General features: G+C 44.6%; 1 protein-coding gene and 1 pseudogene across 1 annotated transcript; both read left to right on the top strand.

The window, feature by feature from the left end:
• The first annotated feature begins 17,568 nt into the window (after nucleotides 1-17,568).
• On the top strand, nucleotides 17,569-18,488 carry LOC101628160 (annotated as a pseudogene).
• Nucleotides 18,489-25,642: 7,154 nt separating this feature from the next.
• MICALCL (MICAL C-terminal like) lies at nucleotides 25,643-67,597 on the top strand. Its single transcript, XM_004683601.1, has 8 exons — nucleotides 25,643-25,765; nucleotides 26,963-28,298; nucleotides 38,935-39,041; nucleotides 42,229-42,321; nucleotides 45,083-45,176; nucleotides 61,099-61,198; nucleotides 64,338-64,411; nucleotides 67,413-67,597. Exons 1-8 carry the CDS (start codon nucleotides 25,643-25,645, stop codon nucleotides 67,595-67,597), a joined length of 2,112 nt encoding a protein of 703 aa, XP_004683658.1.
• The last annotated feature ends 4,492 nt before the right edge of the window (nucleotides 67,598-72,089 follow it).

The raw sequence follows: 72,089 nt of genomic DNA, 5'->3' as shown, positions 1-72,089 counted from the left end.
CTGGGAGACCTCCTGCCCTCAGAAGCTCAGCTCACTCATGCCTTGACCCACAAACCACTCTGAGGATGGCACCACGGCAGGCTCTGGTCCAACTCCAGACTGTCTTTGCCAGAAGGATTTAGAGTTCCTCTCAGCTGGACTGCATAGTGCCAAGGAAGTCTGGTCCTCGGTCTCTCCATGGGGGCTCGCAGGAACAGCCTTGGTTAGGTGCTTCCCACGCCACCAGTGGAAACTTAAGTTCTGAACTTACACATCCCCCTGCAGCTCTGAAGAGGCATTCCTGGGGCTCTGGATTCACATGAGGGCCTGAGCTGCCTTCAGAGCTGCCGCAATAGTCTGTTCTTACCTGGACAAGATACTCTTTCCTTTCCATGAAAGGCAGGATGCTAGGGACTAAAGTGAGGAGCTGGGTTGGGCCTGTGACGCCCGCCTTTATTCATTCAGCTAGTCAGCAAGTACTTGTTGAATGTCTACCACAGCCGAGGCATGGTATCCCAGGCCATGGCAGGCCACTGGAGCTGCAGCAGTGACCACCCGGAGTCCTGGCCCTCCCCTGCGTCTTGGGATGTACGCATTTTGTGTCCTGTGTTTGCTCTGTTTATTTGTGCTTATTTATCAACTGACCTTTGAGTGTCTCCAGTGTGCTGGGAATATAGCAGGGAGTGACCTTGTAGTTTGGCTTTGATTTTTTAATGTCATGCAACATTTTCCATAATGTGGCAATAAAAGCACTAACTCCAAGACATGCTTTGTGAATGAAAGATTTCATAGTTACAAAGTTTGAGACGTGTTTTATACTAATCATGCCAGTCCTAATCTTTGGAAATCTTCAAGATTCCTTAGCAAGTTAAGATCGCTTAGGATAGTTGTCCAGTAAAGAAGATTATTTCATTTTGTCCAAGTGGGCTTTCTCATTCCTATTTTGGGAGCAATTTTTGTTTTGCATATTATATTTTCCACAAATGTAGAATATTCTTTCATCCAGAGAGACTGGACTAAAGGTTTAAGATCAGAAAAGTAAAATAAAGCTAAATACTAAATAGAATTAAATATTTATTAGACCATTGCTAATTTGTCTAAACTTTAAAATCTCTAACAGAAAAAGTTTCACAGGAAAAGCCGATACAAATCTGACTACATACATATTTTAACTTAACATAACAGAAATGAAAGTATTCGGTCAAGTATGGAGAAATAATTGTATTAGATGGAGAATCTCATTGCTGTGACATTGTAAAGCTTTGTGCAAGCAGGTGTTCCCAGGCACTCGACTTAATGTAGGTGGTCAGTTTGTATTTGTGGATCAAAGACCCAATAACGAATGGGACAAAGCTGTGTGGTTCACACTCAAGCTCTTTTGAAAAGCAAACTCTAAAATGAAAAGGCAAGCATTACCAATATGTTCTTATTTGGCTTTCAAAGGAATATAAATTAATTATGCAGTTCAGCCTGATTTGATAAAGAGAAAGAGGGAAATAGATTGTAAGGGGGGAAAATGAACTCAATCGTTAGTATTGAGTAAAAAGTACATGGGGACAATCTTTTCTGGAAAGCAATATGTCAACAATTATTAAGATCCACAAAAGAGCCCTGACCTTCTGCCCAGTAACCCTCTGCCGGGGAACCATCCTAAAGAAATAACTCAGTGAAGGAAGCACATCTCCATGCAACCTGAATACTAAGTAGAGTAACTGGGGCAGCAAGAGTGGGGAACCCATTGTCCTTTATTTCTGTACACTCTATGCACTCCTTTACTTTTGCAGCTTTTTCCTTAATTTCTTAAGTCAAAAAAGTGATTGCTTCCTTCACTGCCCCAGGACCAGCTATACCTAACTGAGCAACTTCTGGTGGTCTGTCTCTGGGCCAGGCACTGGAGGTGCCTCTTGCGGGCACTGTGGAGATGGTGCTGTCATGAAGGGAGTCTGATAAGAGGGGAGGTGGTCTGTACAGCATCTTCAGCACTACAGAACAGAGCAACATGCAGCCAGCCCAAGAGTCAGATGCCTCTTGGGAGCATGGGCATGGGAAGGCCCTCACCCGCCTTTGACTCCAGCACTTTGTGCTGACTCAGTGATCTTGGCAAATCCTGTGAACTGGGTTGCATGATGCCTCTGGCACAGGGCTTTGTGGCGGTGAAATAGGGGAGTGTGCCCGCAAGACACTCAGGATAGCAAGAGTGCTGTTGCTGAGTTCTAAGTAGAACTTGGCTGGTTTTGTGTGGCTGGAGTGACTCGAGGGAGTCTTCCTTTGGCATTCTAGATGATTGAGGGCCAGAGTGTCTGCTGACTAACTTTAGGTTGAAGACTCAACAGGGGTCTCAGTATTTATCTCAAGTTTTCTGCTTTCCCAGCTCTCTTGACAGTGACTGGCCACCTTCCTTAAAGCCTCGCGCCCTAGCTCCACAGTCTCCCTTGGCTCCTGCCATCTGCCAGCAGGACTTTGGCTTGACTTTTAACAAAGTGGAAGCCTAGTGAGCATCCAGCTGTCTCCAGCTTCCTTCTAGACATCTCCACTGGAGGTCTGCTGAATAGCTCGGCTCAAGCCTCCAACTCCTGACCATCCCCAGATACTCTGTTCTTGACTTCCCCAGTCAAAGGAAATGGCAGTTCCATTTTCTCACTCAGACCAAAGCTTTGAAGTCATGCTTGACTCTTATTTCTTGGTCCCACCTCCAGGCCCTCACTGAATTTCAAGTTCAAGCAGAATCTTCCACTTATCCCCATTTCATGCTACAGCCCAGGCCTCAGCCACTGTCATCTGCCCCTGGGTGACTGCAGTGTCCTGCTATGGGCTCCCTTTACTGCTTTTTTCCACTCAACCATGGTGCAACATAATAGCTGGAGTGACCCTTCAGAACTCAAGCCTGCTTTCTCTCTCAGAACTCTCTAGCAAATCTCCAGCTAACTCAGAGTAAAAGCCAGAAGCTCTATCTAGTCTGGCCTCTGTCACTGAACCTGCTTTCCTTCCACTCTGTCACGCTGTCCCAGACAATCTCTGCCTTAGCACCTTGGCACTGGCCATGGCCTCTGGCAGGAAAGCCTCGCAGTGTCCACATGGCCGATTCTGCCTGTGTTCAGTCTTTGCTCCCAGTCTCTCCCCCAGGGAGGTAGATCTGGACCTCTGCGACCTGTACTCCCAGCTCTTGTGAGCCCCTGGAACCCAACTGGATGGTTTTTCCCTAGCATTGGTCACCCCCAATCCTATTACATAATTATCATTAACACTTATTATTTGTGTGTTTTGTTTTTGTTTTTATGCTGTACCCTTTCTAGAACACAAGCTCCTTAAGGGCAGGGATCTTTGTTTCTTTGAACCACTACGTAAGACCAACAGGCAGCATAATGGTTAGCACATACTAGGCCCTCAATACCTGTTTATAGAATAAATAAAGGAAAGACAGGACCCTCTGGCCCCGTTCTCTCGTGGGAGAAGCTGGGAAGTGTCTTGGGCTGGGGAATGTCTTGCTGGTATCAGTTTAGGGTTCAGGCGAGAGAACTGGGAAAAGAAGAATGCCATTGTGCCCTGCTACCTTTGCAGAGCCCTTTGAGAAAATGAAAGAAAGGAGTTTTCATTTTGTTTGAACTTTTCATTCTAAGGGGTATAATTTTTACAGCATCTGTTAGCCAAACTGTGGGACTTGGGCGAAGGTAGGGGGTGTACATGGGGGAGGGGCTCTCGGCTGGTTTAGGGGGCTGCAGACAGCCGTTCCAGTGGGATCCCTGCAGTGTCAGACTCAGGTCATGGGTCACACATTCTTCTTATTCCCTGGGTCCTGTTTGACTCTAGAGGTGAGGTGGGGAACAATCAATGCTGGAGGATGGAGCTGAGGCCCCCACACCAAGGAAGGGGGTTTACTCAGTTTGTGTTTAGCTTCCTAAATCTAACCATCCTGCAAATTCCTGTAACTGAGCCCGAGAGTGACCCTGCCCCGCCCCCTGACAAGGAAGCCAGCCACAGCCCAACCTGTGGACACTTAGAAGTGCAAAGGAGATCACAAGCCAAAAGCATTCTCTTCTCCAACCCCTTTGTTCTGTGAGACAAGGCTGTGCCCAAGGGTGGGGGCACAGAGTTGGCCAGACACAGCTGTCTATGGCAAGGGAAGGGGAGAGCGCACTAAGGACCCAAGGATGAAGACCCCGACCTGCTGCCGTTGGCAGAAGAATCTGCTTTCTGCTGTCTGGTCCTGCTGAGCTGTCGGGAAGGTGCTCCATGCTGCCAGCTCTCGGGCCCTCCTGAAGGATACTCCTGTCTGTGCGAGCCTGCGCCTGGCCTTGGCAGGGTGTCTGGCTGTATCCAGCTGAGGCTCTGTGGGAGGTACCAGTTGGCTCTGTTGGGGGCTCTGAAGGAGGAGTGACTGGGCCTCCAGGTAGCCTTTTAGCTTACTTGAGTTGGCCCCTTCACGCTGGGGGCTACGAGGCTCAGCACAGTCCTTGGAGTAACCGAGCACCACTCCTGTTCAGAGCAGGGGAGGGTGGACCCAGCCTGCAGCTCTCCACCAACATACTCATTTCCTGAAGATCCTGGAAACCGGCTGTCTTTAGGCACTTGAACCTATCTGTTAAAGGGACATGAACTGCAAAGGACTTTGCTGCTGGCAGAGACAAATGTTTCTCCTGGAGCAATTGTGACATCCCCTGACAGTGCTTGAAGAGATTGTTATTGTCCCCTTACTTGTGACAGGCCGCCTTGCAGGGGCTGGGGAGACTCTTCTGTACTTAATATTCTAGACCTTTTCTTTGCCTATTTGCTTTTCAAATACATCCCCCCTCCCATGCTCTGGTCTGTGTTAGAGGTATACCACTTGCAGACTACTTTTCTCAGTCTTCCTTGCAACTGCCTTTGTGTTAGACTTGACTGTTTGGACGAGCTAGTGAGCGAGTAAGCACAGTCCAGGGAGAAGTGTGCCTCCCTTCTCTTCCCGTCTTGAGCAGGTGCTGCCTCCTTCAATGTGCTCAGCCTTCCAGGTGACCCAGCCCTCTGGACCAGTCATGCTTTATTCCTCGTCCCACAGCTTTCTGCTCCTGCTGGGGTTGCCTATGATTTTTGCTGGTTTTTCAGCTCATCCAGCACCTTTGTTATTAGCTCCTATTAGTCATCTTCTTCTGGTTTCGCTTTCCTCTGTTGAATTCCCTGACTTGGGTTCTGTTTTCCAAACTGGATCCTGATAAACATAGTTTCACGGATTTCTCTTAACAAGTATTTTCTTCAGAAAGCATGGTGGGAAAGACAACAGAGAGAGTGCTTCTGAACCCAGACCAGGAATGGCACCTAGTTAAGAACTATGTGACTTTGAGCAAGAGAGATAACTTGTTTAGCCTCCATTTCCAACCCTTAACAGGGGGTTAGTAAGAATATTCGGGAGAATATGTTGTTGTTGCCCTGCGTTCTGGGGAAAGTAGAAGGGTCTGCAAAATTAAATAGAAAATAGAAACAAATTCCCTGGCAGAACCAGGACATGGCCTCTCACCTGGCCACTGACAAGGGAAAGGCCGTGGGACTGGTCTGCTGAGGACCATGTAGGAAAACAGGCATTCCCGGCCATGCCTAGCTCTGCCTCTGGGTCTCATCGTTCACCAGGGAGCAGGTGTCTGGCTGGAGGGCTGAGAGACAGGCTTTGCTCTGAGCAGAAATGCTCTCTCCCTGAGGCCAATGGTGGCTGAACCCTGCATTCTCCCTAAGTGCATAGGTGACTTCAGGAAAACCTAGGGAGAATAGCAGCCAGGCCTGAGGAAGGAGAGAGTACCTCTGTCCCCAACCTGGGACTGGTCAGATGTGTCACTAACAGCTGTGTCCCCGCAGTGTCTGAGCTTCCTGACTTACTGGCCGGACTCCAGCTTCTCCAACCCAGCTCTGGGTCATATCCCAAATGCCATCATCCCAGATGTTGAGATCTTAAAAGATCAAAATCTGTGAAGTCTAAGATTACAGAAATCACCCTCAAGAACATAATGGGGGGAGAATCTTTAAAAATTTCTTTAAAGGTACTTGTTTACATGTAAAAAAATCTGTTAATATAATTTATATCAAGAAACATGAAAACACGATATGCCACTTTGTAGGCCACTTTTATGGTAAAATACCATTAGGAAATTTTATTTCCCGAAGGCAGAGGCACAAAAAGGACATCTCTTGATTTAGCAGAGAGGTTTCAGCTTATTTATACACATGCACAGTGCTGCACACAGTGTGGTGAAAATGCACTTCCATGGAGTCAAAATTGAAAAAATGCATAAAGCAATTAGATTTCTCTAATTTATATCTTTAATACTGGAAATGATGCCAAGGTAGAACACTTAAGCATAGCACATTGTGAAATATATTGCTGATGATTTGAAAGACTAGTGGGGGGAAAAATAAATAACAAACTAATAGGAAAATTCAATCTAATAAAAAAAGTATCTGTCAAAGATAGGTTATGGGCAATTGCTCATAGGTAGCCCATAAGGATTGGCCAATAGTAACTATATTATAGAGCCCTATATCTTTTTTATTATTTTTTAAAGATTTATTTATTCATATAGAACTGGGGTATAGACGGGGTGAGAGTCTTCACCAGAGACAGAGTGAGGAGCAGATCAGGCAGACAGATGAAGTACACTGCTGAGGGGAGCAGCGGGCGGGTCAGGAGAGGTCTGCTGCACCATGTGGTCACCTCCAGGGCTGGGGATCGAACTCGCACTGAATAGGCTGTGGCCAGCCTGCAATGCTGCTTCCCAACCCTTTGCATCACCAGGGAGGTCCTGTAGAACCCTACTTCTTAAAGGGAGAGCTCCTAATTTTTTATTTTTTATAATTTTAGGGCATAGCTCCCCTTGGAGAATACACTTAAGTTACTGCTCTTTTGAAATTCTCCTGTGATTTGGCATACACCTCCATGATATGCACTTAAGCTCCTATCTTCTGTTCTTTGCTTCTGCTTTGAGTGTGCAAAGCCATGCTGTGTGCACTGACACTCACACCACAAGTTTGGCAGAACCAGTACAGCAGTGTGTCACATAAGCATCTTACATTCACATCATTTTCTATCAGTTCTGCTGGGGTTTTGGGGTTTTTTTAGAAAATGAGGCTGCAGGCAAATTGGCATTTTTTTCATAATAAACTTCTAGAGTTTCATCAGTCAAGAGGAACGCTAATATAAACAAATGACACATTTTTTTTTATTTATTTGTGCATACAGAACTGGGGTACAGGCCAGAGGCTCAGGGGCAGCGAGAGGCTTCACCAGAGGCAGAGTGGGGAACAGAACAGGCAGATCGACGAAGTACACTGCTGAGGGGAGCAATGGGTGGGTCAGGAGAGGTCTGCTGCTCCATGTGGTCTCCTCCGGGGCAGGCGGGAATCGAACTCATGCGGAAGTGGCTTTAGCTTCTCAGTGCTGTGCTTTAACCCTCTGCGCCACCAGGGGGGGCCCAAATGACACATTTTTAAACTGAAGTTTTCATCATCACTCTATTGCACGACAGACCCGCTCATCATTTTCCACCAAATGCACTGTGCTCAATGGAAAAGCCAAACTTCCTCAGTAATATCTTGAAATTCACTTTTAGAAGCCTTGCTCTCACCTAATTCCAATTCTCTATGACTTGATGACTTGTGGATTCAGTTGAAATCCATTTTCTTCAGTCATGTCCACCAAACTTACAAATAACCATTTATAAAGTGTTATTACCTATTCCTGTCATTAATACAAAGTGCTATTTACCTATTCCTGTCATTAATACATACATGGGCAGATAAGTTTCAGAATTTTTGAATCCAACAGAGACCTGAATTTTATAGAGCTGATAGAAAACAGAGGGGGTAGTTTTGAAAGTTCCAGCCATTATCCCAACTGAGGGCTGTGCACACACACTCTTTAAGATTTAGTGGAATATAAGAAGTCATTCTCCTTCAACGGCCAATCCCTAACCAAGAGTCCACCAGGTAGTGTGTCAGTAACCCTGGCGTAACCTCTGTATCAACAGGTGCCTTTGGTGCAGAAGGTCACTGAGCTTGTTGAACTCTTTTCATTCTCCGGCAGGTGTTTTCTGAAGCGAGCTATGTGTGAAGGGGCGGAAATCACCACTGAATAATTTGGCAGAGAAGATTTCTTGTATTTTTCAACGTGTTTTCACTTCTGCCTTTTGGCTTTCAGGATTTCAACACGTGAGATTTTGATATTCCTGATTGTGTCGTTTTTGAATTTTAGACATTAGGGGTTTTGATCTCTCAGAATCTCACGTGTGAGGTTGCTGCTTTCATGATGACATTGGGCACAGCCTGTCCGCTTAGAGGTGATGGTGTGCGAGCATGTGACCACTCGATACTGAGTCCTTTTGCTATTGCATTTACATTACTTCCATGGCTAGTGCTGGAGCGTATTTATGGCCAGGTGTCTGTAGGGAATATCTAGAAGTGGAAGCTAGAGAGGGAAAATTTTCTCCATAGGTGGCACTGATCCCACAGTGACTCAGCTATGGCCTATGGCATGGGCCTGAGGGCAGAAGGAAGGGTGGAAATGTCCCTTTGGGGCCTTTAGTGTATGTTTATGTAGGGGGGTACAGTAAGCTCTAGCTTCTTTTACATGCAGTCTCTCCCCCAAAACCCCCACACTCCAGTGCTCCCAGTACCCCCCCCCACCAATGTCTGGGTTCTGCTGTAAGAGATGCTGGTCTTGGCCCTGTGGTACTGAGGGTCCCTCAGTCATCCTTGTATCCCATTTCCACAAGCCTGGGAAGCCAGCCTGAGCCCTAATTTTGTGCCACCCTCAACTCTGCTGGCAAGGTGGAACTCTCTGGAAGGAGAAGAAAAGCAGACCACTGGGGTTTTCCTTGAGGGCTAGGCCCGGCAAAGAGAGGCCCTAATTTGCTCTGCATAGAAAGACAAAAAATTGGACAAGTCAAGGGTGTCAAGACAGGGTTTGGCCTGGAGACACAGTTGCCTTTTGCCAGAATGGGGATATGTGTGGATGTAGCGGGCTGGGAGGAGCAGACAGTGGGGCTGCGCTGTCCTGAGTAACTCCCAACCCTCAGCGTCTTGCAGCATCTACTGCTTGGGGGTGTGGGGGTTCACTGGTTGGCTCTGCCTGGGGCTGCAGGCCTACAGGTGGACTGGACCCTCATGGGATTGGCCGAGCTGGGCTCCAGGCTGCAGGTGAGCTTCTGATCTGTCCCAGACCTAGTCGGGGACCTAGGCTGAAGGAGGGCAGCTCTCTAGGACAAGCTTCTCTCATAGAGAACTGGTAGGAATGTGCTGGGCAAGCCAGACTGCAAGGCATGGAAAGCTATCCCTCCATGTCATGCCTGCTAATTCCCACTGGCTAAAGCATACCAGTGAGGCAGGGAAGCACACCCCTCCCACTCTGGTGGGAAGGACTACAGGGTCCCCGGACAAAGTCCACCTCTGTATGGGGAGGGAGTGATGAGCTAGGGATATTCCAGCCCAAATTCCCAGCATGAAGGCCACGCATGCTGGCATCCATTTGTGGTTCTGTTCTGCTTACAGACACATAGACTAGTCTCCTTCCCCTGACAAAACATACGACTGAATACTGGTGCCTTGACCTCTCGGTGGTCCTGTTTTCTCAGCAGCAATATGGGAATAATAATGCTTTTCCTAGAAGGTGGGAGAGGTTAAATAGCATTGTGTTAGACATTTGAACACTGCAGATGTACCCCCAGGCTGGCCCTCCATACCTCAGAGGCTGCAGACTGGCAGCCTGCATGCAGGACATGAAGCCTTGTGTTATAGGACCTGTACAGTATTTCAAAATGTAAGGCATTTGACATAAAAATATCAAATGTTCTTGAGTTATCTCACAGATGGTAAATGTAGTCAGGAAGGAGATACCATCTCCCAGAAAGAATGTGTGGAGTGAAAAGGTAAGAGGGCACGCGTAGATGCAGGGGAGTATCAGCTCCAGGGGTGGGGCACAAGACTGGGTGTCTGAGAGGGAGCAGCCAGGGAGGGAGGGAGAGGAGGCGTCAGGAGCAAGGGAGGGTGGGTGGTAGGGGCTGGGAAGGGAGTTTACTAATGAGAAGGTCACTGGGAACTTGGTCAGGAGCAGCTGAAGACAAGTAGCGGCACAGCAGGATTACGGGGATCGAGGGGCGAGCAGTGGGTGGTGCGGAGGTGGAGAACGTAAGGGCAGCAAGACCTACCCAAGGAGACTGGCTGGGGAGGAGCAAGAAAACAGATTTGGCTGAGCGTAAGGGATGGAGGTTAAAAGTAGATTCTTTGGTCAGTGTGGAGTTGCCCGATGCTACAAGAAGAGGCTTCAGCATATCTAAAAATTGATGGAAAAGATTCAGTAGATAAAAAAGATAAGGACAATGAAATGGAGGTAAGGCTGTTAATGGGGTGAGGGTCCCCCGAGATGAGAAGGTGCCCAGTTTAAGTGAGATGTCTGCCTTACAAAGGAGAAAGGACACTCCTGCTCCACTGCAGCCAGAGAAGGGGTCACCCAGCTAGTTAGTGGCCAAGAGGAAGCTTGGGGGGGCTCAGGCTGCCTGCTTTGCTTGCTCATTCACTATTCATTCATTCCCTCATTGTTGAGCAGATGCTGATTGAGCATCTTCTGTGTGCCAGGCACAAATCTAGCCACAGAACCGACAAATCACTCCATACAGCCTAGCCATGGGGATGAGATAATGTACACAATCAGAAAACATATAGTTCATTTGAAAGTGAACTATGAAAAAAATAAAGGGGGATGGAGAACACTCGGGGTGTGGGTTGTCATTTACACAGGGTGCTCAGGGTAGCCCTGCTGGAGAAGGTGACACTTCCCAGGGATGTGGAGACAGTGAGTGAGCAGACCTGGCTGTCAGGCAATAGCGGGGGTGGGAGGAGGCGGGGGGGGGGCTGGAGGCGCAGCAAGGAGGTCACGTGGTCCGGTCCCAGGGTGATTTGGGGATGTTGAACAGAGGGTTGGCGTGGTGTGACTTATGTAGTGATGACGTCACTTGGTTGTGTTGAGACTAGACTGGGGGAGGAGGGCACGGCAGGAGGGACAGCGCAGTCAGCAAGAGATGGCGGTGGCTGGGCTGGGGGGGGGGAGAGAAGGTGGGGAGCGGTGTCCGGGTTCCTGGTGTATTTGGAAGGTAGAGCCAACATAATTTGTTCTGCATGGAAAGAGAAAAAACTAGACAAGTCAAACATGCCCTGACAGGTCTGACCTGGAGACTCAGTTGCCTTTTGCCAGATGGGGATATGTGTGGATGTAGCGGGTTGGGAGGAGCAAGCAGCAGGGCTTTGCTGTCCAGAAAGTGGAGAGCAGGGCTCTTTCTCGCTAGAGGGGTGTCAGCTGGGTCAACTGCTGATAGGTCAGTAAGATGAAACCTGAGTTTCTGCTGGACTTAGCAACACGTTGGACATCGTGATTTTGACAAGAGTAGTTCAGAAGCTGATGGGACCCTCTGAACATCTCGTGACCCATTTTGGGATTAAATGGGATGAGGGTATGTCCTGCCCTCAGTGCAGGACATCTGGTGGGGTAAGTGTCCGAGAAGACCCGAGCCTGCTGCCCTGCCCTGCCCGCCTCCTGCCAAAGCCTCTGGAGGGGAAGAAGGTCCTCTGCAGGACCTCCCCTTCCCACCATCTCTTCTAGACCCTCTTCTCCTCTCAGCAGATCAGCCAACCTCCCCTAAGAAGCCTAAGAGCATCTCTGAGCTGGAGCCTGGTGATGTGGACGGCGGAGTCACCTCTCCCCTGCCCTCCGAGTGGACCTCAGTGAGGATCGGCCCCGGGGAGGACATGGTTGGGCAGGATGTGCTAGCTGTGTGCGTCCTGGTCACCAGTGACAACAGCAGGTACGTGCAGCTGCAGGATGGGAGTTGGGGGACAGCATTGAGGCGCTGGTCTTCTTGTCCCTACTTGCAAGGTGGCTTTTCTGCATTCTCTTCCTTGTTTGTAAAATAGGGGCAAGCCCAGTACCTGTGGCACAGGATCAAAGAATTCACACACAGGGCAATGTCCAGCACAAAAAGAGCCCTGTAAGTATTAGACCTGCTGTCTTCTCAGAGGATGGAAAGGCTCTGGCTTCACTGTCTTCTCACCGGAAGGCCATTGTCATGGAAGCTGCTGGAAGGGCTCTTGAGAGGTGTCCCCTGTCATAGTAAGATGCGATATGTGGCAGTGGGCAAACCAGACTAGAGGCAAGGCAGTGAAACAGGGAAGCCTGGGTCTCTCAAGGAGGTTGCTCAGAGCGCCATCCCCACCACCAGCATGAGGAGAGCTGGGCATGCCCCCCGAGGAGTGCAGGCTCCAGTCACCTCCAGAAACACCGACGTCCTTGGGTCAATCCACAGCACCTACCGTGTGCCCACTAGGCAGTCTAAGGACACGACAGTGACCAACATAGCACAAAGGCCTTGCTTGTGCAGGGTGTACACCTGAGGGGGGAGATCTGCACTACTAAAAGACCAACATGGATATAAAATAATGACACTTCAAAAAAAAAAAAAAGAAGAAGAAGAAAAACTGGAGTAGAGAGTCCACAAACCAGTAAACGGCTGATAGGAAAAAAATGTGTGTCAGGTAGAGAAATAAATAGGATGTGTGATGGAGAGGAACCAGTTAGCTCCTTGGGAGAGGGCCCTGCACTGACTACCTGTCCCACAGGCATGCACAGCAACAAACCACCGCAAGGGCGGGCACCTCCAGCAGCCCCCCCACCCCCGCCACACAGGTTCTGGGGGTCAGCAGTGTGAGGTGGGTTCGGCAGGGCAGCTCTTCTGATCTCAGGAGCTCTGTGCCTGTGACAGCAGGATCTGCTTCTAGAGCTTGCTAGCTCCCAACCAGTGTGCCAAGGATACTGGGCGGTGGGTCTCATCTACCAACGGGCAGCCTGTGCCTATTCCTAGGGACCCGTGGTTCTGTGTAATGTCGTTTGAGCTCTTTGCTGCAAAGGGCTATTCCCAACACGTTCAAATAGTCACAGCGAGTCAGGAAGACAGGCCAGTACCCGGGAAAATAGCCCACCTTCTGTGGTAGTGCCCCAAAATCCCACTGCAAAGGACTGGGGGCCCTTGGGGGGGTTGACTGAGAACATTCTTTGCAAACAGTATATACGCTGATCTCCCTGAAAATTGATGGAGGAGAAAAGAGAGCCATGAGACAACTGGGAAAAGGGGGACTCCAGCCTGGGGTGCAGGGGAGCCTGATGTCTCAGAGGGAACAGAGGCCACTGTGCTGGCAGGCAGTGATGGGAAGGAGAGGAAGGTATTGTACCACAAAGTAAGGCAGGAGTCAGCTCAGTAAGACAAGGAGAGGAGTTTTCTTGGAGAATTTTTAAGTCAGAGAGTAATATCCTGTTTAGAATGCTCAAAGAGCAGCCTTGGTGTGGATAATGGACGGGACAGGTGGGTGGGAGGAGCGGTGAGGAGCCCGGGGGTGGGGGGGCCTGTGGCCCAGGTAGGAGGAATGAGAGGCTTGAACCAGAGCTGTGAGCAGTGGGGACGTATCTGCCAGTACACTGGAAGGGAGGGGGAGAGAATTCCAGGGCCACTCCCAGATGTGGACTTGAGTGGCTAGATGAAGGCTATGGTCACTCTTAGAATTGCTTGCAATGAAGAAGGCTTCAAGGAAGATAGTGGTGCATGGAGAAAATCAAGAGTTCTTTCTGAATAGCACTGTGGGTAAGAATACCTTATAGAGAACAAACAAGAGCCCCAGGACATTTGAGCATTCTGTGAGTGAGCAGAGCACAGTTAGCAAAGCCTACTGGGAGGTGCGGAGCCATGCACTCCCCTGTGGGTAACGGGTGACCACACCTGGGATTCCACAGCCAGTTTGGGGTGCTTGTGGGCAGAGCCCATAGAAGCTCACAGAGGAATGAGGGTAGCAGTGGAAAGGAGTGTGCTGGGTTTAGAGAACCCATGCACACATCTACACATACACACCTACACACACACACACACCTGCACACACACACACCTGCACACACATATACATACATGCGCACACACAAACACACAGCAATATTAACATATATACATATACGCACATGTATGATACACATATGCATTACATGTATGCACAGACACACACGTGCATACACACATCTACATGGGCTTTCCCACCAAGGGTTTGCTCGTGTGGTTCCTCACTGCCTAAGACAACTGCTGCCCCTCCCGTGGCCTTGAATACCTTCTGGTCACTTAAGGTCCAGGTTAAACATTCTCCCCTTGCTCTCCTGGGTCCTCTTTCCTGTTCCCCATCCAATTCCGGGAGTAAGGGAAGCCTTCCTGAGAAGCTTAGGGGTCCTCCTGCATGCTAAGCCCATTTTACTCCTGAGCACTTGAGTAAAGCTCAGAGATGGGAGGAGGTGTGAGGTCTGGCCTTCCCGGGCACACCACCGGGCATCCTCTGAGCCTCTTCCTCCCGCTCTGCCCTCACCCCTGTGCCCAGTTGTGAGGGCTTTCCTCTTGCTTCACTGTCCAGCATCAGCAGCAGGATTTATTTTCTCACAGCTCTGGAGGCTGAGTCCAACATCAAGGTCTCAGCGGAGCTGGTTCCTCTGAGGGGCAGGAAGGAAGGGTCTGTCCCTCTTCTTGGCTTGCAGGTGCCCATTTCATGTCCATGTGATATTTGTCTGTGTGTCTGTAGCCGGAATTTTTCCTCTTGTAAGGGCCCCAGTCTGAACGGATCAGAAGCTACCTTAATCACTTCATTTCAACTCAATTGCCTTTTCAAAGATGCTATATCTAAATGAAGTTAGGTTCTCAGGTACAGAGTTACAAATGGATATGAATTTGAGGGAGCAGTTGAGCTCAGAACAAAGCTGAGGCTAGGCACTGAATCCCCTCCCCCTGCCCAGAGTGCTGTGGCCTCCTGGGGGTGGCCAGGGACAGGGTATAGTTTGGGGGAGAATTGCAGGGCCCCTCACTCACCCTCTCCTTCCTCCTTCCAGCTCTGACACAGAGTCAGTCTGTGGTGGCAGTGAGGCCTCCAGTGCAGAGCCCTGTGAGGAAAGACCCCCACAGCTGGAGCCCTCATCTCTACCACGGGAGCCCTCACCCCAGTCGAGGCTGCTCTCCCAGCACAGCTCCCTGACGGAGGCCCCCACCAGGGCAGACTCTCCACCGTGCCCCGAGGAGTCCAAAGCAGTCCATGGTGAGCAGAGAGCCTGCCTGGGCAGGAGACAGGTTTGCTTGTTGCTGGGAAATGGGAAGGAGCAGAGGCCCCACAAGGCCAGCTTTCCTTCCTGAGGACCTCAGGTGACAGTATGTCTAGCCTCAGGCCCGAGGTGGTGGGGTTGGAACTTTTAGGGACTGGGGTGCAAAAGGGGTGAGGGGGCTGGACCGGGGCATCTTCTCCATAGAAGCTTTGGAAGGTGCAGACGGGCCTAGCTGGCTGTTGTGTCACAGGTAGGCAGAGATAAGAGCATCCAGCACCATCTTCCTGGATCAGGCTCCTCCTGCCTCTGTCTCTCCTCTGCTCCTCTGGCACCTCTCACCCACAGGGAGGGGAGGTGGCCTCTGTGGCTGTTGCAGCACATGCACTCTGGGTAGCGCAAGTCGGGGTGGGGAGAGGAGCAGCGGGGCAGCGTGCAGCCAGTACGGATGCTGGGGGCTCGTGAGATGGGCTAAAACTTTTACCTACACAGTAAACACACTGGGGACCTACCATGGCCAGGGCAGTTCCCATATCACACCTTCAAGTAGTAGCTAGGTGAGCAAACAGACAGTGCTTTCCTGAGGTCTTTCCCCCCCAGGTAAGCCATGTGGCCAGGGGCTGCAAGTTTCCCCACCAGAATAGTTGGCTGCCGCTCAGCTTGTTTTTTTTTTTTAAAGATTTATTTATTCATTCGTACAGAACTGGGGTACAGGCCAGAGACGCGGAGGGTGAGAGGATTCACCAGAGACAGAGTGGGGAGCAGAACAGGCAGATCGATGAAGTACACTGCTGAGGGGAGCAGCGGGCGGGTCAGGAGAGGTCTGCCACACCATGTGGATCTCCTCCGGGGCAGGCAGGCAGGCGGGGATCGAACTCATGCGGAAGTGGCTTAAGCTTCTCAGTGCTCTGCTTTAACCCGCTGCGCCACCAGGGAGGGTCCCGCTCAGCTTGTTTTTAACGTAGATGGCCTTGAGTTGGGTGTTTTGATTTAGTCAACAGCAGCTGTGACCTCTGGGTGGGGAGAAACAGGCTCACAGAAAAGGCACAGCCATGGGATCCAATAACCTCAGCGGCCCTGTGAGCACCTGGGCTCAGCTTGTCCTGCACCGCCCTCTGGTGGCCAGAGAAGAATTCCCACCAGTGATGGTGTCACAGGAAGACCAGGGCTAGGGCCGGAATGCTGGACTCTGGATTTACCCTCCCATATACACTTCTTTTAAGGACACGTTGTCATCACAGCACTTTTGTTAAGTATCAACCGTGATGCCATCCAGAAAAGTTTAATACATGCAATGAGTAGAGTTCTGTGCTGTGCCACCTGGGCCCAGCCTGCCTCTCTCAGGACAATGCCTAGCCAAAATATGCCCATCCATGTCCCCAGACTCCAGCTTCCTCTTCACAGATACTAATCCTGCCTACCGCTCATCCTTCCCCTCCATTTCTCCTCTCTCCTCAATTTCCGGGGTGGAGGGAGGACTTAGGCAACTTATGAAAGAGACATGAAATAGAATTGTATGTTTGGATGTATGAAAAACAAAGCCTCAAGATCAAGGCTAACAAAACCCAGTTCAGGAGGTGTGGCCACCACAAGGCAGGTCATACCCCTAAACAGTTACTCTAGTTGATCATGAACTTAATTGTGAGTTTTCTCACACCCAAAGTGGACAAAGAAACATAATTCACAAGGAAAAGTGTGGTGGTTCCTTCTGCTCTACTGTCTAGAAAGTTTCCAGCTCTTGTCAAATAGATGGTATTTAGAGACGGACCAGACCTTGTCTTGAACAACATTGCCGCAGAAAATGCAGCCGTGGTTTTCCTGAGCCAGATTCACACAGCATCCTGGTTGGCAGGTGAGGGCATGACAGGGGTCAGGGCCAGCGCTCTCCAGGAGAGTTGGGGCAGGCACATCATGAGAACAGGCTGTGTGGCCACAGCATTCGTTCATGACCATTTAGCTTAGTTCTAGAATTAAATAGAGAATAGACGGAGGCGTGGATTGACTGCCTGACTTCCCAGCTGTCACCTGCCGGTTTCGTCTTCATCCATCATGGTTTTGGACAAGACCAGGCAGACCCCATTGTGAGGTTAAGGCCTCAGAGCGCTGAGAGTTGGCACTTCTGGTTATGGTGAGTTCACCATTTTACCAGATAAGGTAGGATGGACGTCATGTAATGTCGGATGTAGTTTCTTTAATCACACTTTTCATCTGGACAAGTGTCTCAGAGCTAAGCAAAGGGAATGTTGGACAACATCAGGGCATTTTTTAAAAGCACTCCTGGTTGGTACCTGCATGGTCGCACAGTACCAGTCACAAACCCAGAAAGGGAAACCCACTGATACGTTCATCAATAGGTAACAGGCAGGTAGATAACACGTTGTGGTTTATATATACTATGGAATATTATTCATCCTTTAAAAGGAAGGACACTGTGGAAGCTGCCGGCGCCTCCAGACATCCCACGCCACTCAGCCATGGTGAACCTCACCTTGTTCTCCGACATCTCTGTTCAACCAGGAGCCCTTGGGCCGCGTCTCTCGGGAACTCTTTGCAGACAGAGTTCAAAAGACAGAAGAAACCTTTCATATTCTGAGAACTGGGGAGGAAGGATCTGGCCACAAAGTGTCCTGCTTTCACGGAAGTATTCCAGGATTTACGTGCCAGGGTGGTGTCCTCACATGCCATAATGGCGCTGGCAGCCGGTCCATCTCTGAGGAGAAAGTTGGTGATAAGAACTTCATCCTGAAGCACGCAGGAGCTGCAGCTCGTCCATGGTGAATGGTGGACCCAACACAGCTGCTTCGCGGTTTTTCATCTGTCCTGGCAAGACTGGGTGGTTGAGTGGAACCAGGCGGTCTTTGGCTAGGTGAAGGAGGGCGTGAATACTGTGGAAACCATGGAACTCTTTGGGTCCAGAAGTGGCAAAACCAGCAAGAGGATCACCATTGTTGACTGTGGACAGATCTCATAAAGTTAACTTGTTTCATCTTAGCCACCAGAACATTTCTTCCGTAGCTCAGGAGAGCACTCCTGTAGCCCCATCTGCTTGAAATGTCCTATAATCTTTGTGCTCTCCCTCTAGTTCTTTGGGCTCTATATTTTCCTTATCTTCTTCCAAGTCTAGCTGGCTTGCAGAGTTGAGTTTATGATCATGTAATAAACAGTAATTATGTGTCCTTAAAATCAAAGGAAGGAAATTCTGTTGCATGCTAGACCGTGGATAGCCTCAAAGATGTATGAAACAAAATAAGTCAAATACAAAAAGGGCAACTGAATGAGCCTTCTAGAGTGACCATACTCTGTGCCGGGGAGCAGGGTGCCATGCTGAATGGGTGCAGAGGGATGAGGAAGGAGGCCCAGAGGTGGGGAGGGGTAAGGATTGCACAATCATGAATGCACATAACGCCCTTGAACTCTACACATTTAAAATGGTCAACATGGGCTTGTTTATGTTATAGAGACTTTACTACAATTTGAAAAAGGTTCTGGAACTCCCTGAGTTCATCAAGAAACGCAAAGTTCTTGGACGTAGAACATGCCCAAAGGGTGGTGTGAAAGAGAACGTAAGCCCCAGGCTGGCGAGGCCTCAGAAGGTGCTCCCCTAAAACCCCAAAGTCCAGTCATTCTTAGGCTTCTTGTTTGAGTCGGACATTCCCACCTCTGGGGACTCAGATCTGTGGGTCTAGGGCAGGGCCAAGGGTCTGTATGGTGCCTCAGTGTCCAGGGGCTTCCAAGTGGGAGGGAGCCCTGTCCTCTGTGGGTCCCACAGAAGAGCAGCTGTTGAGGGCTTGTGGGGTGCAGTGGTTGTGAAACTCACACCTATGCAACTGAGTGAATCGATCTAGGGTGCTGAATCTCTGGACATAAACCAATCAGAGTAGGGAGGCCAATTTGCCTCCAGATGATTTTGGTTTAGAAAAATTCATTTTTATCCATTTGTTTCTGGCAATAATTTGCTAGTCGGATGACCCTGTGGCCTATAGAGGACAATGATAATTTGTAACAATAAATGGTATCATCAGCACATAGGGCACAGACTTGGCCCTGATCTTCTCTGGTGGGTCAGGCACTAAGAGCTCCAAAAGCATTTTCTTGAAGTAAAGACACAAATAGAAATAAAATATGAACTAAGAGAAAGCAAGCAGTTCTGCTTTGCACTATGTGACATCTCTGGCTCAGTTCATCACTACCTGCCCTACTGATCCTGTTGTGCTAAAGCTTTGTGCAGGGCCATCCTGTCCACAGCAATGGACAATCTCTGGCATTTTAGCCATTTCTAGTAAGTTCCATTGCAGGAAGTTAAAAGCTGGATAGAAGCAATAAGACCTTTAAGCATCCTCTGTGGGCCTGGAAAAGTGTCTCCGTTAGGTGATTAAGAGATTATCTTCGGTCAGCAGGTTGGAGGTGTGCTTGAAGCCTGCCTGTACCTTGCAGTCTGTCATGGGGAGGCAGGAAAACATGCACCTACTCACACAGGAGTCCTGAAACCCAGGGAATTAACAGTAGGAGCAAGCCAGTGGGGCTGGGAACTGCCAGAGGAAAGCTTCACCAAATATAGAAGGCAGGCAGGAAACCAAGGATCTTGTCTAGGGAAAGGTAACCCCCAGATAGTTAGAGATACCGGCTCCACAGCCTGGTGACACCCAGATGCAGCCTCTTTCAGGGAGTGAAATCCAGGACTTCTCCACAGAGAGAGAGAAGGCTGGGCTGGCTGACTCCATTCAACCTTCCCTACCCCTTCCTCCCATTCCCAACTCACCCCTGTGGGCTTTCTTCCCTGCCCCCACCCCAGGCTTCTTCCCACTGGTGTGAAGATTCATCCCATTCTGTCTTGGCCATGATAAAAGCATAGGGCCCCTCAGCCTGGGGCCGAATCTGAGGTCCCTGCATGGGGGTCAGCCATGTGTGTCCTGTTCTCCACGCTCATGCCCTATGAGGCCAAGACCTGTTTCTTGTGCATATACTGCTCATTTTGTTCAGCTATTTCTCAAGGCCCAGCTCGGCCGGGGTCTCCCCTATGTAGTGCACTACATCCTGGAAATGTGTTTTCAATGGAGCCAAGCCAAGAGATAGGGTCATGGCAATGGGCTGTCAAGAGATTCAGTTAAAATTGGTTTCCAAGGGGTTGTCAGGGCTTAGAGGGGAAGGGGATGACAGGGTAGAGCTTTCTGCGGCTTCCACATTCCAGAGCCGCTCTAGCTTTATCTGTTACATGGGCTATTGACATGAGACAAGTTTTGAAGACCTGTTCTGCTGAAAACCAGCATATGCGTGCATTACAAGCCTGGACAAATATGGGCATGCGCATTCTGTACTCGAGGCCTCCACTAACATCATCTTCTTCAACATTGCTTCTTTATAATATTGATGAGGAAACGACCCCAGGCAACCCTAAATGAAATGATGTAATTCGAGGACCTGTTTCCGTGTGTGTGTTTTGATAAACATTGCAGTTTCCAAGAAACTGCAGATGTGGTTAAGTGAGGACATAATCTACAAACATGCACACATACAGACCTGTTAATGACGGCGGTGTTAGAATGAAGGCACTTGATTTTCTGAAAGAGGGCACTGCCTGTCCCTAAGAAGGTTGTCATTCCTATTTGATAGATGAGTGGAAGATGAGAAGTTGGAGGTGAGTGTTGTGGGAATAGAAACTTGCAGTGAAGGAGGGAAAGGACTCAGTGACATAATGATCATTAGTTGATTGACTTTTGGTAAATGGGCCATAGGAGAAAGGTCCTATTTCTTCTGCATGTTTAACAGCCTCTTCCTCCCTCCACACCTCCCCTACCCTTTTGTGTTCTCCACCACAGCTCTACAACGGGCCAATAGCGTCCAGTCGCCAACTTCCAGCATATACCAGAGCTGGAGAAGAAAATTCCAGTCCAGTGAGTCACAAGTTCTCTGGGGTAGGGGTGGAATGGGTAGGAGTTTTCTGGTTAATTCTCAGGAGTAGCTGTTGTCATTTCTTGCATGTCCCCTCTGACCTGGCCTCCTGCAAAGAGGGACAAGAGAGAAATACAAGGCTAACTCTGTTTCTGCTGCTGACCAGGGGAAGCATCTTACAAGGGACTTGGGACCCTCCCTTCCCCCTCAGAGCTCCACTCCAGAGTCATGGAACCTTGGCACTCTGTCATTGTAGCTGGGATTTTAGCAGTCATTGGTTCCAAGCTTTTTTAGACACAGATGAGGAAACTATGACCCATGGACTCTGTTTTGACTCAGTACATTGGGGGGTGGGGGGAAGAAGAGGCTGTCAAAGGATCAGTGTAGTGACCTCAGCAATCATGAACAAAAAGAATACACAAGTGTGCACACATGCACACACACATACCCACACTCCCATACCCACACTCACCCAGAGACCAGGGCCAGTGGTAAGTGCTAAGGCAGAGGACTCCCACTAGAGGGCGCTGTGCCCATTTGCTCAGCATCCGGGGTCTGGCCATTTCAGGCCAGGTTGCTGGTGCCACATAGTCACAGAGTAAGGATTCCCTCCCCGATGCTGAGATGCTTAGAGGAGGGCAGGGGCTCTTCACCTGATTCCAAGTCATCACTGTCTTCAACCTCCAACCACTCCTCCTTTGGTCGAACTTGTTGTAAGAAAGGTGGACCCAGGAAAGCTTTGGGTTAGACAAGTTTGTTTTTTTTTAGAAGTGTTGCTACATTTGGAATGGACTAGCCTAGTTGACTCCTAACTTCTGAGTCAATACTAATCCTAGACAGTGAGTCATTCTCCAGCAGCCCCAGACTCTTGGCCCCTTTCTCTGGTCAGGCCGGGACAATGGGCACCTCTGGAGCTAGACCAGGGCTGCACATCTAGGGACAACCTGAAATGACTCTAGAATCATCTTGCAACCCCAGGCAGTGAGCATAAGAAGGGAGTGAATATTTCCTGAAGGCCTGGGTCTGGCCTATTCCACTGGTCTTCTCACTCACTCCCTGTCCGCAGCTCCTCTCCAAGTCACTAGAGTTCTGCTTCTACAGGTGGGTCCCTTTAGGTAAAGATTCCATCCAGTGCCTCCAGCTGACTTTACTGAAGCCACCTGTGCAGGGGTTTACCTTACCCTCTGCCGGCTCATAGCTTGGGGTCAGACAGCAGGGCTCAGGAATGCTGGAAAAGCTGCAGGAGAAAAGTCTGCTAACCTGCCCAGGCAGGGGTGCACCAGGGAGCCCAGCAGTGTCTTTGGCTGTCCAGGGAGTGCCAGGCTGTTTCAGATCCAGGATGGCATTGGCAGAAGTTGGTTTGAGGGAGGCCTTAAGTTTCAATCACTCTGTAGGCTACTGCCTAGCCAGGCATGTGCTGGGTTCAGAGAAGGCCTGAGTCCTAACTTGTCAAGTGAGTGAGTGAGTAAGTGAGTGAATGAACGAACACACGAGCGAATGACAAGCTAAACACTAAGAAACCAGCTGTCTGGACTAAGTGCAGGAGTAAATGGAGACTGAGCTGAGGCAGACAGGTCACTGCCCCTAGGGGGCGATCTAAGACTGTAGAAGAATGTGCTAGTTCCCTAAGTGCCAAATTCTGGAATCCCAGTTTTTGTAAAAATTCCCAGAGATGACAGTCACCATCTTTTTGCCCATCTTTATTTTCCTCAAGGGCAGATCCCACCGGGCAAGGCTGGTGCTGTGGTAGGACCCCTGGCCCCAGCCCCAGGCGGGTTGTCTGCTGGCCCTCGGGCCTCTGGCATAGCTAGGAGCAAGGACAGAGTCATCACTGCCAGAGCGCCCAGAGGAAAGGCAGCTGACCAGGGAACAGGGGCTGTTGTCCAGGCCCCAGCTGCTCAGCTGCCCCAAAGGGACTCAGAGCACCCACATTGCCCATGACTGAGGGTCCTGCAGAGGGCAGACAGCTCTGGTTGGGCCATAGGAAGACTCTTTTTTATAGCTTTATTTACTTATTCATATAGAACTGGGTTACAGGCCAGAGGTGCATGGGTGGAGAAAGGATCCACCAGAGACAGAGCCGGGAACAGAACTGACGAAGTACACTGCTGAAGGGAGCAGTGGGCGGGTCAGGAGAGGTCTGCTATGCCATGTGGGTCACCTCCAGGACAGGGATCAAGCTCATGCTGCAGTGGCTTTAGCTTCTTTGTGCTGTGCTTTAACCCACTACGCCACCAGAGAGGGCCATAGGAAGATTTTAAGAACAAGAAAGGGTGGCATGGAGGGGTGTGAGCTGGTGCACAAGGAGTCCCTGGACCCACGAGTTAGAGACCTCCTGGCTGGGGTGCCTTGGAACAGTGTGGGGTCCAGCGGTGTCTTTATCAGACACCACTCGTATGTATTGAAGGAAGAGGTTAGAATTAACATTAAGCCCACAGTTAATGATTTATTTTATATCCTGCACCAAGCACCTCAATTTATTCCTCCTATCTCCCTTGAAGCAGTGCTTGACTTCCCATTTTTCAGATGAGAAACTGAGGCATTAAATATCTTGCTCAGTGTCCGGAAGCTGGAGGGTATAAAGGAGGTGGGGTTCGAGGCTCCCCTTTGCCATTCTCTGAGGGAAGACTAGAGGCAGCCTCCAGCAGGAAACGTTTATGTCTTCCCTCTGCTGCTCTGGCCTTACCTTCCCCTCCCAGGCACCGCCTTGAATGCAGATCTTTTGTTCCCCCTCAGCACCCCACTCTTCCCCAGTTCCATCTGCAAGACTATGGACAGGGGGAGAGCCCTTACCAGCTGGGGTGGGGCTAGAGGAGAGAGGGGCATTTCGGACTTAGAACTGCGTGGGCCCAAGGCTTCCCTGTCAGGCTGAATTGCCAAGGGCCCACCGCTCTGTGTCACAAGGCTCCCCAGAGCTGCTTGGGGAACAAAAAGGCAGTCTGTTGAGCTGAGGGGACTTTGAGACACGTTTGGGAGTTTGATTCAGGAGGTGGCAGAAAGAGGAGAGAGAATGAGGGGGCGAGGAAGAGGAGGAGAAGGAATTTGGCAGGAATTTGGCAAGCCGAGGACAGGAAGCAAGGCAACAGACTCCCAAGTTTTGCCTTTTTAGGCTCTCTTTTTAGCCATCTCATTGTGGGCTGAGATGGGGTTCGGATAACAGGCCTGCTGGCCAGCTGCCTTCCCCAAGTCAGCTCCTGGCAGCTAGCGGCCTTTCACCCCCCACCCCCAGCTCCTTCCTGCCCACCCCCACATCTGTTCCCTGAGTTACCTTTTCCCTCTGCAGCACTCGGAAGGGCTTCCCATCAGGGGCTTGCAGCTGTCTGTGGGTGGTGGCCATCTTCCAGAGCCCGGCCCAGATGCAGGCTCTGACTCGCCTGTATGTGCCGGAGGCGGATGGAGTACTTGCTGACAGCCCCCCACTGTCGCCCCTGTGCTTGAGGGGCTGAAGGAGCTCTTCTTTGGGTGGGGCTTGATCAGGGTGGATCCCAGAAGAGAAATGTAGAAAGCTCTGGAGAAACTGGAAGCTTGTGCTGAGTTAGGAAGGGCTCCAGAATCTGAAGGCTGCATCCCCTCCCCCAGGAGGGAAATCTGAATGGGTCAGCTGAGCAGCCAGAAGTGAGATGCTAGAAGGGCAGACAGGAGCTCCTAGTTGGACACAAGGAAGGGCCCTGCTCCGTGTCCAGGGAAAAGAAGCCTCTGCGTACCGGGTGGGCTCATGAAGAGCTGGCTAGGCTCAGGGTTGGACACCAAATGGGCAATTTGAAAGGGAGCATGGCATTTTCCTTATTCCTTTTGAGGACAGATTGTCTGACATGGTCCAATATGAAGACAGAATGCTTGAATTCTAGATTTGAGGTCACAGGGCTGGGGGTGTTTCATGCACACACAGAGAAAGAGGTTGCTCTCCCAGGACAGCAGGTAGTTCTCTGGCAGCTGCCCTGATGGGCTTCAGCACCCATGGGTCAGCTTCAGGCATGTGCTCAGGGCCCAACCACACTCCTTTCTCAGTAACTCTGAGCACACACCTGCATTGCATTTGTTCCTTGACCAAGAGGAGCTTGGCAAGGGTCCCTCTCCATTGCTTCAAATGATCATTGTAACCTCCCTCCCCTCCCTTGTGCTCTCTTCAAGATCTCAAATCAGCCACCTTGTTGAGAGCCCCTTGGCACACACAAGAAGGAAGTGCCATTTCATTAGCAGTGACATAGACCATGCCCACAGCTAGTGGTCCAGCAACTCCTGGATAGAGACTAGATAGTTTCTTGACTAAGTGATTTAAGGCATCCCCAGGCCCCGGCCACAGTAGCTTCAGGGAAAGCTTAGAGGGAGATGTCCACTCCCAGGAAACACCCTGGGGGCACCTGGATCTGTTATCACGTGAGCATGTGACATGCTGGATCTTGGACTTTCCATACCCAGACCTTCTTAGCCTCACGGGAGCCTGCCCCTCCTGTGCCCTGTCCATGAAGTCTTGAGTTGTGGGAACTGGGGCCTGTAACTCAGTCTCCAACCCCTCAGGTTCTATTTACAGAGTTGGAGCTTCACTTAAAACCACCTCTTCATGATTGCGTAAGATAATAACAGCGCTGTCATCAAGAATGTGTTCTTTCCTTGGTAGATTTGACAGCAAATCTAGAGCCAGAATACAACAAAAGAGCCATGTCATCTCCAAAGGAAGCTTCCCCCTCCCTTTCTTCATCCTCACTGTCTTCTCCTTCGTCTTCCCCACCATCTTCTGCCAGCGTCTTGGGGACTGCTTGGGCTGGCTCCTCCATGCCTCCGGTAAGTGGCTCTAGGGGTCCTGCACAGAAATTGGAGGGGGAGGGGGTGCTGTGTGTATTCCTCTCACTCCTAGACTGACCTCTGGATTCTAGGCACTCTTAGGCTCTCCCAAGTGCAAAGTCATTGTTGGAGGTGTGCTCTGTCGAGAGCCCCCCAGGCCAGCCATCATGTACCCCTCTTGTGAAGCTCTTCCTGTTCCTTCTCAGCTCTTGCCCTCACTAAGGAAACAACTACTCATTCACTGAGCAACTTTAGGGGCTGTGGACTGGGCTGCAGAGACACTGGGGCATAAGGCCTGCCCTTGGTAACTTCACAGCAGGTATTGCACATAGTGGGTGCAGAATGGAGGGTTCTGTGCCATTGGTAACATCTGACAACCTTGGAACAACATCCCCCTTGAACAGAAAATGGTGTGACTGAGAAATACTGTTGGACTCTTCTCATCAGTAGTTTATCAAGTCCCCATTACCTGCAAGGCCCTGTGCAGGGCTCTGGGTGGTAAGGCATACATGGCAGAAAAAACACAAGCTTCTGTGAGCTCCCACACAACCTGCCCCTGAGGCACCAGAGCTCTTAACATGGTGTGGCCACTCCTTTTAGCACGCACCTGTGTTCTTCTGTTACCAGTAGCCAAGTTCCTGCAGTCTAAAAATGGCTCCTCTCACTGACACACGGCGGGGAAGGTCTATAAGGCCATCCTTCTGCTACCACCCAGCTCCCACTCTGGGCAACTCTCTCCTTATTTTGACAGTCTCCAAGGAAGTAGTTCTGACTCTTGGTGGTTGGGGCACTTACCACATATGGGTAGAATGTGCTCATTCACAGGACCATGGTTGAATCTCCCTACATGACTGGCCACCCATGAGGGACAAGCCAGGCCTGTCCTCAGCTGACAAGCTTGTCATGTCTGTCCCTTCCTTTCTGGCTTCCCACACACCTAACCGAAATCCCAAAAGACCTTTTATCAGTGCTGAGATGGGGGCTCTGGATAAATCCTGACAGGCCCCTAGGCAGCCGTTGAGAATGAAGAACCATCCTTTGAAATTGTGCTAGGCAGAGTTCTTTTGACTTTGGGTGTCTGAGATCTCAAGAGAGGAATGGGGTGGATGACTGAGCAGTGTTTTCTCCATTTAAGTAAATATAAATAAGTACTGGGAATTTCTAAATCTCTGTCCTTGATTATCTTTTCCCATCCAGGCAACAGCTTATAGCCCACCCTCACAGGTCTCAGGAGACCATTTCAGTGTTTCTACTCGAACCATGAGGCAAGCCAGAGCTCATGGAGCACCCAAGGACATTCCGCTGTATATGCCTCATGGTCAAGTGCTGGAGCAAGCTGAATACTGTCTGGTGAGGCCTGGGGAAGATGACCTCATAATTACTAGGCCACCCAATCCTGCAAAGACGGCTTCTGGATGGTATCAGGAAGCAAAGACCCCTCTTGGGGACACCAGAACCATCCAGAAAGTCCCACACCCCATTATGAACAACAGGCATTTACCAGACCAAGAGCTATCTCCCAGGGGTGCAGAGACTCAGGAAGACTCAGGAGGCTGGAGAGCAAGATCCCGGCGGGGAGCTACACATGGGCCAGAACCAGCAGAGAGGCAGAAGTCAAACTTGAAGAAGTTAGTCCTCAGTCCCGAGCAGAAGACCAATCTGCTGGACTGGAATGACTCAGCCCCTGAGAGCTTGCACTTTGAAACTGGAGCACAGTTTTCTCAGAAAGTGGCTCAGAATGGCAGAGAAGGCCATGTGCTGAAACCAGTCAGCCCCTTACAGTTCCCCCCAGGAGTGAAAGAGCCCCAGTCAGCCCATAGAGAAACCCCCGAGAGGGCAGGGACCCCAGCCGAGCAGGTTCCGTGGGAGCGACCAGTGCCTGTACCCAAGTCCCCCTTGCGGATCCTAGCAGATGCCTTCTGGAGGACCCTAGAGCCCATGTTCATCTCTGAAGGCGGGAGGAAGGCCACCGTCAAGCCCAAATCCAAGACTTTGCCCACCAGCCAGTCACACGCTTGCACTCGCTCACTCAGCCTTCGGAACTCCAGTTCCAGTAAAGACTGGGACCCACACTTCCCAGGAAGAGAGGCGTTGAGCAGAGCCTCAACCTTCTTCTCTCGGGGCACCCCGACTGCCAGGACTGACCAACCTTTAGGCCCCAGCCTCCCCAACCTTGCCTTCCACACCCAGAGCTTACCCAACCGGGGATCCAAGACGTCTGCTTTCAATTCCCCATCCTGCAGCAGAATCGAAGATGTCCCCTCTCTCATGGAGAAAGTGAGTTTGCAAGAAACCTACCCAGAGGCCTCCAGGGTTCCAAAGAGAACTATCTCACTTGCATCATCCTTTAGACTCAAGGAAAAATCTTGGGAGAGTCTCTCCCAGGAACCCAGGTACCAAAACGACCTCTGGAGCAGCCCCGGGGGCAACACGGTGCCCTTGGACAACACCCAGCCCCCAGAGAAGCAGGGGTGGAACCTGGGAGGCGCCCACCGAGGGTGCAAGGACCACCCCTTTCTGGAGAGAGATGCAGGTAGGTGGCTCCTTCCTAACAAAACCAGTTCATGCTGGACCATTAGTTATCCTTAGATTAGCGAACTGGTATCTTTTACTTGGTTTTCTTTCTGGAATTCAATTCTGCTGAAAACAGGAAAACTTCCATTTGAAACTTTTGAAAAAAACGAATTTTGGCCCTCCCAGGTGGCGCAGCAGGTTAAAGCAGAGCACTGAGAAGCTAAAGCCACTTCCGCATGAGTTCGATTCCCGCCGGTCCCGGAGGTGACCACATGGCGTGGCAGACCTCTCCTGACCCGCCTGCTGCTCCCCTCAGCAGTGTATTTCCTCAATCTGCCTGTTCTGCTCCCCACTCTGTCTCTGGTGAAGCCTCTCACCCTCCACATCTCTGGCCTGTACCCCAGTTCTGTACAAATAAATAGATCTTTAAAAAAATGACAAAAAAATGAATTTCAAGGTATGTTCTAGAAAGTCTTGAAAAGATAAAAAAAAAATCAGCCATAATTCCACCATTTCCCCATTCACTGTCCTTAAATTTACTCTATGAATTTAAGTTGTACGTAAATTTGTGTGTAGGCCCCTACCCTTGTCTGCGGGTGTTGCATTCCCAGACTTTCACCCCACAACACACCTCCCTACCCCTAGCCAATGGCTTCCTGAAACCACAAATCCATGGGCTCCGTGTCAACCATATATGTCCCTAGACATGCCTATGATCATTTAATTTATAAATTAAGCATGACAAGAGATTAATAACAATGAGCAATAATAAAATAGAACAACTATTACAACATGCTGTGAGAAAAGTTATGTGAGTATGGCCTCTTTCAAAAAAAACCTCAGTGTACATAATAATTTTGGCAAGTGAAATGGCAGATAAAGGGATACTACTGTATCTTCTGAAAACAGCACATCACAGATAATGCCAATTCACAAGGTCTACCTGAAGGTGATTTAATGGCTGTTGAAATTTTATCTAGTGAATATGTTACTATGTCGTGAACTTTTCTTACTGTTTAACTTAGATGTCTGTGCAAATTCTATATGTGGATATATTTCTATTTTATATTAAGTACCGAATGACCATTTTATACACAGAACTTTTTCTTTCCTTTGAGTTTTTTTTTTTTTTTTTTAGGATAGGCTCCAAGAAATGGAATTACTGGAGGAAAGCTGTGAATATTTTTAAGATTCTTAACTTACACTGACAAATGCCTTGGGAAAGGGAGCGAGCAGCATATGTGAAACATATTAGGGTCCAACTGCCAATTACAAATTTCAGTTTCAACAAGGGAAAGGTACCAGTTTACTTTCCTCCACAAACACACCAGATACCTTTTCTAGCACACTCGACTTGGCATTCTACAAGTCAAACAATACCAGTGCCTCTTTAAAATTGTATTGTTTTGTTGTGTTTTTAAATTTTTGTTTATTTATGCCTACAGAATCAGGGTAAAGGCCAGAGGTGCAGGGCGGTAAGAGGCTTCACCAGAGACAGAGTGGGGAGCAGAACAGGCAGATCGACGAAGTACACTGCTGAGGGGAGCAGTGGGCGGGTCAGGAGAGGTCTGCCACGCCATGTGGTCACCTCCGGGGCTGGCGGGGATCGAACTCATGTGGAAGTGACTTTAGCTTCTCAGTGCTGTACTTTAACCCGCTGCGCCACCAGGGAGGGCCAAAATGTATTTTTTTATCACTAACTTAAACATAGTTGGGTATCAGTGGATCCTATTGTTTTTATATATTTAAGTCTGATTACAATTCTAATTACAAAGTAAGTTAGTATAGTCAAGAATCAAATCACCCAAGAAAGTGAAAATATCTAGAAAATATTAATAACATATGTCCTCTCACCTCCTCTCCTCCCCGCCAGAATTTTGGTGAACATCCTTATGAATAGTTTAGTGAGACATTCACATCATTTCTTTTTTTGTTGTGAATACTTGTTTGCTTGCTTTAAACAATATCATTCTACTGTCTCTACTGTTGGGCCACTTTGTTTCTCTGTATTTTTTTTATAAGTTTCTGTATTTTTTTAAACTTTATTTTGGAACTTTGCAAGTAAAAAATTATTTTTCTTCTTTGCTGCTTTTATCAAAGAGTTATTTACATTAACAAGATCATATTGGGGATAAACAGAACATCATAAGCTCTAGTGTGTAGCTTAACTTCTGTTGGGTGGTACATGGTTCATCATAAGTGGATCAAAAAGATCACAATAGATAGTCCTCTCCCCTTCCCTATCCCATGGCCAGCAGGCCTATTTCTCAGCAAAGATTCCATAATCAGTTTCTTTCTTTTTTTATAAATTTTTTAATTTGTATCTTTTACACCATTGTATAGACCCCATAAGATTCCAGCCATCAGTTCACCCATGAACCTTCACCATAGTTCCTTGTGCTCTTATCTCCCGTTTTGATCCCTTTTCCTCCCCGACCCTTGCAGGGTTAATTGTTGTTTTTTCCCCTTAATCTCATACTTGGTTCCCCTACACTCCTCCTATAAGTGAAGCCACTCAATATTTTTCTTTTTCCTTATGGCTTATTTCATTGAGCATGATCCCTTCTAACTCCATCCATGTTGCTGCAAAGGGCATGTTTTTTTGCTTGGTGAGTAGTATTCCATCATGTATGTACAACACATCTACTTGATCCAGTTGTCTATTTTTTGGCATCCATGATCAGTTTCTTAGGCTTTCTTCTTCCAGAGAGAATTTACATTTATTTCTTTCCTACACATACGATAGCATCACTCTACAGTAGAACAAAAAGCTGTCTCCTTTGATGTATAGTTGCAAGGTACTCCATGTGTAGATGCGTCATGATTCATGCAGACTTTCTTCTGTGGTGGAAAGTGGATTTCAAATCTTTTGATACTGCAAACAGTGGTACAATAATTAATTAAGAACTTAGGCAACTTAGCATATGTGTGAATCTGGATAAATTCCTAAGATGAAAATGCAGTAATGAAGGATGTGTACGTTTGGATTGGGACCTTGGTAGACATTACCAAAAATCTCACCCTTTAAGTAGTGCCAGTATGGGAGTGACACTTCTACACTTAAACTGACCAGTGTATTAGTCAACTTTTTTTTTTTAATTCTCTGCCAATCTGATAGATGATTGAGCATCATTTTATATGTTAAAAGTTATGTATATTTCCTCTTCTGTCAACTACTCTTTCTGTCCTTGTCCAGTTTTTGTGAAGTTGTTGGTATTTTTCTTAGTGAAGGATATGGATTTTTTCTTAAAAGCCAAAGTTAGCCTTTTTTTGTGACACAAATTACAAGTATTTTTCTGGCTTCTTTGTTTATGTTGGTATTGACATATAAAATTTTTATTTTATATGATAGTTATAAGCAATTTTTCATTTTATGGTTTCTGGACTTTATAGCATAGTTCAGAAAGAACTTTCAAGTTTATAAAAGAATTTTCTTGTACTTTTAATCTTGTTTGTTTTAAAGATTTTGACATTGAAATATTTAGATCAGGAAATTATCCTTCTGAAGATGTGAGCTATGGTTCTAGCCTAATTTTTTTTTTCATATATCTGCCTGGTTATCCTAAAATAATTTAGTGAGTAATCTATTTTTCCTTTCTTACGCGAGATGTCACCTTTATCATATATTGAATTTCTGTAACTGGAGTGATTTCTGCATCATATTTTTGTTCTATTGAGTTGTCTGTTTTATATCGGTACCATGATGCTTTAATTATTTGCATAATTACAGACTTTAATTTGTTTCATTATCTAGTCAGAAAATGATTTTAAGTTTTGATCTTTTTCAAAACTTTCCTGGCTCTTTCTGCTTCTTCAATATGACAAGTGAACTTAATTATAGATCTTTCAGATGCAAAAAAAAAAAAAGAACTCCTGGAAATACTTCCGTAAGATTAAGTTAAGTTTACAAACTGACTTGGCAATAATTTACAAACCTGTAATATGAATTGCCTTTTCTTTTTTTCCTTTCTTATCTTTTCTGTGACCCTCAGGAGTATTCTAAACTTTAGGCCATACAGATCTTGCACATTTATTCTCAAGTTTATTACCAGATATGTTAAATTATGTTGTTATTGTAAATGAGACCTTTTCTGTTTTATCTTCCTGCTGTTGTTTGTATATATGAAGGTTACTTCATACTTTCATACCTATCCATGTTATTGACTTCTCTGCTTTAAAAGATTTTCACTATAATATCTGGGTCCTTTCTAAACATACAATTATAATATCCACAAATAGTGATAATTCTACCTCTTACTTTTATGTTGCATGCCTCTAATTTATTACATTTCCTTAGTATCTTTGCTTTTCAGACTCTTCAGATCAATATTAATGAGAGCAGTGGTAATGATTTCCTTATTATATTCTAACCTTGATGAGAATGCATCTCATTAATGAGAATAATGTTTTTCCACTTAAGCATGATGTTTAAGTTGTTGACCAGCTACAGTTTGTTATTTTGAGGTAATTGCTATCTTATTACTTTATCTACTTTATTAAAAGTATTTTAACAACATTTTGAATTTATCAAGCATCACTTTATCATTCAAATGATGGTATGATCTTTTCTCCTTAGATTAATATTATGAACTATGTAGTAGACTTACTGATATGGAACCATCCTTGGATTATGGAAACAAATACCATTGGTCATTGTTATTATTTTATATTTCTATAAAATTTATAGCAATGTTATATTATTAATGAAATATTAATATCATTTAATCAATTAATATATTAATCAAATGTATATTCAAATTTATAATCACTTAAGTAAGGGTCAGCTGAAATTTAATTTTTCTTGTTTCTACAATTACTGTTCTACATTAATAGTATACATAAACTCCTCAGTCTTGAAATTACTTTATCTGTGCCCAAATTATCAATGCTCATTTTATACAAATAGTTTTTATGCTGTTGATTATTCTTATGTATAATTACAGACGGCACCCTGAGAACTTATCTTTTTTATCTTTGCATACATTTTCCCTGTAGTATAACACAAATACAATTAAGTGCACAAATAATAAATTTCTGCTAAGTGCACATTTATGTAGTCACTGCTGAGATCAGGATATAGGACATCTACAAGAACCCAGAAACCTTGCAGATATATCTGCCACACAACAAAATACTTACACTCTGACTTCTACTTTATTAATTTTGCAGTTTTACTGTATAAATTTTGAATCAATCAGAATTAGAACAAGTGGAATTCTAAGAGGGATCCATGCTTCCTGCCCCCTGGTGTATTGCCTCATCTAATCTCATCCCCTTTACTATAATGGGAATGTGAATATGATGGATTTCCGAGGTGATTAAGTAACAGGATTTTGCTGAGATATGTTAGTCCTAACCCAATAGATTTTTTTTTAAAGATTTATTTATTTATTCATGCAGAACTGGGGTACAGGCCAGAGATACAAAGGGTGAGAGGATTCACCAGAGACAGAGCGGGGAGCAGAACAGGCAGATCGACGAAGTACACTGCTGAGGGGAGCAGTGGGCGGGTCAGGAGAGGTCTGCCACGCCATGCGGATCTCCTCCGGGGCAGGCGGGAATCGAACTCATGTGGAAATGGCTTAAGCTTCTTAGTGCAGTGCTTTAACCCCCTGTGCCACCAGAGAGGCCCCACCCAGTAGATTTTGAGTGAATAAAAAAGGAGAGTTATCCTGGATCAACCCAACTTAATTTGGTGAACCCTTAATAATGTCTGGGCCCTTGCTAAACTCAAATTTTAAGCCTCAGAAAGAAATGTTCTTGCTCAACTTGAAGAAGTAAGTTGTCATAATTGTTAAGGAGACTGTGAACAGGAGATTTCCAGGAGCAAATATCAACCTTCAGTGATATTCAGCAAGAAAATAGGTCTTGTGCCCTACACCCATAAGGAATGAAATTCTTGTCAACTTGGATGAACCTTGGTCTACTCTGAAGTCTCAGCTTGGAGAACACCTTATTGATAGTGTCTTTGTGAGGTGCCAGTAGAGCCAGACTTACCTTTTGACTTGTATCTTCTTATCAATCAAGTGAATGTTCTATGCTAAAAAAAAAAAAAAAAGAATGTATATTCTCTACTTATTGGGGTATTGTTTTTTATATATACTTAACAGTTAAGCCAAGTGTATTAGTAGTATTTATTTAAATCCTTTATTCTTACAGGCTGTTGCCTGTACCAACTAACTATAAATAGAGTCTCCCTCTTTCCCTCCTTGGGTTCAGTAATTTGCTAGAATTGTATAGACCTCAGGGAAACAATTAAGCTTGATTTTTATGGAGATGGTGCCATGTAGATATGATGGATTATCACCACATTTTCTAGTCCCTCTCACCTCTCTAGTAGATGAAGGGCCAGGTGGGAAAATTCCAAACTTATAATCATGGCAGTAACTAGCCCTCATCTAGGAATCCACCAAGAGTCACATCATTAGATCAGATGTGCCTATCACCCAGGAAAGTTTTAGAAGGTTTGTATCAGGAAATATGATTAAAGATCAGATATTAATGGGAGGTAGGGACAAGGGCCAATACATATATCCCATGTTATCTCACAGTATTTTACATTAAACAGTAAATGATCTTTTAAGATAGTTAAAAACCATTAGCACTTCATTCTATCTCATTTACTCCTTTTGCTATAGAACTTTTTAAATTTTGTGCAAATGACGAATTATCATAGCTTTTCTGTTTCCTTTTAATACTTCTACTTTTGCTTCATTTTGAATAAATCATTTCACCAGGTATGGAATTATAAATTGACAAATTATTTCTCTTTCAGCATTTTTATAATATTCCATTATCTCTTGACTTATTTAGTTTCTAGCATGTCAGTGAGAATATCTTTGTTTCTATTCATCAGTTAACATTTTCTTTGTCTGCTTTTAAGATTTTATCTATATCTCTTTTTGGCAATTTTATTATCTTGAGCCTTGTTATGATTTTCTCTGTGTTTATCCTACTTGTGGCTTGTTTTATTTCTTGGAACTGTGGGTTTAAAATTTCACTAAGTGTGGAGGATTTTCAGCAATAACGCATCAACTTTTTATGCTTCTGTCTCTCTGTCTCCTTCTGGCATTAATCACGTATATTTTAGAATACTTGATATTTTCCCACAGGTCACTGAGGTTCTATTCTTTTTTTTTTTTTTTTGATGTTTATTCCTCTGTGTTTCATTTTGTCTAGTTTTATTGTGATTTTTTAATTTTCCTGAATATTTTCCTCTGTAGTATTTAATCTGACCAGCTTCTCCAATGAAATTTTCATTTCAAATTTTGTATTTTTCATCAATGTAGATTACATTTTTTAAAAAATATATCTTTTGCTTCTATCCTTATTCTGTTCATGTTTTCTTTGTTTCTTTTTTTTTTTTTTGAAGATTTATTTATGTATACAGAACTGGGGTACAGGCCAGAGGTGCAGGAGGTGAGAAGATTCACTACAGACAGAGTGGGGAACAGAACAGGCAGATATACTGAAAAACACTGCTGAAGGGAGCAGTGGGGGAGTCAGGAGAGGTCTGCTGTGCCATATGGGTCACCTCCCTGGCTGGGGATCCAACTCGTGCTGGAGTGGCTGCAGTAGCTTCATGGTGCTGCACATTAATTCATTGCACTACTAGGGAAGGCCCCATGTTTTTTTTTAAATTGAGCAATTTACAATAGCTATTTTAAAACCCTTGTCTTAATTCTATCACTTTTGTCATTTCTGACCCTGCTTTTATTGATTGATTTTCCTCTTGATTATAGAATTCATTATCCTCTTTTTTACATATATAGTAATTGTTTATTGGCTGCTACATTTTGTAAATATTAAGTCATAGCGTACCTAGATTTAATGTCTTCATAAGAGAATGTTACATAGGCAGTAAACAATATTGACAGGCCATTAATGTGCACATCTTACTGTTTCTTCCAAGACTTGTTTTTAAACTTATTTATCCTCCTACTCTTCTATTATCTATTACCTCCTAGCAACTATTATCCAACCTCATGCCCTTCTCTGTTCATCTATAGTTTTTCTAATTAGCTCCCTCTTCTCCAGTACCTCCCCACACATTCCAGCTACTTCACTCTTCTCAAACTGTGAACTCTTGTCTTTTTCAGTCACCGAATCTGCTGTCCTCTTTCTTACCACACTATGATTTGGAAGGTGATTCTAGGCAGAAAGCATCTGTAACAGAAGGGCTTTACTCATTTGCTTCTGCTCTCGTCTGTGTCACAGTCCTGTACTGCCTGTTGCCCAGTGTCTGCAAATAGCTGCTTCATATATTTTGTCCAGACTTCTTGTGCTTTGTGGTAGATCAGTCCCGGAACCAGTCACTCTCAGCCAGAGTGGAACAATGCAGCCAACTTTTCCAAACTTTGCAAATTAAAATAAACTCCTAGAATGAATGTTTCTATGATGGGAAAGAGTGAAAGGAAAGAGATTCAGGGAAACGATTTAACATTATGTAAATTTGCCAGAAGCTTAAGAAATGCATAACATTTAGAAATATTTTCTCCTTAATTTCAAAATGAAATTCAATGGAAATATTGGATTTTAGAGAATTACTGGAAAATTTTCAACTTTAGGTTCTTCTTCTGCCATAAGTTGAAGTTAAACCAGTTTTACAGACACAGCTATTGACAGTTTGAATTATGCCACTTCTTTTTTTACAAAATCTCTATATTAGTACCTGTTTTCATTGATCAAAAGAATCCTAAGAGGATTTCTATTTTTATAACAAAAGGCAAAAAAGCACAAGTAGCATCTACGGGTGTTTATTGTAGTGAACCGTTACAGAGGTCACAGGAACCCTGAGAAGATGGTCCCATCTGCATTGCTTCCCTGGAAACTACTTTCTACAGTCTCTGTGCTTATCATACCAGTTTTGCTTTTACTACATGTTGGTGTTATTTTAGGCTTTATGGATTATTTTGTATGATTTGGTAGGTTGTTTTGAGGGTTGGGAATGCTCAAAAGTGTTTTTATATAAATTAAGAATAATTGCTTCTTAGCTATATGCCATTTTGGCTTACAAAAGTTGTCATATAAAAGCTACACTTTGGAAATGGGGGACACTTTGTATTGCAGTATTATTCATTAGGATGAATGATAATAATGAGATAGCTGCTGGCAATATTTATTGAAGCATCCACAATAAACGAGGGATCAGAAATTCAGGAAATAAAGTTAGTTTTCCAAGCTTTCATGCTAAGTGACTACTAAGCAACTAATGTGCTTAGTACTCAGAGGTAATTTAGTGACTACAACTGGGACATAATCTCAGCTCTCCGCTAACAATGACTCTTTCCATTATTATCCTGCTCTCTAGTTCTGTCTTCACCTGAGCTTCCCCTGGCTAATTAAAGCGGAAAACAGTTAACTCCCTCCCCAGAGAGGCTGTGTTATTATATAGATGTTTTGCATTATTTTGCTTTGAATAGCAGCATATGTAAATATACTCCTGGAGGTGAAAATTACCCTTATTATTATTATTTTTTTTAAGCTGGTCTCTCCCACTGGGGTGAATAGTTGAAAATTTGGGGGAGGAAAAGGCAGACTGGAGAGACTGTTAGCCAGCTTGGAATTTCTTCTCCTCCTTCCTCTCCACCCAACACATATGTCTATTTGGATATAAGCTGCCACAGCAGAGTAAAGATTAGTAGCTTTCCTACCCCAGAGTCCTCGCTGGTTCTGATAGTCAGTGTCCAGAATGGGTTAATCCAGGTCTTAGTCATTAAGCCTGCAGCAGGTTGATGTGTCTGGGCAGATGTTCTTGCTGAGAAGAATAAAAGCCTCCTGTGGCACCTGGAAGACTTTGTCACACATGGTCCCCAGCCAGATCACAGAGATTCTAGTTAACATGGGCACTTTGCTGCCTCCGACCAGCTACCTCGTGTTCAGAGGCTGGCACAGTCCCTCCTGTTGGGCTCTCCTGTGGGCCTTGCATTGTTGAGCCCTCTCTATCTTAAACTGCCTTTCCTGGCATTTGAATCATCACTTCGATGATGTGATAATATCTGCAAGTTGGGAAAATAAAAGTGGCATTTGTTTAGCCATAATTAATGAAATATTTATGTTGCATGAGACTATGTGATAAAACCTTAGGCTTAGAGTCCTTTTGCTTCTGATTACATTTGGGATTTTTTTTTCTATGACCAGACATTCTGACGCCAGCTCTTTTACACTGAGCAGATGTCATGTAGTAAAAATGGGTGCCAGATGCTGTGAGCCGCAGAAGGGCGATTTGTTTAAGAGCTGGCTCTGACTTTTTTGCATTCAATTACTCTGCAGAACGAACCTTACACAAGCATTTAGGTAACTCAGCTAACTTCAAACATGCATTTTAATAATAGATTTCATCTCTGAATGTGTTCTAAGCTACACACCATATAAATGGTGTTTAAGGAATTAATTGATTTCTGCATAATACCTTTCTTTAAAAAATATGAAAAGAGAGCTGCAAAGCTCTTGGCAGGAACCCAGAAATGTAATTAACATGGAAGGCCAAATTTTCAGTTGCCCTTAGGTACTGCCTCCTCATGCTCATGGCAGGTGCAGCGAGGAGCCAGCAGGGGAGAAGGGAATTGGGTAAGCGGGGAGGAGGGAAAGGCAGCGATAGGGATGAAGCAAGAAAAGAAGCTAAGAATTCATTGAGTTTTCCATTCCCATTTCAGATCCCTGGCACATCCCCGTCAGAATGCAGGTGAGAGGGACTGACTCTTCAACCTCCTCCTCTTCTGCAGATGAAGAATTGGACCCTCAGCCTAGCTTGCGGTCAAAGGTAACAACACTTGGCAAACCAAAAAGGGCCTTGGCTTGTGGGGGCCGTTTACCATCCAGATTTCAGACCCAATGTGGGCTCCAGCTGTGGTGGTTTCATTAGGAGGATCACGTTTCATTGCATCTGACAGCAACTGCTTTTTTTTTTTTACCTGCAACACCCCAATAATTGTTTTATTTTTGTTCTTTTAGAAGCTTGCCTTGCTCATAGACTCAGATTGGGGAGAAAAAAAAACAACCCAAAAAACAACAGGCACATTTACTTGAAACCATTTGGTGACTGCCGTTCCTAAAGTGGATTTAATATGTGGTCCAACAAGCAAACCATTGAAAAAATCACAACAAGCAGACGCATATTTCCCGGGAGGAAGCGCAGCTTCATTTAAGAAGCACTAGAGGCAGAGTGCATGGAAAATGTTATGTTTATTCTAATCAGAAATATGAAATGAACCATGCATTTGCATCTAGATGCGAGCATCCCTACCGTGGAAGGGACTAGCTGTGTGCTGGCTGGGAGATGGCAGTCCTCTTTGCTTTACAAACACTGATATTCCTGGAGAATACTTCCAATCATTCCTGTGCTCATAGAATAAGAAATGCACACATTGTTGTCTTTAAGTGTATCTGTCACATACACAGAGACCTGCATTTTCCCACCAGATCTCATTTTTTGTTTCTTTATCCATCGGGGCTGGGGGCATTTTCACTAGGGCTGGGGAACTGAAGGGCTGGACCTCAAATGCCTCCCCGTGGAGAGAGAAGCAGCTCACTGCTCTGGCAGTGTTTATTTTTTGGACCAGCGAGGATCCAAGGAGAAAGGGAGAGAACCAAGTTTATTTACTTAGACTCAACTTTTCCATATCTGGCATTAGGAGCTTTGGCATCTTCTCAAGTCACTCAGGGGTTCCAGCTCCCCAAGGCCCGGCTTGGAACAAGTCAGGAGGGGGCTGGCACATGGCATGACAGTGGGGGAGGGGGGTGTGGTGGGAGAAGGAGGAGGAAGAGGAAAGAATGAGAATGAGAAGAGAATAATACATATGGATTTCTAATTTCTAACTGTGGGTGTCTGTGGATAGTCGGGTACTCGATATAAAGGAATTGTTTTTGTTGATTTCTGGGTGTTCCTTATTATCCCTCTCATCCCCTTTAGTGAACCTGAGTTGATTTTGTATTCAGATGAGGCAGAGGCCCCAGCATCAGCCTCCCCACTTGTGGGGAAGGAGTGGAGTGCTGCATGGACATAGCCAGACAGTGCTGTAGAGCAAGCCTGGCAGACTGCCCCTTGCCCGCTTCTGGCCCAGAACAGAGGCCGCCATCACTAAAGCTTGCAGCGGAGAAGCTGTCCACCTCTCCTAGCTTTGACATGGTTTGCTGTCATGGAGGGAAGCTGGCCATGGGGTTACTTCTTTAGGACTTTCCAAGGCCTCATGATAGAGGAATGAGGGGAATTTTTTCCCATCTGCTTTCCTTGGTTGTCTTTTAAATCTCTTCTGGCCCTTACAGGCATGTCCTTAGCCATATCACACTAGGCCTGGTCAGCCCAAGCGAGTGCAGGAGACCAGAGACAAGCTGAGCACGCTCCTCCCTGCTTTGCCCTTCCTGTAGCCACCTGTCCCCCAAAGAATGCTGCTTCTGGGGTTGGGTGGGTGGATTGTCTGCATCCTGCAGATCTCGCCCTTTCTCTGTCCTTTCACTCCGTCCTGAGCCTTGAGCCTCTCTCCTTAGCTCTCTGAGTCCTCATCCCCAGGGAGGCTGTAAGAACTATGCCTGTGCTTGGTCAGGCTGCCGGAGCTTTTGTCTATAAAGCAACCTTCTTTCCCAGGTCAACATCTTTTAATAAAAGCAGTAAATGACTTTTCTTTTCTTGATCCTGTTTTGCTGGCTCTTGGTAAACCAGTTGGAGCCTGGCAGCTTTGCTAGCAAGTACTAGCCAGCAAGATGCAGGGGATGGGGCCATCGTTGATCTGGTGTCAAGTGGTCTGAATTTAGGGGGAAACTTAAACTTTTTTTCTAAAGCAGGGATCGCACAAGGAAATATGGTATGGGCTGGAGAAAAAGGGAATTTTCTTGGACCCAAGACACCTGGGCTTAATTCCTGGTTCTGTCAATTACTAATTGTGTCATGGACTAGCTGTTTAACTTCTCTGAGACTTGGTTTTTCTTATCTGTAAAATAAGTGTAATTTGAAAAACAAAGGGGATGATGCCTGTGACTAAATCTCTACAGTGCTTCCCACAGGCACTTCATAAATGCTTGGGTTGTGTGATATATATTAGTACAGTGGAAACTCAAAGGTATTTGTCAAACAAATGGGTAGACTTGCCACACAGATCAAGTCAGATAATGTCTGAATTTTAACTACCAGGGATCACCAACTGTTTCTGGTGTCTAAAACTTGGAAAGGACACTACCAGGATGCAGCCATCCATTGACTCCTCCATTTGAATGCTCTGTGTTTGATAAGCCAGAGCACACACAGACCCTGGTGACTGATGGTGTGTTCCTCATGTACAAATGGAAACTGGGGAGGGAAGCTGGTCTGTGCCTGCCTCAAGCCAACAAACACTTTCACTTGGATTACTTAGATGCCTTCCTCTATCCCCAAGTTTGATTAGGCAATGCTGTCTCTCCTAAAGACAATTTAACCTTGTTAAGTGCTTTACTTGTAAATTGTTATCATGTGCATTTCTCCCAGCTCCATCATCCCATGACCTCATGCTTCTACTTTACATAAAGTGTAATTCTTTCTTCTTTTAAATGCCACCCTTTCCAATCCCTAGATTCTAATCCTTCTATTATTTCTCCTTTTACTAAACCAAACCAATGCTATCTAAAGTCACTCCCACCTACACACCCATATATATACTCCCTTCACACAGGTTCCCAATCTGGTACCTACTGACCACAATTGACTGCGTAAATTCATTAAAATAAAAAATTTAATTCCGTTTCTTATTCATACTAGCCTTATTGAAAGTGGCCATGTGCTTAGTGGTGTCCACATTTGAAACAATACAGATACAGAACCCTTCCACCAGAACAGAGCTTCTATTGGGTATCATGGTTCTAGAAGCTCAGCAGTGACTGGAAATCATTGGGTGGAGAGGGCAGAAGTCCATGACACTATTTTGAAACTCTCAACTGCATTTTCCTCAGACCTATTTTTTCTTTTCCATTGATTTTTGTAGGACAGTAAGACACTTAGAAGGAGGAGGAAACTGGAAAAGGAAACAAAACAACTGGTTAAACAAGAAGAATTGAAAAGACTTCATAAAGCTCAGGTCAGAAAACAAGGGAGGAGTGAGTGGGTTGGGGCCCTGGGAATCTCAAATCTCTTTGGAAGCATGTATGGTGTTGGATTGTCTGCATGGAGGTGGGCTGAAGGAAGGTCAGTCTCTCCTCTCTGGCTAACCAGAATGTGCCTATTGGCTTAACCCTACTTAACCCTGGTGGGGTGCCAGAACCTGGAGCTGGTCCACTCCCAGCCTCCTGGCCCTCCAGAGATGCATCCTGCAACACACCTGGAATAACAGCCACTGCCTGGCCTTGGGTACCAGGCCCCAGGCGGCCACAGAGCAGGGGTCCTAATTTTGTTCTCTATGAAAACACAACCTGCCCCCAAATTCCTTTAGTGTCTTGCTAAACCAACAACTACTAGCAGCAGTCTTTTTCCAAGATGAGTTGAGAATGTAAGTGTCCAGTATTCTGATACAGGTTACCTGGCTCATTGTTGGGAGATTTTGATCCATGTTGATCTGCCCACCTTCACCAGAGACAGGCAAAATGCTGCAGAAAGGCAAGGCATTTTCCCTGTCCTGCTGGCCACAACCCAACCTCCAAGAGTAGTTGGGCTTTAGGACTGAAGACCTTAGAGCGACTGTTCATATTCTGCCAGTGTGCAATTCCTTCCCCTTCTCCACTTGTCCCCTTCATCTGTCCATGTATGTTGGGCATGGGATAGAAATTAATCCATAAGACTGATTTCCTTGAAAGAAGAGAAAAGAGAAGGAAGAGCCATCTCTGTCTGTGTACACACTAAAGTTCGACCAGGTGCAGACACAGCAAGACTTCCTTCCAGCCTATGCCTGCCTCACCCATCACAGTGGCTGACTGAAGAGCCACCCCCATTCACCTAGTGGACAGGGAACACTCCCAAAACTTCCTTTTGTCCGCTTTTAACCTCTGAAACAGGTTTCCTTAGCACGTTTTAACTTTTTCTTCCAAAGCAAGATAAGTCTGCACAATCTGTTAGTTGTTTGGCTAACTTAGCAATTTCCCCTTCTTTATTTTCACTCCATGGTGGGTGCTGATTACAGAGGGATGGCAATGGCTTTTTGAGTCCTCATCTGCTAGCCCCATGGCAGCCATTTCTATGTTTGAACTTTGCACCCTTAGTTTCTAAGGAACAACAGCTGTATTAGTCAGAGCAAGCTGCCAGAGTAACATACCACAGGCTACATGGCCTAGACAGAGAGGTGCTTTTGCACTGTTCTGGAGGCTAGAAGTATAGCATCAAGGGGCCCTTCTAGGTAGGTTTCTAGTGTGGCCTCATCTTCTAGCTTATATAAACAGTTGCTTTCTTGCTGTGTACCCAGAGCATACATGGCTCTGGTGTCTTCCTATAAGGACATCAGTCTCATGGGATTGGGACTTCACTGAACCTTAATTGCTACCTTAAAGGCCCTATCTAAATATGGTCACATTGGGGCATCGGGCTTCAACATAGGAGGGGGGTGGGTGTACACTTCAGCCCATAATGACCACTAGCCTGAAGTGCACAGTGATTGGTAGTATAATCACTGTTTCCATCCTCAGCAATTCTGTACCATGCCAACAAGAAATGGACTTATAAAGATAAAATTATCTTTAAAAGAGAGACAGAAAAAGAGGGCATGAAATTAAAAGTCAGTTTAAACAGAATTCCCATATTTTTCAGATTTTATGTTTGAGGCTTACAAATTGTTAGCTGGGACAAGAGCAGCCAGCCAGGTGACAGCCCAGGCCCAGAGCCTACTCAAGCCTACTCAGAGAACTGGAGGTGCTTTGACCATAACCCCCTATCTAGGAGAGACTTAGAAAGAGACTGAGTTAAGGAGGAAAAGAGTGAGACAGTGCTGGAGTAAAGAAAAGGAAGAAACACACACATTCTGCCTGCCCAAGTGGCGTCTAAAATAGACCTGGTAGGCCAGATGCAAAGTCTCTTCTGCCAGGAGAGATACCTTTCCGTAGCAGGGTATTTGAAAGCAGAGAAAATTGGTGGGGGTGAGAAAACTGTATTTAGGAGAGGCTTTCCCCTGCTTTTTCTTCTAATATACACAAGACAGAAGTTGCTAGTAGGATGATGTGTAAATGCAATCCGCTCCTAACCATGGCCTTAATAGGTGACTCTGGGGAGTCTCGGAAGGTGTGAAGTTGTCCCTAAATGAATTAAGCCATCCATGTCTTGTCTTAATAACCTACTCGCAGCAAATGCCTGTGGGTGTTCAGTTCATGGCCTGATGAAAGAACAAGTACCGTTTGTTGCTGAGGTGCAGAGCAGCACACCCCAAGAAAGGAACACCCAGCCCCAGAACTGGCCCATGCTCTTATGTGAAATCAACTCAACTCATGGGAGGTGTCTGCTGGCTTTTCCTGGGGAAGTGGACGTGAGCCTGCTCAGTGTTGGTCAGGAGTTCCGTCCTCTGAGAAGTGGCTGCAGTTCCAGTCTGTGGGCCACAACCACAGTCAGCGGCTGGGCTCTGGGAAGCCCAGGGGTGCACTGCCCACCTTGCCCACAGCCTGTGCTGAGAGCAAAGGGGCCTGCGCTGAGGTCTACTTGGGGGCAGACTGAGCTCCCCTACAGAGTCCTTGCCTAAGGTTTTCATATTCTAGAAGGGAAATACTGAGGTCTAGTAGTTTGGGAATGCGGAGGTCCTCACCCTGTCAGCCAAGAGGTGTAACATCACGAGGGCTTCTTCCTCCTGGAAAGGAAGTGGCACAGTCAGCCCCACACATGACTTTGTGTTGAGAGTCCCCAGGTGACATGCCATCCTGGTGTTGCAGGCCATCCAGAGACAACTGGAGGAGGTGGAGGAGCGGCAGAGGGCTTCCGAGGTCCAGGGCGTGAGGCTGGAGAAGGCGCTGAGAGGAGAAGCAGGTAAACATCCTGCAGAGATGATGCAGGGGGCTGGGCCTCAGTCTGTGCTCTGAAAATAGGGCTGGTTGGTCAAACTGTCATTGAGAAACAGGGACACCTGGTCGCCTGCTGCGGCTCTGGGAGCACGGATCTGTGGGATACACCCACAGCAGCCTCACACTTTCAGAATTCACTTGAAGTTCTGAGGAGTGCTGGCCAGCTCAGGGCCTTGTAGCTGAATTTCTGGTTTGTCCAGCTCCAGCTTTCTTCTACTGGTGGGTGTGCTTTGAAAGTCAAGAATTAGGATGAATTCATATGAAATATTTGGGCATTCAAGGCAATGATGTAACGATTCAGAGCCGAAATATTGGTTTTTCCTTTACTTGTTATGTGACCTAGGGCCTTGCATGTTCTCTTCTTAAACAAGGGTAATAGTGGTTTCGTATCTTATAGAACTGCTCTTAAGACCAAAGAAGAAATGATATATGAAGCTTAATTTTAACACATTGCCTGGCACAGGACAACAAAATAAATGGTACTATTCTTCCAGTAGCTTTAGCTTCTTAGTTCCAAACAGGATTCATCTGGTGAAAGCCTACCAGGTACTGGATGTGTGTATAGCATTAAGAGAACACAGCCTTTGAGAAGGTTGTGGTCCATTGAGGGACACTGACATGTAAATGAATCAGCTGTAATCCAGGGAGATGAGTGCTGGTATGGGAGAAGCACTGGCTGGAATGGGAAGAGAATCAGGAGCTTCCTAACTGGTCTGGGAGGAGGTGTGGTGAGTCTTATCACGTCACCGGGACAGAGTAAGTGACTAAAATAAGAACCGGAGGTTCTTAAAGGAGTGAAGCGGTATGAGGTTGTTCAGGCAGAAGGAACAGCACTCGCAAAGGTCAAATATAAAAAATGTGAAATACCTTGACAAATGAGGAGTCAAAGAGGGTTCTTGGGTGAAAGATGACTAAAGAAACCAGCATCTGGAGACTTTCCATCAGTGGTGTGGCCAGGGAATTGGAGAGCTCCTTAGAGTTTGGGATTGGGGATAATTGACTCTCTGGCTTTCTAATATGACATATGTAGCCTTCTGTATTTTGGATACAAAGGATGAAAAGCAAAACTCTGAACACACGTATCTGTGTGTGAGGATATAGCCGCCACATTATTTATTAAACAACACATTTAAAGTTCAGGATTTCAAGTCTCGATAAATTTCTGTTATTCAAGAGTGATGCAGCCAGCAGGACAGACCCAGACTTAGGGAGGCTGTCACTCCTACAGTCAAGCATGTAAAATTGTGAGGGCCGTTCCCAAGCCTGCCTCTATCCTCCAAATGAGGGGCTCCTGGTAAGCATGTCCCTGGGACAACACTGGAGTCTGACTTTGTCCCTCTGTGCCTCAATGTCCTGGACTTTGTCCCTCTGTGCCTCAGTGTCCTGGTCTATAAAGTGGGAGTGTCATATCTGCTTCTTGGATGTATGATGAGAAATAATTTAAGTGCAAATCCTAGCACAGTGCCTGGCAAGGAATACCTGATTGATGTGTCCCTTTTCTTACTAAAATGCCGCATATTTCCTTTCAAAGATAACCCAAATGCTCAGAAGTAGCCTACTTATAGAAATGCTAACTTCTCCTTGCTCCCGGAAGTGAGCATGGACACCTGCCTTTGCAGCTGCTGTTGGGATTTGCAGCCCAGTGAACTGCCCTTGTTTGATGTGTGGTCATCTTCCCAGGCAGGAAGGCTTGTGCTTATCTTTAGGAATCTGCTGATTTCACTGAGAGCCTGAGAAATGAAATGGGAGAACCAGCAAAATGAGGGCATGTTTCGGTTGGCTGAGGAGGCAGTGTGGTGTGGTGGGTAGAGTTATGGGCGTCAAAGAACCCTGTGTTCCAGTTCTAGCCCATGGCTTTTCGGCTGTGCTTCTGGAAAAATGACTTCACCTCAGTTCTTTCTATAAAGAAGGTGCAAATAGCACCCACAGTGCCAGAGTTTAGGGGAGCACTGTGCATACTCTGGTAATGTGGGCTGGTCATTTTGAGAATTAAGGGTAATGGCAGGCGGTGTTTTCCAGAGCACTTACCACATTGTGAGCATTCAATAAACGCCACCTGATATTATTTTACAAAATATTATTAACTCTCCACACACACACTTTTAATGAATTAACCCTAATTAAATGATAGAAATCAAATTTTGAAAGCTTCTAAAAATCATCCTCACCCTGAAATGTAAAGAAAGGCTATTTTGAGTTAGCTAAAGAAACCCAGCCAGCTTGTGCTGTTTGCATAGGTGTACTAACCCAGCTGAAGATGAATCCCATTCATCCCCTTTATGTCCGTGGTAATTTAATTCCCCTGTGAGGCTTATGGGCCTTTTCCTCCTTGACTATCCTTGTGTAAGTGACAGATGCATGTCAACAAGGGGCTAGCGCGGAAGAGAGTCAAGTCACGGCGATTGGCCCCAATGGAAACCAAGTGGAAGCTCTGCAAACCAGGCATCAGAATTAATACACTCTAACTTGTAATAACATTTGTGCAATAATAATATTCCTATGTGGCTGAATATCCTATTGAGCCCCTTTAAGAGATTGCCCTGGTGCTTAATGAATGACCAATGCTTATTAGGTTAAGTTGTATTTGAGCTGGCCTGAGCTGCTCTGGTTCAAGTGATTTAATGGGAATTATTTAATAGGTATTATTAAGATAATTAGAAAATGATCACAGTTAGGCAATAATATTGAGCTATAAAGGTTGTGAATAACCAAATTTAGAGACAGGCCTGAAAGCATGAGTAGTCTGCGACAGTTATGCAAGTCTCCTCTAATAATTATGTGAGCCAGTCTGAAAGGGCCTTTTGTTCCTAGGAGTTATTCATTAGGCGGGCATTGAATTAAAGGGACATGCGGGGGTGCAGGACGGAGGGCAGTGATGGCTGATGAGCAAAATGAGGCTTTGATGAGCTCCTAATTGTCGTGACAACAATTCCTGCTTTCTTTTTCCCCAACAGTCAGAAATAAGCTCCCCACCTCCGGGAAGGGTTTTTCCCCATGTTGTCAAAGAAGAGGGAGACAAAGAAAAGCAAAAACCTAACAATCTGCCCCAGATGACAAGTCAGTATATTGTGTGTGTATGTGTGTGTGTGATGGCTGGCTGGCTGGCTGGCTGTCTGGCTGGATGTCCTCGACAAAGGGATTGGATTTCCGGGGTGGTCCTCACTGCCCAGAGTAAAGACCAGGATTTGCAGTGACCTGATTACCCAGGCCCCACCCTCTGTGGTGGGCTTTGACAGCCACTTGGCTTCCTCCTCACTCTTCCTTCTGGCTGGCTGGCTGGTCAGTGTGGTTGGTGGTTGGTGTTATGTGCTGGGGCCATGGAATGCCCTGATTTAGCCAGAGACCGCAGTTCAAATTAAGATGATCTGGATAACCATCTCAGCTTTCTTTCAATACCTAAAGAAAGATGAAATCTGATGAAAACTGAGAACACCGTCAAATAGAGAAGAGATTTGTCTCCAGGGAAGGTGTGACTTAGTCACCCCGTACAGCCTTACAAACGTTGGGGAAGGCTTGCTAATTACATGTCTGCATTGGGCTCCCTCCGCATCCCCACATCCTCCACCCCCCCCTTTTTTAAGCTACTCCTTGGCTTCTCCTACACCAAGATAGAAGAGTTTACATTTACAAAGGGCAGGTATTCGAGGCTGCCAGCAGGTGGCAGCATGAGCACATTGTATGACAAGAGAATGCTCAAAGTCTCGCTAGGAAGAGGGAAGTAGATTGGCCTCTACTCTCGTTTGCATGTGTAGTACTGCTGAGAAACAGGAGGAATAATAATTTCCTGGGTAACGTGACAACATGGTGTCCTGAAAACATACAGTGATTAGAATCTGACATTCCTGAGTCTGAATCCCTCTGCCTTCAGAGGGAATGGCCAGGAAAGACTACAAAATTTCTGACTAAGGCGAGGAACTTGATTTGCTTTGGCACAATTCTGTAATTCATCTGGAGTTAGATACATCTGACTTTGAATGCCAGTGTGATGATTATACAATTACTTACCTCCTTGCCAAAAAAATTCTTATCTGTAAATTGGTAGTAAGAGGAGGGGGTGAAGAAAAAAACCAAATGGAACAGTAATAGTAAAGCACTTTTTGGAAAGTCTAGAATATAATAGGTGTTTCAAAGAATTAAATCCTTCTCCATGTTTATATTGCTATTGTTATAGAACACAGCTGGAGGGTCAGTGATGTCTCAGGTTATATTTATTGAGTTGGTCATTTATTCACATTAATTTGTAACTACACTTCCTGCAATAGTTAAGCTAGTTTCTATAAATGTGTATAATATATGAATTTCCCTTGTCTGGTTCATATGAGATGTTCAATGTAAACTCATACTATTACCAAAAACAAAGAAGAAAAAAAAAAGCACAATAAAATAGTTCAACAATGAGAACAAAACTCTGTGGTTCTGAAGGCCGCCTCTCTGACAGCCTGCCATAATTTGGGAATAGATTTCATGGAATGAATGCTCTTTAGGTAACTTTCCATAATTATTTGTTCTCTGCATTTACTGAAAGGCCATGAGTCCGAGGCTGCTACTGCTTGTCAGCCACAACAGGGGCTGGGTACTGTGCCTTCAGGGTCAGCAGAACAGGGGAGGGGTTGAGAACCTTCTGTGACCCTAGGAGAGCCTGATTATTTTGTATTTTTTTTATAAATATGGTCATTTGGTAGGATTGTTCTGATTGAGTTTTTTTTTTTAAGATTTTTTTATGCATACAGAACTGGGGTACAGGCCAGAGGCGCAGGGGCAGTGAGAGGATTCACCAGAGACAGAGTGGGGAGCAGAACAGGCAGATCCATGAAGCATATTGCTGAAGGGAGCAGTGGGCGGGTCAGGGGAGGTCTGCGGAGCCATGCGGATCACCTCCCGGGCAGGGACTTGCACTGAAATGGCTGCGGCCAGCTTGCAATGCTGCATACCAACCCACTGTGCCACCAGGGAGGCCCCAGAATGCCTGATTATTTACAGGGTGGCCACAAAATGGGAAGCATAGAAAATATTATTTTGTCACGTAGAACAATGGGATATTGTCAGGAAGAATTCCAGTCTCACAGAGGATGACCAGGGGTAACAAGACTCCAAAATTGATGGATAAGCTTGGGTTATTTTGCTATAACTCTAGAGGTACTAAAAGTAACCAGTACAACTGAGCACATCAGAGCAAGGGAGTTCATTATTCACAGCACAGTAGCAGAAGCATCAGGTTTAGGAGCAACAGTGCAGATGAGATTGAGATTCTCAGCCTAAATAAGCCTCATATTCCTTCCATTGTATGGAATCAAAGTTCACTGAGACTCAAAGAATCCTGGAGCTCTGCTTTATACAAAAAACAAATGACTGTGACAGCATTAGAAATACATTTTATATCATAAGTTAGCACATTAAAATGTACAATTAAATATTTCAAGAAATAATGTTTAATAGTGTTAAATTATAATTAAATTGTAGTCAATACAATTATGTGTTATACAATTAAATTATACTGAATCGTAATTAAAATGATATTTAATTGTTATTTAATTACCAGTATAAAAGAAGGGTACTTTCTTTCCTGTCTCATTTTTAGTGTTTGTTATGAAAAACCCTGTCATAATGATTTAACCTGGAAAAATATTAAAAATTAAATAAATATTGACACAGTCAAAGATACAGACTGAGTTCATAAAAAGTGTGGAGCAGCAGAATGGTGGACTCATTACTATAAAAGCCCATTTACTACAATAAGCATACTTTTTAAAGCATTTCTACTCCCTAGAAAGTGAGATAAGTTTCTCAGGACCGAGAAAAAGCAAAAGAAGAAAAAGAAGAAAAGAGGCAGAAACTTACATGGTTTAGGGAGTAAGTCAACACAAAGACAGAAATCTAGGGTTGCCTTGGGGGTGAAGAGCAGTAGTTTTAGAGCCTAAGTCTTGGGCCTAAGAAAGAGCAGGGGTCTTGATTCCCAGATTAAGTCGCTTGTCTCGTTCCCTAAGAAAACAATTTCAGAGCCACGATGAAAGAAACTGTGCTTCCCTTTAGGCTCTTAGGATAGTTAGATTAAGGGCAATAAGCTATGAGTGTGTATATGTATATATACATATACATATATGTATATACATATACATATATATACACATATATATACATATATTAAGATACATTTATTTTAGCATAAGAATTGGGGTACAGGCCAGAGGCACATGGGTGGTGAAAGGATTCACCAGAGACAGAGTGGAGAGCAGAACAGGCAGATAAAGGAAGTACACTGCTGAGGGGAGCAGCAGATGGGTCAGGAGAGTCTGCCACGCCATGTGGGTCACCTCAGAACCCACACTGAAGTAGCTGTGGCTAGATTGCAGTGCTGTGTTCTAACCCACTGTACCACCAGGGAGGGACTATACTAATATATATATATATGTATATATATATATTTTCGTTACCCAAAACACAAGAAAATGAGTCACCAAAAAATGAGCAAAATCAACAAGTTTAAATGGCCAAAATTTCAACTCTACCAAGTATTATATATATAACATACTATGTCTATTTGTGAAACATTTCAATTCAAAGAAATAGAAGATTGCATATGAGAATGAGCAAGCAAGAAAATGCTATGAAAGTAAACAGGCAGCACTATCTTAACTTCAGCCAGCTGTTAAGATAGAACTAAAATACCAGACTGAAACACATGTAGAGAAAAGGGAAAGGGGCATTAGGGCAAAGTGTCCCAGGCTCTTTATATTGTTCAAAAGGAGGCTAAGATATTAATTAAGCTTAAACATTATACAAGTAGTATAAGTATTTACTGAATTTTCAGTTTAATAACCTAAATGTGTAAATAAGGAACACCCAAATCAGTCAAGAGACATAAGGAAAAGAAAAAAGAATCAACTAAACAAAAATCCCAACTTAATTTTAAGTAGAAAATAAAATGCATGGAAAAAATATTAAAAGCACAAAGAAAGATAGTGGAAGCAAGTCTAAATATTTCAGTAATAGTTCATATGATGACTTATAAAAATTGGTCATATTAATATAGGAAGTAAATCTGAGAGAATCTATATTATATATTATCAGGCACATTCTATACTATAATGCAATTAACTTAGGAATCAATAGCCAAAAGATATATTTTAAGTATGCATTTGGAAATCAAAAAACCTTCCAAAAATCAAATGGGTGTTTTTTAAAAACTTGAAAAGCTTACATGCATGAAATATGTGAATAGTAAATCAAAACTCACAGGTTGCAGTGAAATTGGTGCTTAGAAGTATTGACTATAATACTTTTCTTAGGTAAGAAGGGCTGAAAACTAATGAGTTCAGTGTCCAATTTAATTAGAAAATGAAAAACCAAAATTAAACTAAAGGATATATATATATATATATATATATATATATATATGTTGTGTTGCAAACCAGTGTTGCCTTGATTAAAATATATATATATGTTAAAAATTCTAACATAAAGATGATACACACATGAATGTAAATAAATGAAACAGAATAAAGATAAAATAGAGACGTCCACGCAAGTCAAATATTGTTTTCTGAAAAGACTAATGAAAGTCTAGTGGGAATTCCCTTAAATTAAAATGAAGAAATAAATAAATTAGGAATGAAAAGGGTAGACATAACCACAGATATAGTAAAGACTCAAAAGATGAAAGGATGTAATGAACATTTAATCAAATTAATTTTAAATTTTGGCAATCTAAGGGTGATTTAACAATCATTATGCTAGTCAATTAAAAAGGAAAACCATATGGTCTTTGCAACAAAAGAAGAAAATATTATTTGATGAAATCCAACACTCATTTGGCATAAAAACTTTTAACAAAAAGTAACACACAGGATGGAACTTTTTTTTTTTTTAAGATTTATTTATTTATTCATACAGAACTGGGGTACAGGCCAGAGATGCGGAGGGTGAGAGGCTTCACCAGAGACAGAGTGGGGAGCAGTACAGGCGGATCGACGAAGTACACTGCTGAGGGGAGCAGCGGGCAGGTCAGGAGAGGTCTGCCACGCCATGTGGTCACCTCCGGGGCAGGCGGGAATCGAACCCATGAAGAAGTGGCTTTAGATTCTCAATGCTGTGCTTTAACCCACTGCGCCACCAGGGAGGGCCCAGGATGGAACGTTTTAAGACCCTACAGTCAACATCTCTGGTAAATGGTAAAAGTTTAGAAGCATTTCTTTAAAAATAAGTTATAAAATAAGGGTGTCAACACCACCTCTTCCACTCGGCACTGTACAGGAGATGCTTGACAGTGTAATGAGACAAGGTAAAGACGATACCAGGTTTAGCAAGGAACAAGCAAACTTTTGTTGTTGTCCTAGGAGAGAATTCTCCATGTTGAAAACCTAAAAAAATGCACAGAAAAATCATTTAAAATAATGAGTCTATATCATGGTGATGTAGACAATATTTTTAAATCTCAGCATAAGCAGTAGGAAATGATATAACAAAGAAGGTATCACTTACATTGCGTAAAAACATAAGGCATATCAGAGTAAACCTAACACAAAAGGTACATAACTACTATGCAATCAATTTTAATACTTTGCTAGAGACATAAAAAGACCCAAACATTTCTCACCTGTTTAAAACTTAGTGTAAACCAGCATTAGCACTGCGATCATAGCAAATATGTGGCTCCGGGACAATTGCTGTTCTAAATGAGGTTAAGATGAGACTGAGCCTTAGCTTATGTGCTACAAACCAGTCAGATTTAGAGAGATTAAAGATTTTAATATGAAAAATGAAATTTGAAAAGTTAAGAGAAATCCTTTCATCTTTAGGTTGGTAGTCAGTAGGCACAGTAAAAAGGAATGAAAAGATAAGCCACTGATTTGTAGGATATATTGCTAGAGATATAACCAGAAAAGAATGAGGATTTCAAAATGTGTGAAGAATTTTTGCAAACCAATAAGAAACAAGCCAAAGTAAAAATAGGCAAGTGATATAATACACATCTCATGGAAGACTACTGAATAGCTGATAAATGTATGAAAAAAAAACCTCATTAGTAATTAAGAAAATGCAAATGAAGACTACAACAAGAAATGATCTTAAACTATTAAATTATCAAAACCTATCAAATCTGATAACACTAAATAGTTGATGACAAGCAGGTGAGCTCTTCCTCAACATTAGTGGAAACAATCATGACTCCGGAAAGCTATCTGGTATTCCTTTACTATTCACGATTTCATCGCTAAGTGTATATTCCAGAGAAACTCTTTCTAGGTGGACCAGAAAACATATACCAGAATGCCAAGAGCAGCAACAGCTTAACCACTTGAACAGCCCAGATATCCATTAGTAGGCATGGGAATAAATTGAAGCAGAGTTAACTGTGGTGTGTACAGATGAATATCATGTATACAGAGGTGAAAACCAATGAGCAACACAGATACCCTCTAGAAAAATCATATAGGCTTTGAAAGAAGCAAGATGTAGGAGACTACATGTAGTCTAATACCATTTCAATAAAATTAAAATGCAAAAAAAAAAAAAACTTTTACCAAAATATGTAGTTTAAATAAATCAGAACTAAAAGGCGAGACTAGAATTTTTGTGTCAGTATTTCAGCTGTACTCTCTGACTCCCAAAATGAAATGGGAAGTTAGCTTGTAGCATTCGGGGTTTGTCAAGACTGAATTCAGCCAGACCCACAGTGCAGTTTTCTTTATTATCAGCATCACATGTTAGGAGCTTGTGAGAGGTTGAAGTACCCAGAGCTCTGGGCACTGAAGACCTGGCTAGAGGTTTAAATGAAGTAGGCCTGGGAGTGAGCAGAGGAACTAAGAGTTGCCCAGGAGCCAAGAACAAGCAGCCCAGTTGAGGGACTCGGCTGGCCAGTTCATGCTCTCTTTACTCTCATGTCCATTTCATGCCTCAAAACATCAGGGAAGATACTGAGCGCCCTGACAAAATTGCAGCAAAAGGCAAATTAGAACTTCACAGATTCTAAGGAAGTGGGGAAAATTACATTTAAAGCAAAAGATAGTTGTGAATGAGACAGCAAAACAAGAGCCAACTTTGAAAAACCTGCACAGAGTATTCAGCATTACCAACATGAGAAAATGGTTAAAGTCATTACTTTAGAGATTGCTTATTTATTCTCTGATGCTATTCATTGAGAACAAGTTCTGGTCACTCTAACAAAAATGGAACTAAATGTTACCAGACTACGTTGTGGCTTAAACTTGATCATGGGGAGTTTATTGAAGAGTTTCAGCAGGGAGTGGCAAAATTTGCTTTGCCATTTTGAGAACGCATATAGGCAAAAGTGGGTCAATTTAAATGATTACATTAATAAAAAGGTTGCTTTGTGTTGAGTTTTGCTTACTTCATGTTTGCTGAGCAAGTGTATTCATATAGGAAAAATCCTGGCATGAGGGCACAGGAGCACATGAGGAATGAGTCCGTGGTGGCCACTGCAAAGGTGGTGCAAAGTAACTGCACAGGTCACAAGCAGAGTCTACTCCACCCCCCACACCCACCCCGGCCACGCCCATCTAGTAGCTGTATGGTTTCAACAGCAGCCCCAGGACCAGATGTGGCTAAGCAATCTGTGGAAATGGAGGACTCAAGTCCTTCCCAAAACTAGTACTGATGATCCAGCAATAGACGTTTTCGTTTACCTGGGGCAAAAGAAAAAAAAAAGTAATTATTGAAGATTTTTATTAATTTCAAGTGAACTACACACATATAAGTGAGGGATTATACTTTAACTGAAATTTGAAGGTGAACACCATCCATATGGAGATGTGGAACTAGACACTAGAAGAAATGACAGCCAACTGTACAGTGGAAGAATTCACTGAATGTTATGTGATAAGCATTGTGCTAAGCCCTTTACTTGCATCATCTTGTTTAGTCCCCGTAACCGATTACTGGGCAGGTACTGCCAGGTTCACAGGAGGAGGCACAGGTGGTTACTTGCTCAGGGTCACACATTTGTAAGTGGTCATTTGGTCTCAAGCCCATCACCTTTGCCACTTTGCTCTATTATAACTACAAGAGGGATAATGCTGATCTAAACTTCATCAGGACCCACAAGGAGGGTCTCACACGGGCGAGGTGATGGCAGTTGTGGAGCAATGTCACAGAACACGGCTGGGTTTCAGGACACCCCAAGGCTGACCCAGACATAATCCTATAACCAATGCTCTGGGAAGGCAGTTTCCATAGAAACCAGTGCATGAGTTCATGGTCGAAGAGCCCCAAAAGTGACTGTGATTATTGATGAAAAATTCTTTAAAAAGAAACGGAAAACTATACATTTGCAAATTATTCAATTTAAAATAGAAAGTTGAATGGAATGATTCAGTTCAACCTGTGTTTGCTGTTGCTTATAGCATGAGTAGAAATCAGTGAAGGTGCAAAGGGAATTCTCTGATGAACCAGATTAAGGACAGGTTGAAAAGGGACATGTAATCCAGGATAAAAGTTTGGTTAGAAACAGTGGGTCTAATGCAGCAAAGAGGCTGAATCTGAAAAACAACAACAAAAAGTACTCTTAAAGACAGCAAAATAGTGCCTTTAAAGCTGCTTCTTTTGGATTGAGGACAAAGAAAAGGATAGGCTCATTGCTGAGCCAGATGGTATTGTGTTACATGATGAAGAAAGACAAGATTTTCAACTCACAGTTTTCCTGTTTTCTTTACTAAGGAAAATGGTCCTCAACCTAGAAATGTTATACAAATATCGAGAAAAGGAAATTAGACCTGAATGAGAAATCTAGGGAGCAATAAGTTCAGATTTCTGAGCCCAAGTGAAAGATGATACAGAAAGTAGTAGTTTGCATGTGGCGTTACTCAATCAGAACTTGTTGAATCACCCAAATTAATCCCCTCGTGTTGAAATAGCTGGCAGATATACCCTGTCTTTGAAAACTCATGAAGAATGTGGAACTAAAAAACTGGAAATGAATGTATTTTCTACCCTCACATGGAAAAAAATGAATTCTGATCCCTATCAAAATTCTTAAGAGGAATTATGAAAGAAGTTATGAATATTTAGAAATTCAAAGGTGATTTAAGAACTACTAGTATTAACTGAGAGACTGTGAAAAATAAATGAATGGAATTACAAGGTTTATGCTACCTCAAGGATATGGCTAATATGATAAAGCCTGATTTGGGAAAATTATCTTGTTATCAAAGTTTCTTGTAATAGTCTCATAGAGAAGTATAGAAGTGTGGGCTGGATAATTGGGTGCATTTAGAGTCCATAAAATAGCCTCACCCAAAGGCTGAGAAAAGTTTCCCAGTGGGTCAGATGGCTGTGTTCTCGGTCCAATCCCATCTGACATATTATTTTTCATTATTTTGTAAAGTTGAATTGCCATTTATCAATTCCACATGTATCACAACTCTAGGGGAAATGTGTTAGATGAATAAAATTTTTAAACATTTCCCCTTTTTAATGGAAAATAAAGTCTCAACAATAGACAAATGTTAGCTAATCAAAGTGAAAATTGACACCTGGGAAGCCATCTGACAGATTTTACTCTATGAAAGCTGATTCAATAAACACAAGTCTGAATTTAGTTTATATAGGTGGGAACAGTGAGTTATTGACATTAAGAATGCAATTATTCTTGACAAGAGGGACTTTTAGTTTAAATTATGCTGACCTAAAGATACGCTAATGCCAGAGGAAGAAAATGCAAAGGCCAGGTACCCAAAGTCTTTATATGGCTCCTTGGTAGTCGGTGAGTTTGAAAAGCCTGGCTCTACCTTCAGGCATCAAATTCCTGCTTAAAGGATGGAACCTGATGGAAGATGATTTTGTCCCCTGGACCAGGGAAGATTCACCAGAAAATTTTATCATACATTTATATCTTGATGGAACAAAATACTTAACAAGATACAAATAAAACTTTCATTTAGCTTAAGAGAAAGATTAGTTGCACAAATAGCTCATGAAGTCATCAAACCTGAAGAGAGTAGTAGTGTGAAAGACCAGATTCGTTGGCAAGTTAGTGAGAGCCCATTAAAGATATGAACCCTGCAATTCCAGGCCATAGGGTGAAGGTGCAATGGTGTCCCCACTCTGGGTTGTTAGCATTTTGTTTGATTCTAGACTTCCTTACATTTGAGGGCAAGTCCTCTTAGGACAAAATAATAAATGACCTGGAGTTGTTGACTCTATGGAAGACCTGTCTTCAATATATAAAGGTCTTAGGGGTAAAAAGACAGGGGCAAAACTTGATTGAGTGGCTAGCAATTGAAAGCCAGTGAATGGAAAGAAGTTTTCCATGAAGTGGTATCATTCAGTGGGTTCCTTGGATGGCCTGGGAGTTCCACCTACTTGGGGAGAGTTAGGGTACAAGCTGGAGGGAGGGAGCTCGAGGGAATTCCTACATGGCTAAGGGTTCTTCTGTCACATATATTGTATGATTTGAAGCATGACCAGTACCTTTCATTGACCTGGTGCTATGTGCCAGGTTGGGTCCAGGTTGCTGTGTGCACAATCCCTCTTCATCTCTATAACAGATGAGGAGACTGAGTCTCAGGGAGACTACTCTAAGTATTCAAGCCCACACAGTGCTAAGCAAAAGAGTTCAAATTTATCCATAGTCTGAGTTGCAAGGATATGCTCTTAATCTTGTTATATGTGATTTCTGGCCTGTGTACTTCATTCTTTCCTTTAACAACTGATGTCCTAGAATGTTTTGTTCCTCGCCTCCTCCCCCACCTGGAAAGCTCCTACCCACTCACACTGAGCTCATTTGCTGTCTCCTCTCAAGGCCTTCCCCCATCTCTTCCACACCAAATTAATTGCTTCCCTCTCGTGTTGCCATAGCAAGAGTTACTTTGAACGCTCTTTGGCTGTGCAGTATTGGTTTTCCCCACTGGACCGCAGCTCCCAATTTCCCAAAGAGCTGGAACCAATGCTTCTTCATCCTTATGCCTCAGCACCACAAACAGTGCCTAGCTCTTGGTACTCAACACTCATAAATTCTTTCATCATTCAAGAAACCTAAGGAATAAATTATAATTTATTTTCTTCCCTCAGCTCTCCCCTCTTTAATCTTTCCTGCATGAAACTCCACTGGGCATTCTCCTCCTCACCCACCTTTAGTGTCCCTTTGTGTCCTACAAGAGCCTCAGAATAAGCTTCAGGGGCCGCTATGATGCAAACCCCATATACTCTCAGGCCTTACCCACCCACCCACCCCTTCCCAGTTTCTGTCTCCAATGCCCTGTTTGCCTTTGTTCACATTCCCTCTTCTTGGAAATGTCCTCACCCACCCTCACCAATTCTTCTCAAAATATTACTCATTCTTCAGTTCAAACAGTGTCATCTCAGAATAGCCAATCTCACTCCCTGACCAGGAAAACACACTCTTCTCTACATTTTCAGAGGGGTTTTATGCTGTTTGGCTATGGTGACAAGTTTCCTATGTACTATTTTATTCTAGCTCTTTGCATCCATCTAATTAAAAATAATAATAATAATACCATTTTGGGCAGCACTGTGGACTTACTGCTTTCACATTTCTGGTGATATATAGCCATATCATTCACCATATCCAGAAGGCAGTACCTGACAGCTTTCTGATAAGTAGATATTAATGAATGGTTGAATGGAGAATTCTGCCAAGTCATGATTCCCATTATAGCATGGTTGTTTTGCCCACTATTATATGTGGTATTGCATATAAATCTTTCTTGAGTCCTACTTTCTTTATCAAAAAGATAGTCAAAGAGACAAAGAGAAGAAGTAACTAATTTTTATGCAAGACTTGCTATGTTCTGGGCAAGTTATTTGCCTTCTGTGCCTATGAGAAGGAAGATGGAAGTCAGGAGGATGAGGGTGTGGTGTACTAGCAGTGAAAAGCAGAGACTTAGAATAAGGCTTGCTTGAATTCAAGCCTTGGCCCTGCCACTTACTCACTGAGCTTGGGCATGTATGTTAAGTGGTAAGAATAAGGAAATCCACTGAGAGTTTGTTGTAAGGATTAAAAGAGATGCCACTTAGAAGGCACATAATTGGTGCAGAATAAACAGTAGCTCATTATTATGATTCTATTCTCTGTGTGTCATATTGTCTAACTGGTGAAGAAGAGTCTCCAAGAGGTTAAAAAATTTACCCAAGGTTACCCATAATCTTCTGTCTCCACTGTTTCCCTCTCTGTAGACTTGCCAGTGGCAACACAGCCTGTGTTTTCCTAGAAAGGGCTGTGAAATACTAGAAAGCCACCTCCAAGTTGCCACTTCTCAAACATGCCCTGAACGTTTTAGCATCTAAATATTTGGCTACTAACACTGAGTATCCAAAGGCAGCATCAATTTTTTCATGGTGATTCTCCTGTTTAATCGAAGCTATGAGACTACATGGATATATCTTTCTGCTTGAGAAATCTTTTTTTTTCATCACTTTGTTTTTCTTTCTACAAAACCCTAAAATCCCATTACTACGCCAGTATGACCAAATGTGGTATGACCACCCTAATCACGAAGGGGGTCACACCGCAGCTGGGCACTCAGGAGGTGTTTGTTTTTGGAGGGAAGGAGGAGGAGAAGATGGTAAGTTTATTAATAAGGGTTTTCTCTGATGGAGGGTGTGATGGGCAAACACATAAAAGTTTTATGGTGGAGAAAAAGGGTCATTTATAGCAGGACATTACGGAGGGTATGGCCCTTGGAGCTGACGTATTCCTGCCCTGAATGTCCAAAAAGATCTCCCCCAGAGCACGCACAGGTGGGTTTTATTTGTCATGTCCGTGATCTCAAGGCATCAACAGGCCATCAGGGGGCTGCCGCCCGCCGAGCCCTTTTTGCTACAAACACGGCCTGCTAAAGCAGCTCCAATGCAGCTTGATCAAGGGGAGAGAAATGCCAATCTAACCCATTTGCTGTTGATTTCTTAAGCAGATTCAGGCACACAGGATGAAGCACAGCTTTTGCAGGAATGGTTTAAGTTGGTTCTGGAGAAGAATAAATTAATGCGCTATGAGTCGGAGCTACTGATCATGTAAGTAAAGCAACACAGATAACAATGAGTCCTAAAAGCAAAAGGGGGCGGCTCTGCCTCCTAGGTTGAAGTCCCAGAATTTTTTCTCCTTGTGCATACAGAATTGTGATTGAGGTAAATTGATATTTGATGTCTTGCATATCATGCTGGCATTAGTGCAGCGAAGCTTCAGTTGTCTGTTTTCTCTGTGGAGTCCTGTGGCTAAAATAGATTTCATGGAATGGGGCTTGAGCTGGAAGGCGTTCAGATTAGTTATTGCCAATTCATCCCTGTCCCCCAGACCGGGGCGACCCACCTACAGTCACACACCTGCAATGGGGAAGCACGTGACAGAGTTCTGAGCGTGGCTCTTGGGAAGGGCTTGGTGATTTGCCTGCAGGCTGAAGGGCTGAGCTCTGTCTGACTGTCTTCTTGGAATGAGAGGTTGCCGCCTGGTTGGGTTATCAAGAAGCAGACCTGATCTCAGCACACTCTGGGAGAGTGGAGGAGGTCACTATACCTGTCACCATTCTGGAAAGCATAAACCCACCAAGTGCCACAAATCCTACTGGGTACTTTGGCTCATGTTGTCCTTGTCCATTTTCACCCCAACCCTGAGAGGTCATTTGGGGAGTCTTTGGGTCTAATAAATTCTCTTCTTCTCGGCCTGGGGTCTGCCTTATTTCTGGGAAATGAGATAACCAAGTAAATAGCAGGAACATAAAAATATCACCTTTATCACTGATAATGACTAGCGTGGTTGAGGATGTGAGCCCAAGTGGACTTGCTAATTGTTTCCTAGAGCAGGAGCGGCTTATTTTCAGCAACAGCTATTTACTGTCTCCAGTTCTGGAAGACAGAAGTCTTCCAGAATCAAGGTGTCAAGAGGGTGATGTGTCCTCTGGAGGCTCCAGGGGAGAGTCCTTTCTGCTTCCTCCAGCTTCTGGTGGCTCTGGGCCTCCCGTGCCTGGAGGCTGCGGCATGCTTTGTCTCTGCCTTCACAGCTTTCTCTCTCTCTCTGAGTTCTCTTCTTTTGTGTCTTATAAGCACACTTGTCATGGGGTTTGGGGCCCTCTAGGATAATCCAGAATGTTTTCATCTCAAGGTCTTTAATTATATCTACAAAGATTCTTTTTCAAATAAAAGCCCATGGGTTAGTGCATAGACAAAACTTTCTTGGGTTGAGAGTTCAGCATTCAGCCTGCATTACCCCAGTTCCAGAACTAGACATTCTTGCCTGCCTAATCAAAGGATAGTAGACCCACTTGCTTCTTAGGGATGAAGTTTTTACCCTCAACTAGTGGGTCTCAGCTGAGGGTATTTTTACCTCCACAGGGATGTTCAGTAATGGCTGGAGACATTTTTGCTGTAACAGCTGGGAGGTGCTACTTGTGAGGCCAAGGGTCCTACCGAGCATTCTACAGGACACAGAACATTCTCCCGCCCCCTGTACAGAGGAGTGTCCAGTCTAAGCTGTCAGTAGGAATCAGGATGAGAGATCTTGCTCTAGTAGACAGGACAAGGCTCACAGTTAGGGAGAGCACATATTTGCTGCAGGCAAGCTATTGCCAGGAAAGGAAAGGTATGAAGTGAGCTCACCTCGTCACTTCTTCCCAAAAGCCCCCTCCCCCAGGGGGTGGTCATGAATAAAGAGGAAAACTGGAGGAGGAAGCCAAACCTTATGCTCAACTCCATGGACACAAAAGGAAGGGGTCATCTGTAGTATATATATTCATCTATCACTATTTTTTAAGTTGATACACAAATGGAGACTTGGAGCAACTAAGTCATTTTCCCATCTACCTGACAAAAAGGTCCTTTTAACACAACCCTACTGTCTGCTTTAGACCAGGTCTACATTATAAAGTTCATTCAACAAAATTATCAGAAGCAGATTCTTTGTGCTAGAGCTGAGTCCTGTAGAAATAAAGATGAATAAACCCTTAGCGCCATCTCAGTCTCATGGTTTTCAGGAGAGACACACATGACATAGAGCTGGATGTAGCATGACGGCATAAGGAAACGTGGAGGCGCAGAACTGGGAAGCTTACCTGAGTTTACCTTCTGCTCAGTGACTGTGGCCCCCTGGTTGTGCCCCTCAGAGCAAGCTTTCTCTTCCAAAAGAGCCAAAGAGGAGAGCTGGGTCCTAGACGGTAGACATAGACAGTTAGATGCTCTGCTAAAGGATAGATTTTAGATTGGCAAAATGGTGAAGGAGACGTGTCTTAGATTGGTATGTCAATTCAGGCCCTTTGGGAAGCAGATACCAAGACAGAATTAGAAGTACAAGGGATTTTGGGTGGGAAACTCGTGGGAAGGGTGCAGGGGAAGGGGAGGACTAAGAGCTAAGGCTTCAGCACCACAGCTTTTCTGATACCTGTGGAAGGACACTGGAGCAAGGGGGATTCTCAGGAGGAACCTGAAACTGCGGTTAAGCCTGAGAAAGTCTCAGCCAGGCCACAGGGGGCACTGAGGCACTGATGGCCTGCAGAGTTCAAAGCTGGGCAAGAAGGGCCTCCCTGAGACTTACGCCACTGTGTTCAGTCATCGGTGGGTCTGCCAGGAAACAGCCTGGCTTTAGCATGACATTGAGATGGATTCTGCAAAGTGGTCAGCTCCAGACACTCTTCCCAGAATGTTCTCCTTAAAGAGGCAGGGCACCTTCATTGGCTACCACAGCAGGCCAGCAGAAGTCCAGTGTCAACAAGAAAAAGCAGATATTAAGCAAGGCAGAAGCCTCGACGCAAGCAGTAGTAGAAGCATAAAAATGCAGACAGCAACAACAGGATATAGGACCTCAACACATATAGACCCCAGGGTGGGGAGCTGGAAAGGAAGGCCCTACTATTTCGAATCCAGATTCTCAGTCCTCATCTTCTTTAATGTCTTTGCAGAGTAAACATGCATGACTGCTCAAAACTTCCCTTTATTTTTGGTTCCTGTGACATTGCATTTCTTGTTCTGTCCTTCCAAACGTTAGATTGTTTTCTCCCTGACTCCAGGGACCCTGCCGACAGCATCTCCTTCTGCTTAGAGATACTTCAAGATGTCATTATTGATAAGGAAAAAAGAATGTAGTAACTACTATCAAGGAAGCTGTTCACCCTTATGTCTACACAAATCTTCTACTTACAAAATTTGAACATCTTCTCATCCCCAGGGCCCAAGAACTAGAACTAGAAGATCATCAAAGCCGACTGGAACAGAAATTAAGAGAGAAAATGCTCAAGGAGGGTGAGTATAATGATGTATTTTGGGCCCTTGTTAAAGACATTTTTCCACAGAAAGACTCTTGAGCAGAAGATGCTGAAATGGGAGCATGGCGTGGTCTCCTTGCCTCACGCAACCAGACTGGCAGTCAGAGTGTAGAGCCAGCCTGCCTGTGCCCACCTCCAGCACAGCAAGGCCCCAGCTATCTTCCTCTCCTGGTAATGAGAGCAGTGTTCTGCATCCCAAGTGCAAAAAGTAATAAATTCATTTCTTCACATATCCATTCACTTAGCCATTCATTTTACAAATCTCTGCTGAGAATCTCACATGGACAGGTATATAGGAAAAAACACCCCTCCTGCACAATCTTATGGGCAGCACAATACTTAGACCAGTTAGAGTACTGGTAGACCAGGGCATGCGACTTTGGGAGCTCGGGAAAGCATGCCTACTTCTACCAGGCACTAGGGATGGTCCAAGAATCATTCCTTCCGGACATGGGCTAGACTGGAGCAACACGTTATTCCCACCACGTAGTAGAAATAGACTCAACTGACACCAGATACTGATCTACACATTCTTTGACTCCTGATTGCGAGGCACATGCACTGTTCCGTTTTTGCATGTTTGCAGAACCAGGCGGCCCTTCCTACATGTAGATCCAGATCTGAAAGAACCAGTGAAATCATTTCTTTAAACCTCATGAGCCAACGTTGCACCTACCTGTGTGGTTCCCTGATAGAGACCACACATTTGGCAAATCTAACACATCAACATTGTGAACGCTGTTCCTTAGCTTAACTTATTGAACAGACTAGGAAACTGGGTCTCAGAGAACTTTAAAAGTATGTTCAAGGAAATGCAAGGCCTGACATAGTAACCACTCTCGAAGGCCCCAGGCTCCCCTGTTCTTTTCCATATAGTGGTGATTTATAAAATGTTTCCTTGTAGCAATAAAATTCTCTTTCTGACAAAATCTTCAAGAGCTGCAAAGGAAAAATAACAGTGCTATATATATATTTTTTTGATTTGTAGAAAGGGGCTCAGATGGGTCTATTGATGACAAAATGACATTGAGAGAGTTATTTTTCTACATGGGTTATAAACAAGGATTCTAATTTATATTGATAATGGAAATTAAATGAACAAACCATAGTGTATAACTAATGTCAGATTTATACATCTGACAAATCATTTAATAATAAAATGTCTTTTTCAGAATGGTGGAATAAATACCCCAAAGACTGTCAGTCAACTTTGAATTTTCTTTTAGTTCTTGTTAAGAGCAAAGGTCATACATTTTATCACCCCTCTCAAGGGTACTTGGGGGAAAAATTAAATTTTTCATTTTAAGTTTGTCTTCCACAAAAACTTCATCCTACTAGTTAGTAGGCAAAAGAATAAACTATCCCTCTCTGGTAAACTTAGTCTGATGCAATCATTTAAACAGTCCCTGCAGGAAATGCTCAGTCTCTTCAGGATGTAAATGTTCAATCTTGCAAATGGCCTCCCTTCCTTCTGCCTTTTCTCCTGAGCTAGCTGCCAGGTAATGGGGAGAGGCAGACTTATGTCACCCAGAGGTGACATTAGGAATCTGGATTGCTTTGACTCATTGTGTAGGATCATTGTCACCATCATCACCACCAACATCCTCATCTGACCCCTGCTGGCAGAAACCACAGCCTGGCCATTTTCTCCCAAGCGTGGAGCACAGTGAAATTCCTGGCTCACTAGGTCTCACCTAGCACATCCTCCATTCTGCTTAGCCACATAGCATACCAGGCAGTATCCACTGTGGGGCCACTTCACACCTCATGGTAGGAGAGCCCCTGGCGAGCCCTTTGACAGCTCTGGGACAGGTGGACAGCTTAGAGACAGGCCATGGCCATGGCACACACAGAGGATCAGAATCGGGGGCCACGCTCAGATCATCTTAGCCCAACCATGAAATGCTTCCCTTTAGCTGGCTTTCCGCCGGAAGCAGAGTCAGAGTCCTTGGGCCCGAGTGTTCCCATCAAATGATAGGGCATTTCTTGCCTTCTTGGGAGCTCCATGACCCAGAATGGAGTGACCAGAGCTTAGAACCCTCTGCTTCTCTTGCCTCTTTCCTCTCACTCCCGTAAAACACAAGGCGCAAAGGGAATGGGTTGGCTTCAAGGCTCTCTTGCTTCTCAGTCCACCGTCCTGTCTGCATCCGCAGAACTGAGCCTGATGTGAGAGATGGTGGTATCTTTTCTGCCGCAGGATCAGCTCGCTGCTTAGCCCCCGTGTGCTAACTGGAATTTAAAATTTAAAAAGGGGAAATTTAGAAAGCTCTCTCTTAAGTGTATAACCTGGTTGACAAGACTTCAATCTATCTTTAAAATCCTACTCAGAGTGTCAGGAAGCCCTGACTACCTGTTTCTTACTTTTCACCTTCCTTGAACAGTCTTACCTCCACCAGGCAATCAGATGCCTGGAGTCAGTTAGGAACAAGTTCCTGAAAGGCAGCAAGAAAATCTAGTCACGGGCTCCTGTTGACCAGTCATAGCCTTGGAGCTTCTGCCTAGTCTCTAGTCAAAGGGCTGCAATTTATCCTTAGCCACGGATAAAGAAAGGGTCCTCACTGTGGACATAACTAGTCACTGCTGCCGATGGTCTGCTTCAAAACCTGTCTCACAGATTTCTTTGCTTTAGTTTCGATATTTTTTTTTGAGAAATAGCTTTTGTGTGTGCGTTGTTGGTTTCTTTTTGGCAGGGAGGGGAGGTTGGGACTTGGTATGAATGAACTTCTTGTCTCACAAAGGGGTTTTCCCATCACTGTTCAAATATTCTCAAGATGAAACCTGAGCTGACAGTTGCACAAAGCACCCACCTTCTACCTGTGCCTTTGAGGGTGGTCACCCTGTGTTAAATTCATTTCCTTGTTCTCACCATGGAATTTAAAGGGCAGAGCAACTCCAGAACAATTCAGGATACCCATGCCAGGAGTTCTCTTGGGGCCGCCTCTTACCTGAGGGTCAATGTTTCTCTGTCTTCTTTTTAGAGAGCCAAAAAGATGAGAATGATCTAAATGAGGAACAAGAAATATTCTCCAAGATGATGCAAGTGATTGAGCAAAGGGACAAACTCGTAGATTCTTTGGAGGAACAACGCATCAAAGAAAAGGCTGAAGACCAGCACTTTGAAAGCTTCATATTCTCCAGGGGCTGCAGGCTGAGCAGGACCTGAGCTGTGCAGGGGCCTCCGTGGTAGTCATCTGGGGAGCCCCTGGGTCAAGTGTCCCTCCACACTTCTCCTTTTGCAGGATTTTTCATATCTGGAATTTAAGCTATTCTATACTCTAGTGTTTTTTACAAAATTAAAATTGTCTCATAGGTTCCAAGATCTTGCCAGAATTTCTAAAGAAAATGCAAAGACTTTTGGAATCAGCAGGTAACAACGCAGGTTTCTGAGACTGGAGGTGACCTGGACAGATAACCAACATCGGTTTCCCTAGAAAGTGACTCTCCTGCTGCTTTAGCATTTATCTTCCCAATTCATTGAGTTACACATCTTAAGATTTTTAAGAACCTGACTTTTTATTAATATAGCCATATTTGCTTTTTTTGCATGGATGACCAGTTTCCAAATGTCAGAAAGAAGCAGCCGCAGTTTAAAGATTAGGTTAATATTTAAATGGTGTTTACTGACAAAGAGGAGAAACCTTGAGATTACTGATTACATAAAGCAAATAATTCAAATAGCAGGTGTTAATTCAATCCAGGATGAATTTAATTTACCAGGTGTATGTTTAAGCCTTAATATAATATGCAGAAGCAATGAGAGTTTAATAGAACATTTGAGCCTTAATTATATTTTTTAAAGAAGAGAAGAAAGAAGGACCTTAACTTCTTACCAGCAGGATGGTTAATTTTCACCCAAAACTGTTGGCTTCAAAAAGCTTTTTGTTCTCGGAGCCCTCTCCCTATGGCTTCTGGAACATAATGGGAATGGTTTTAAGAAAATAATTTTGAAGTGCTTTTATGGAACTGTTGGTCATGGCAAAAAGAGAAACTCTTTTATTTGTTGATAAAATATTGGTGAGGTTGGTGCTGCTGCTAGAAATGAACACACTGTATAATACTGTGAGGAAGGCTACCCCAGGCTGCTCACCTTGGGTCTAAACAGAACTTTCTCTGACACTCAATTAAGGGGTCCCAGGGATTCTATGGGACAAGGACAAAACCAGCTCTGATGTCAAGATAGAGCTGAGTGCTATCACTCCATTAGCAAACCCTGCATATTTGAGGTCATGTTCTATGTGGAAGAAAGCTCGAAGATGGAACCCCTGCACTGACATGGAACCCCTGGGATGTTTTTACAGTTCTTATGGGAAATCAGAGGAAAAGATGTTCTATGGTGATCTCTTATCATAAAGTATTTGCTTCCCCTCAACTGGTTTCTTTGACGATTCAGTCAGTTTTTGACAAGGAGACTGAAGAATACTTTGTTAAGTATTTGACTGCTCTTGTTTCTACAAGTGTTCAATGTGTCACTAAACGAAAGCTGCTTTGCAAAAGTCGGCTCTGACTAGATACCGAAGTTTAGCCGACTGAAAGGCCAGAAATTAGAAGTGTAAGTGTAACTGGATTTCCAGTCAGCCAGCCTGTGGGGGTCATATCCACAGGCCTCCTTTCCAAGGTGTACCCAGTTCACAAGATTGTAGTTCTTTCTCCTTTTGCATTCTTTTTTTGTCTTTTTTAAGAATCAGGTCTTCTGATGCCTGAATTCTATTGTTAGGAAATGCATGCAGGCATCTATCGATTGATCGGTCTATGAAAACTGTTCTACTTACAGCTATTTAACTATTTTTTTATTTATTTGTATTTTTGGTAGAAATTGCTAACATGATTTCCTTATAATTCTGGCTTCCCTGTGTTATAATTCGGAGAAGACCTAGTAACATTAAAACATTGGTATATAAGCTATTTAATATACAAATAACCCAGATGTTTGGTGTTATATAGTATTAAAGATTTATGTTGATAGAATAATATTTTCAACCATCAGGAGTGTTAACCCTTTTTAAGAAAAAGTTCTCTAACTTCGATTTTCATTCTAGGATATGTACAAATATTCAAATTTAATCTTTTTTGTCATATAAAAATACATTATTTGATATTTGCGTACATTTAACAGAAAAAGCCCAAGTGTATTGTGTCTGAGTTGTTTTGTGCAAAAGAATTAATTGCCACTTATTTTAATGTGTTCTTTCCATCGAAAATAAAGATTCTCCCAAGAGGATCAAGAAAGAGGATGGTTCTTGGCCCTAGTATTCTGTTAATAGACAAAAAAGCAATTTGTTCACTTTCTCTTCCAAAGACTATGTTCTGTGGCTTAAAGCTGAGTCTTCTTTAACCAAGGTAAAACAAACTTCATATTTAAGTCTTCTGCTTATATTGGCTTTCAGTTTTACCAGCACATAAAACTATTCCCATGATCATTTCTAAAATTAGACCATAAATATTGTATCTATTGAACTATTTAAATGAATCTATTCCTTCTTCACATTCATCTATGAGAAACTCAAAATGTAAAATGTTGTACATTTTGAAGGTAGCCTTTTGCATGCAGAATGAGTAGGCTTATGATTCAAACAGACTGATGCTTTATGGACCATAAAAGGACACTTGTGATCAACAGTGAAAAATTTAGGTATTTGGGACAGAGAGCCGTAGCCTCGGATCATTTCTCCCAGTTAATCCCACACAAAGTCTTAAGTTAAACCAAGGAGCTCATAATAGTTATAAATTCAGAATTTTACGGGAGTAATATTACGAGAAATGTCTTAAACATATTCTCCCAAACCATTCACGTGTTGACTGTTTAGCAAGCAGTTCTGAATGCCAAGGGGTTTCTGCACGCCTGAGCTAGGTGCTGAGATGCAGATAGAATATTTGTCCTCTACTCCTCCCACAAATACAAAGATAAACATGTACCACTTCCAAATAGATACAAAGTTAAAATACTACTTTATTATACTCATCAGCCTACTCTACTCACATTTTTGTCAAACATAAAGCCTTCCATCCCCCACAATTGTGGTGCTTCTCAAGCAATAAAAATAAGTCTGTGTTTCTAAAACTGTGAAAAATAATATCAGGTTGTACTGTTTCATTTAAACCTTGGCTCGGCAATGCTAGGCTGCTTGGAATCAATCAATGCTGAGATGCAGCATGTTAATTACAGCTGAGAAAGGAAGTGGCAGGTGTTTCCAACTCTGATGAGCTGCAATGAAATTGATGTTTTCTGGGTTCTGGAGGCAAATGACAATTCAGCAATGTCTGTCTTCCCAGGAAGCAGATTTACAGGTTTTTCCTTCCAAACTGAAAATGGCAGCCTGTCCCACCCAGGTGGTTGATCAGAGAACTGCCTCAGCAGGGCAGAGGTGGCAGGGGGCAGCTTGGGCTGCCACCGTGATGGAGAGAGTGGCAGGCGTGGGACGCGGGGAGCTCAAATGTAGGAGTTTATCGTAATAAGAAGGTTCACGCACAGGAGAGCGTGTGCTATTTCACCTGTTTATCTTCTAACCTCACTGCTGAGTGGCTTGTAAAAGATTAATTTGCTCCAACAATTGGGAACTATTCATACAGATTGAAATGTGTTACATGTGCATGGCTATAAATACTAAAATGACCCCAAAATAAATGGTTTTGTGTCAAAAGAATCAAAACATTTTCATATGGGCTTGGCCTGGCACCTCTGAGAGCAGCGTCCATTTCATTTATTTCTTTTCAGCCAAAGGACCTGAGCAAAGCTTGGATTTCATGTGAGAGTCTGTGAGTGAACGTTGGTGGCTTTAGTCCTGCTGCAGCACCTGGAAGGACTTACCTGACCAGCAAACTGGATTCGAATGGGAGGAGTGAACACTCACCTCAGGTGTATTCTCTCAACAAAGAAAGCTATTCTCAAGGCAGGGGGAGGGGGAGGCCCGGGGCCTAGCCTCATTTCAACTCCCTTCTCTTTCCCTCTTACCTGGGACAACCTGTCTTTAGATTTCACACACACAGCAGGAACCTCCCCATCCCTTTTCTGACTAGAGCTGGCCTCTTCCTTCAATTTCCACTCCTAAGACCTGCTCTGCTGTTCTTTTTTTTTAAGATTTATTTATTTAAGCATGCAAGAACTGAGATACAGACTAGAGGTGTGTGGGGCGGGGGAGGGGTGTAAGTGGTGAGAGGATTCACCAGACAGAGTAGGGGCAGAACAGGCAGATTGAAACACACTCCTGAGGGGAGCAGTGTGAGGTCTGCTGCGCCATGTGGGTCACCTCCCTGGCGGGGGATGGATTCCTGCTGCAGTGGCCGTGGACAGCTTCATAGTGCTGTGCCTTAACGTAGTGTGCCACCAAGAAGGGCCCTGGTTCTTAAGGCCAGCACATGAGCCTTTGTGAAATGAGGCACAGAAGCCAGAATTGCCGCAGCATATTAATACAATGGTCAGCCCCTGCCTTCCCGAGTTTTCTCCATTGTTTAGAGTTTTATCTGCTGGTGGAATATTTGAAGTGATCCCTTTTTCCATTAAATATTAACTGGAAATGCAGGCCCTCCCTAGTGGCTTAGTGGGTTAAAGCACAGCACTAAAAAGCTAAAGCCACTTCAGCATGAGTTCCATCCCTGCCCTGGAGGTGACCCACATGCCATGGCAGACCTCTCCTGACCCGCCTGCTGCTCCCCTCAGC

The sequence above is a fragment of the Condylura cristata genome, unplaced genomic scaffold (assembly GCF_000260355.1).
Source record: "Condylura cristata isolate star-nosed mole 26May11 unplaced genomic scaffold, ConCri1.0 scaffold00015, whole genome shotgun sequence".
NCBI classification, from domain to species: domain Eukaryota; kingdom Metazoa; phylum Chordata; class Mammalia; order Eulipotyphla; family Talpidae; genus Condylura; species Condylura cristata.
Note: the sequence above shows the minus strand (reverse complement) of the source record. Positions and strands in the feature narration are given on the sequence as shown.

Coding starts and splice junctions, on each gene's coding strand:
- MICALCL (XM_004683601.1), top strand. CDS start 25,643: ATGTCATCTCCAAAGGAAGCTTCCCCCTCCCTTTCTTCATCCTCACTG. Junction 42,322..45,082: donor AAAGACTTCATAAAGCTCAG/GTCAGAAAACAA, acceptor CTGGTGTTGCAG/GCCATCCAGAGACAACTGGA. Junction 45,177..61,098: donor GGCGCTGAGAGGAGAAGCAG/GTAAACATCCTG, acceptor TTTCTTAAGCAG/ATTCAGGCACACAGGATGAA.